Below are 70,518 nucleotides of genomic sequence, written 5' to 3'. Positions count from 1 at the left end.
CTCTCCGCCCTGTGCACTGCGTCGGTATGGACGACCGCGTCGGCCGTGTCGACCGAAGGTATCCAGCCTTCGCGTCAGCAGTTTGAGTCTGCGCGACTTGACGTCGAGCGGGTTGCTCACGTCTGGCGAGGCCAAGACAACCTCGCGCCTCGAGCCAATGGCTCTGTGTGAGGAGCTATGTTACCCGCCTTGGGTGTGGAACTCTGTTACCCACCTTGGTTGTGTGGAACTCTGTTACCCACACCGGTAGCGCATACAGCGACTTCCTTATCAGTTATGGTCTGAGTGACCTTGCGTGGAACTTTGTTACCCACGCTCGGAGCACCGAATGTCGGTCTCCTTAAGCAGCTTCGCTGCTTGCGGAACTTGTTATCCGCAATGTGGATCTATGTTACCCACATGGTGAATGCCCTTCGGCACCACCACTGTCGAAGCGCATACGGCGCGACGACCTTCGGTGTTGGGATCAGCTGACGTGGCAGACCCGCACACACACCGGACAGAGTTGGTGTCCACCGACCGAGTCAGAGGAGTCCGGGTCCTGGACTCCGAGTCGCTTGAAGCGACGTCGGCCTGAACAAGGTTCAGACCCGACTTGCAGCGGCAGACGTGACGTGGCACTTTGTTACCCACGTCGTGATGTCTCGTTGACGACATCAGAGGCACTCGAGACCTCGTGTGGCACTGTGTTACCCACACAGGAAGCATACCTTCCTCTTCAGTTATAGTCTGGGCGACTGCGTGTGGTTCTGTGTTATCCACACAGGAAGCGCATTCAGCGCCTTCCTCTTCAGTTAAGGTCTGGGTGACCGTGTGGTCCTAAGTTATCCACCTGGTGAATGCCCTTCGGCACCACCACTGTAGAAGCCCGTACGCCGCGACGACCTTCGGCGTTGGACGCTGCTGGTGTAGCAGGTCCACACGCCGGGCAAAAGACCCACGCCCGTGGCATTGCCGCAGCGGAGCATGGTCTTGTTGTACGCAGAGCTGTCGGTGCGTTGACAGCTCCGTGACGCTTCTGCGTCCTGGCGATCTGTATCAGACGCTCCAGTCGTGACGGAGGTGGGAACATGACTCACCAATGCTCCGTCATAGACCTGGGCTGGTAGGCCCTTCTCAGACTTGCCACACCAAAGTCCGGGCTGTGCCGAGCATAAGGCACAGACATGTTGTTCATGGCGAGAACTGCGAGCGACACCGCGGTGCGCAAGTTCATCGGCCGAAACGTTCAGGTCCGTTGAGGACCATTGGTACTTCCTTCACCGTACCAAAGGCTAGTCCACCAAGGACCAGCCCACGACCGCCACCCTGACATAGAGTGCAGTCGGATGTCGCTATGCCAAGCGACGTTCCGGCGGCGTATCAACGCCCCAGAACTCATCAAACGTTCAAGGGGTACCGTACCCCAGTACACCGAGTGTACTACAAACAGCCCATCACTGCCCTTCACCGGTTTGAGAGAACCACGTCTCTCTGGGCTAAGGACCCGGGTGTTCACAACCTGCACATCCATCACGAAGACTTAGCGCTCTTCAGTAGGGCATACTGCCTCTACTGGTGGCCGGGGAGTCTTCGTCCACCTGGCCGTGCCTGCGCCACCGGACTTGGGGCCCACGGGCCGTCTTCTTCCCGAGGACTAGCGAGGGACACACACGCTGGTAGTGCCCATGTCCGCCGCATCCATAGCAGCGGACCAAGCTCTCGGCTGAGCTTAAGTCCATGGACTCGGGCTCGCTGTACGCACCGGTATCAACGGGCTGCGTGACAACAGGAGCAACAGCGTCATTGCTGCGATGCCCCTCCTCCCGAGGAACGCCATTCTCATCGTGGCGATGTTCGTCTTCCCGAGGAGTACAAGCCTGCTTGTGGCTGTACTCCTCTTGGAGGGCGATTCGAATCGCCTCCTCCATAATTGTCGCTTGCACCCGGAATAGCTGGGTGCGAGCAGGACCGACCTTCCGGCCGTCCATGAAGACTGTTGTCTTGACGTCTTCAGACAGAGGATTCCCTGCCAGAGATGCCACCAACGTGCGCATCTCTTGCGCGTACTCCTGCAGCTCCCGTTTACCTTGCTTACACACGAGAAAGCGTGAGCGCTGGCGGAACTCGTTGTTCGCCGGTAGGAACGCGGCTCGAAGCTGCTCACACAGCTGAGCCCAGGATGCAAAGCATCCAGGAGATATCGTCCTACTGGTGTATGCCCAGTGCTTGGCACGCTCACCAAGGTTGGACAGGGCAAACGCCACCCGAACTGGCTCGTCCGAGATGAGACCCGCCTTCATGGCGATCTCCACCTCACGGACCCAGAAGTGAAGGTTCTCTCCTTTCTTTCCCTCAAACGCGGGGACCTTCAGCCACACCGGCTTAGGCCTGGTTGCCTGGGGAGCGGCCATCGAGTCCTCCAAACTCCCGCGAACGTAAGCGATGAGACCACGCTTGTAGGTCTCAAACGCAGTCACGCGTTCTTGCTGCTCGACAGGCGTCGCCGCCGCCAAGCTGCGAAGGACATCTTGTCCAAAGATGCCTCCCATCAGACTCGTACTGTGAGTCGATCAAGCGAGGAAACTCGCTTCGGTCCATCTTGACTCAAACGTTGAGCGCACAGAGGATTCAGGTAGTTCAATCTACCCGCGATGGTGCTGGATTGACTACGAGTGCTACCAAGTGTGACGGGGTCACACAGCACCTTGCACAGAGGAAGTGCTTAAGGGTATTAACTACCCGAGTGAACGTTAGTCCACGTGTTCCCGGCCTCAAGGGGAACGGTTTGCTACTTAGAAGAGTAGATTTAAGACTGATGTAATTATAAGTAAGATAAGCTTGGGTCTCATACAAACTAGAGGTTACCTATAGTGGAGCTAAGTAGCCATGCACTGAGAGCACCTGGTACTGTGTACCAGGTGTTCACAAGAGTGACGGGTCACTCTTTATGTAACATGGGGCACACTGGATTGTACCCCGTTACAGGTCCCGCCAGCTGCTTCATATTACCAGCCAATTTTTCGTATACTGAATTTTGTAAGCAACCGATTCCCTTTGTCGGGCGGCCTTCACTATTAGAGCATCTTCAACAGTGCAAAATAGACCAGAATTTCGCAAGTGAAAAAAAAACACCACCGACGGTGTAGTGATCGGGACAAAAAAGTAGCCCTAAGAAAGTACAGCAAAAGTGATTCAACCCCTTTAGTAAGACCATTTGCTAGCCAGCGTAAGACGGATGCTCTACTTTTTCTCAAAAACGTTATTGACAAGAAGAATATTATCTTGGCTATAGTATGATAAATTGCACAATGAACTGTGAGAATAATTTGTACGGTGTCTTACGCAAAAATGCCGCCTCCTATTTGGATTTTTTCTGGCAGTCAGTCTGAAGGCAAACATGGCGACGGTCAATCATGGCCCTCCAACTCCTTCTCCCTGTGCTCGAGGCCGAGCACACCAGGAATCTACACCGCCTCCTGGATCGCTCGGCAGTGCAGACGTTCGTGCAGCATACACAGTACCATCTTCGAAGAAGGCCTACTAGAGCTACATCAAAGAAATCTCTAAATGGATAAGAAAAAGTTACCATCACCTGACACCAACTTTGACGGAATCATCGTTGAAGTGCTCAAGCCATCTCATTATTAGACGTTCTAACTCGACAAGATGAGCGCAAAATTACTTAAAGTGTCGACATTAGGAGGGTATCGAATTGCTGTTTGGAACATATACTTGTATCGGCATAGCAAAATTCTACTTTCTGCCGAGTACACGTCCAGTCTAAAATTGTTTTACGTAAGTTTAAGCGGATCGGGGCGGATAACGGTCAAAATGGCACTGGCGCGTGTCAGAGAAGTGCCCTCTTTGATTTTCTCTATACAACGTGCAGTGTGGAAAAACAGTTGGTGAACTTGATAGTGAGTTTTCGCATGTGTACTTGGCGCTACAATGGAATTCGATGTCCAGATCAAAGTCAATTAAAGCAGTGCGTCTATCACATCTCAACTGCGTGGACGACAGTATTGGCTGTGCTCTTCACAAGACTAAGATCAACCAAGATGGGACTGGTCCGAAAGACCTCCGTCACATTTAAAGCAACCCGCTGAAGCCGAGCATGTGCTGTATTTGAGCGTTTGGTATTTACTTTGCTTCGAGCCCAACACTTAATTCTGATAGGAGTTTTCCCATTCGAATGAAAATAAGCAGATTCTCAAAGATTTTGGGAGTGCTATTGGAGAAACAAACAGGTGCCAAAGGATATGGTACCCATTTTATCCGAAAAGGGGTCGCCAAATTTGCTTCGAGTGGAAGCACTGAAGGTCAGTTGTGCCTGCGTTGTGGGTGGTCCCTAGGTGGGGTCCATGACCGCTACATTCGTTATGAAGCTGCCGGTGACCAGTTCTTAGGCAGAGTTGTGGCTGGCTTGCCATTCGACTCGCCCGATTTCGCGATACTTCCACCGCACATCGCAGACTCAAGCGATAGTGCTATCCATGCTGTACTACAGATAGTGTTTCCGTCAATGAGTGCTATCAAACACTTGTACCCAAATTTGTACTCTGCATGATATCAATAGTGCATCACAATTTTGTTTTGAGACAAACCTTGCCTAAAACCCACACACTGCTCTCTTCAATTATATTTCGTGATCGCAATTTGATGGATTCTCTTCGTTGTATGCTAGTGACTGATACTATCTCCCCATGAAGGACACTTTTCGAAATTTAGAGGTCCCCCTGAGGGGGGGGGGGCACTTAATTGGGTACACATTGCAGCAGCACTGCGCTGTTCAAACCGCGGATATAATGCGAATAGCCTTTAGAAAATGTCCTAACAGGTACAGTCTCTAGAAGCACCTGTGCGCTCACGCTGGGGTAGAAAATGCATGCACATGCGCGCTATGCCGCATAAAGCTTTTGTGGGGTAGGGCCGTGAAGGTATCGGCCTACGACGCCAACTATGGTGGTTGTTCTACGTGTGCACTACGGGAGGCATGTAGTGAATAATTGGCCTCTATTCTCCACGACTCTCCCGTAGTGCACAATCATTTGTGTCGAGCATTCGTAACGACGGAATTACGTAAAATACGTCACTTTGATTGGATTAAAGTAATTAGGCTAATCGCCAAGTTGACTAGCTGCCCTACGCTTTCTACGACAGAACGGACCTTTTCGAGCCTCAGAGTTTGCTTTGTGAATGCATTCACGGATGTAGTAGCTGTTCGATCAGCTCTACCAAATGTCCTACCCTTGACAGGCATCTTATTTGTACATTTTCAATTGCTGTGTTGAAGAGAAGGTCGGCTTCGTGTTTGTTCTGCGGAGTGTGGAGTACCCGGCCAGGAGAGGTCTCAACAGCTTCACTTAGATGTTTTACCAGAGCCGTCCACTCCTAATAACGTTTACAATTGCATTTGAAGCAAAGTCAGATGTCTGCAGTGCTTTAAACGGTAAATAACCCATTGGTGCATTTCCGAACCACGACTAATGTCAGTCACCAAGGACGTGGAGATCAGGAAACTCGAAAATTTCTGGTAGTCGATAAAATGTACCATCTTGCTGCCAGAAAATGATGGTTCCATTGCATGTTTCGGATTGTGGCTTCAGTTGGACACTGCTTCTTTGATATAGCCCGGTTTCGTTAACAGTTCCTGGATGGCTGACTTGAGATCATCGCTTCGTAATGCACCCGGGCCAATAACGTTTTTATTCAGACTCTTGCGCATCTGGTGACCTATTTTTATTCGCCAGTTCCGAGAAAAGTTTCGTTCCGATGCGTGGCGGGCCCGGGATGGCAATTTGAGCTGAGTTGGAAGCTCATGTGAAGTCCTGAAACAAGAAAAAAGAAGGTCCACGCTTCCCTAACTAAAAAAACATTATAAACTTAGGGTAGCTTGTATGGAGACTCTTGTTCCCCGTCCGCTAAAACGCCGAAAACAAAATCTTAAATATACTTAACAGGACCAAAAACGTTGCCTCCTTCGCAATATATAGGCAAATTAAAAATGGGTGCTACCATTTCGGGACAAAACAGAAGCCTGGAGAAACCGCTCGTTAGCACACCTGGAATCCTTTTAGCGGCTTTTTTTGCGTTTCTCATTGCTGTAAGTACATATAATATACAGGGAATTCCAGTAGAAAATAAACACCGCGTTGTTGCCTCGTAGAGGACTGCTTTTGCAGGGTGTGCTACGCCATTTTTTCTGTACCGTTGGGACACCACAGTTATTTCACATATTTTTTACCGTTGGAGCTGCTCTCATGTACTACCCGTATCAAATATTAAATTTTAAGATACTTAAAAAAATCAGTGTCGCTCCAAACGTTTTGGCACTCGTACGTTTACGGAGGGGCGACATGTGATTGCCCAATTTCGATCGATTTTTCTTAGAAATGTAGATTGAAAATCGTTTTGCAAAACTTAAGTAACTCGACTAAATAAAAAAAATTAACGAAAATCTAAACTTTTAACTCTTCGTGTAGACTTCAAAATCATATTTTTAGGATTACCAAATATAGCGTAGTTTATAATAGTGATAAAGCATACTGAAAGAGCATGAAGACGAACTAACTAGGCACAAGCAGCAAATAAAATGTAAGTAGGCCCGCTATTGCATCAATTGCCCCAAACGTAGCAATTCTTTGATTTTTTATTTTCGATACTTATCTCTAGAAAATTTTCCTCCCTAGACGTCAAATCTGAGTGATATCCTTCCCGTGGACAGCGCTCAGCGGTCCAAATTGAAATACGATCGTCTGCACGCGAAGGCGCGCCTTCGTGAGCTTGCTCTTCGCGTACTTGAGACCACGGGGACAAATTCAGCAAATGCCGCGGCAACTACAGCGTCGACACCTATACCGTCGAGATCTTTTGAAACCCCGTGCTGACGGCTACATCTGATCCAGTATACCAGGCCCGTCCAGCACTAAGCATATGAGGATGGCGCGTCGATCTCCGCCGGATTGCGTTATTGCAACGTTAAGTATCCGGCTCTATCCGGCTTTTATTGCAGCGTTAAGGGCACTTTTGCAACGTTAAGCCAGTATTAGTACTTAATTGGATATTAAAGGTAAAAATCTCATATTCGAGAGGATGGATGTCGTGGGCATGCAAAGCTTAAAAGTTGGAGGTGTTGGCAGGAATTTTAATATCCTGCTAAACCGAAACCCAGACCTTCCTGGGCATTAACCCTAAAGGTCCGAGCGATGCTTAGCGATGCTTGGTCCTGGGTTAAAGCCCGCGTGCTTCGCACACGGATCTTGAATATAGCATCATTTCGGCTTAGTCCCAAATACGCAATTTCACACCCTCATTTAGTTAACGTTGCATAACCCGCTTCGATTTCCGCCAGACTTCTGCTGTTTTGAGGGACTTGCTTGCTCCTGATGATGTATACGTAGGACGATGTACTATACGACCGTTAGTGTATACTGTGTGTATAACTGAGAGGGGGTTGTCACTTTGAGGTTTTTTTCCTCCTCAATTCTACACTTCTTTATGGTTTCCGGTGTTTCAATGCTGGCACCGCCTGTAACGGCTGCAGCCAGTGGAGGTTTTAGAGTTGGAGCTACAGCTATCATAGGAGCTGCTTCTACCGTGAGTATGGTGTATGGGGTATCTAGCAGTGTTGCTAGCGCTTCAGGAGTTGTTGTTGTTGGTGCTTGTAGCGGTGGTCGTGGGGTCTACAGTGCTGGTGGCTTCAATTTCGGTGGATTATCGCCTGGACAAGTTGGCTATGGACTGCCTCGTGCTGGTTTTGGTGAGATGCCTGGAGTAGCTCATATGTCGGCCAAAAAGGATAATGAACCGATAGTAAAAGGAAGATTAGGCGTATATTTGCGTACGTTTTTGACTCGGTTGGAGTTTTGGACTGTTGTCAGTGGTTCTTTTGATGGAAGTGATCCAGTTCAGCAAATTACCTTTGCAGCAAAAGAAAGTACCGCCCGTGAAACGATTTTGTCTGATTTACCGTTACAGGACGCTGAGATGATTTGCGAAGAAGAAACGGCTCATGAATGTGGAACCGCTTTGTTTACAAGCAGACCAAGCGTGAATGTTCAATTTATATGTTGCTAGACCAGAGTTCTATTCGCATATATATAAATCGGGTAAGAGCATGGAGTAATTGTTACGCGAGATAGAGTCTTTGCGACGCAACTGCTGCACTATGGCAAATGTGTGAATGATAGTGACTATGCTAATACTCTCCTTGGTCATGTGGCACGAACACATCATGATGGGGTTCGCAAATCCTCCAAGCATTGCGTAGTTCGAAATGATGGAGGAGCTGACCGATCTGGGCCTACTGCAACCCAACCTTGCGCTTGGAGTCAGCCCTAAATGAGAAAATAGGTGCTGAAGAGAAACTGGTATTGCTGCGTGTGGGAAAGACTCTGCACAATCCAAAGAGCAGAAGCAAACCCAAGTAAGGGCAGGCGCAAAAACGGTGGTCGCGGTAAAACGCAGAATGAAGTCCAACCCAAGAAAAATAATAAGCAAGCTGGGATAAAAGGCATCAGACAAGAGACGTGTACTTGTTTTCACTGTTGGGGGCTGGTAATCTGCGTCCAAATTGTCCACATTGGGATGATGAAGCATTCGATGATCAAGCAGCTGATGTCCAATCTGCTGGATCGGAGCGTAAGCGATGGCAGAAACGATCCGGAGAAGGGGATATTAAACGGATGAACATGAGTGATGTTGGTTGTTTACCGCGCAAGTCTGTGGCTGCTGGTTCGGTTTCTGCTGCTGCAGAATATGTTGTAAGTGGGCACCGAATTCCGCGAGTGTGCAAATAATTAGAACTGCTGTCCCGGTTTCAACGGGACTCAAAACATGCCTACCAAGGATACGAAGGCAAGATTACTGAAAATGAGCAAGTTCCTTCCGGCGATGTTGTTGGCCCAGTCAGCATCAGTATATAGTCGCAGTGGATCTGCGTCTTGTATTCGCTGAAATTGGAGACCGGTGGATTGAGTCGTCGAAACGTAGCGCGTATTTTTTTTACAAAATTCCAGTGAGTAACACTGGGGTTGCTGGCATGTGCAGCAACCTGATTGATAGCGTACGCGATCTCGGGTCGGGTAATGCGACTGAGATAAAGCAATGCCCCGACGATTTGTCGATATGGCATGGGAATTGCAAGCTCATCGTCTGCAACAGCTTTGTAGAGGATTGTTCCTTGGTCCGTCGAGGTTTTAGCTGGTCGACACGTTTTCATAGCAGATCTATTGCCAATTTCTGTGGCATACTTCTTTTGATCAGTCAGCATTGTTCCCGATGACATGTCTCGTCTGACGAGCATGCTAGAAACCAGGATAACTCACTAAGATCCTTGATATCGTACTTGTCGTGTAACTGCGTCATGATCTCCTCCAGTTCGCCGCTTTCGTCATATCCAATGAGGATGTCATCGACGTAAATGGGATTATCAGTTCCTTTTCAGGGTGCCTGTAAGCACAGGGGTCAGTGATAGTCGGCTCAAATCCGAGTTCGCGCAGGAAGCTGTCTAGCTCAGCGCTCCATTCACGTCCAGCCTGCTTCAAACCATACAAGGCTTTCCGTAATAATCAAACTTGCATGGCTCTCCTTCCTCGAATTCTTTTGGCTGTTCGACATGGATCACATCGTTAAGTCCCGCCTTGACATACGCAGCTGTCATATTCACCTGGCGGACGTGTAGACCTCTGTGGCTGCATTCTGCCAAACAAAATCGAGTCGAAATTAGTTTGACGACTGGGGCATAAGTGGCAATGTAATCGATAAGTAAACCTGACCACAGCCTTGCGCTCAAAGCCAGGCCGTTTGTCTCTCAAACGAGCCGTTTGCATGGCGCTTCAGGTGAAATTTATTGTGGAGCCGATAGCATGGGCGCCAGCTGGGGGAGTTACAATAATGATTGCCCCATTTGCACGGAGTGCCTCGATCTCATCCACGATAGCTTGTTTTCAAATTAGCCAGTGTCGTGACCGTCTCGCATCCTCCTGCGTAAGTAGCTCCTCGATAATGTCATTTAGTACGAGGAACGCGACGCCGATGGTTCTATTTGCGATGCGTTCGGACCTTCTTCGGCTTGATAGGTTTGTTTCACGGGTGAGTCTCCTCCAGATTCACGCTACGTATCGCATCGCTTGTATTTCCCCACATCGGGTCGCGAGACTCGTCCTCTTCTTGAGTGCGACTTGCTGCAGACTGCGAATTCGATGAAGAAGCTGTGTCTAGGCGACTTGATGGTTTGAAGTCAGCACGGGCATGGGGTCGACTTGCGATCCCAGCGTCAGTTGTTGTTCTTGAAGTCCCAGGAAGGAGACATCACATCTGGGTACTACCCGTGCTCCGCCTTCACGGATATAAGCGTAGTGGCCTTTGCGCTCGTGACCATGTCCAAATAATATAATGCGCTGTCCATTTAATCAAAACTGAAAACGCGTAGATCTTAGACTTGGCTTTAGAAGAACGACAATATTTTAACCGAAAGCATGCGTGTCGGTAAGCTCTGGTTGGGATTCAAAAGTCTTGTCATAAGGAGTAGCGGTAGTCAGGACTCGATTTCACATAGACGCAGCTGCATATACTGCGTATTCCCGCAGGCTGTGAGATACTTTAGCTTGGATCAGGAGGCAGCGAGCAGCATCCGCAAGCGTCCGGTTAGCTCGCTTTATGACCACGTTTTGATAGTGTGCATCACGCTCCGAATTTTGCGCTCGATTCCAGCATCGGCACATAGCTCGTCGAATTCTGCATTGCTGAATTCTTACCGTTATCAGCTCGAAGACCCCTTCGATTCGCTCCATCCCGATTTTATTTTATCACATTCAGATATTCTCGGAGAAACGTAACAACAGCCTCACTATTTCTTAGAAAGTAAAGATGTGTGTACCCCATCCACTTTATCGCCATGTAGTACTGGTTACCATGAATGCTGCGCTGGAAACACCCCGCACGGTCTGCGTGGTAGACAGTGTCTTTCTTCAACTGTAGGTGCTGGATGCGCTTGGGTGCGGCGCGGCCGTGCGTCTTGCCCAAAGCACAAATCTCACGCGACAGCATCGGTAGCTTCTTTTTGTCCAGCGATGTGCATTCTGCGACCAAGCTTGCTGCGTTCCAGGTCGAGGATACCTTGGGAATGAAGATGGCAAAGTCAACGATGCCAATCTTCCAGAGAGTTCTTTGCCACGACTGGTCCAGCAGCTCCACCTTCAGCAGTAAATGATACGCCTGCTTTTGAAACTGCAAACACACCATTATGAAGGCGACCGCGCATAATGGGTCTCCCATACACGACACACTCTGTCTCTGTGAAGTCACACTTTTGCCCGGTTTTTTCAGCGCCGACACCTATACCAATGACTGCCTAAGTCTTGGTACATAGACGACATCGTGAGGAACATGGCTACCCATCCCATTCGCAAGTCACCAGATTCTTTTCCATCGACACTGCGTCCATCAGCAAAATCCACGTAGTGATCATCACAAGGCACGACATTCAATAGTGATATGGGGTTACAAGTCATGTGATAAGAAGCGCCTGGGTCGATAACCGGCGATGCGGCGGAAATGTCCGGGTCGTAGGCTTTATTCTCGGTGTCCGCCGGCACCCCACATCTTCATTCCTCTGCATCCTTGTAGAGGCTTCCCTGCGAGCGGCTATGCCTGACCGTTTCTGTTGGGCAACGAATCGATCGTGATAGTTTGTAGTATGGCCAATCTCACCGCATGTCTTACAAATGACGCTACTGAAATTCCAGCGTGGCTGTGTACTCTTTATCGAAGTAGTCGTGGTCACTGCGGCCGCAGCTACCTGAGGCTTTTCGTCACTATGTTGCCAAGCACTTGAGCCTTCGGCGTACCTCATCCGACTTCGTCCATCAGATCTAACCAGCTTGGTCACCGAATTGGACACACGAATCTACTGCTGCGTGAAGTTCTACCGAGGCGTCGCTAGAGTCGACGTCGAGTCGTGCTAGCATTGAATTGCGATACGTTGAATAGACGTATTTAATGAACGTGCTCAGTGCCTGCTGCTCAATGGGGTTGTTTATCTTTCCACGGTTGAGACCTGCTGTATGTACCCAAATGATGCGAGTAGGCCAAGTACGTTTCCGTCAGCATCTTCTTGTTGCTGGCTAGTCGAACGGCTTTTGCTGCTGGAGGGGGAGGCGACAGCGGAGCTGCTCAAAAAAGGCATTGTCCAAATCACGGAATGAAGCCGTAGGTAACGCAGCACAATGTTTCGTGTACCTCGCGACAGCGGACCCGGTAGGGCGTGACGCGAGTTTTCCGCACTTGATTCTCTCAACCCACGTACGGTTGTTTAGTATCTCTCCGAGTTCGATCTGAAACTTTAATGTCTCCAACCAGTCGTACGTCAGTGTGACCATCTCGAATTTCACCATTGAATAATTTGAGTGTGATTAGTATGAGATTTATCGTTTCTTTTAAGACAGCACTTGGAGACTGTAGGCCCTGGACATGATCTGCTGCTTATACGGCGGGGGCAGGCTCCTCGTCGACCTCATCTTGGCGGTGCGCACGAGTTTCTTCTGTAGACATCGTTGTTGAGAGGGGGGAGGGTGCTCGAAAGCTATTTAGCTGTTAACCTGCTAGCTTTGAGGGAAATCCAGGAATGAGATTTGGTTTGTTTAGACGCTACAAGCTTTGTACCCAACTTGGTGCGAGCTTCAACTAACTGGCATGGGTACACTAAATTGGGTCATCTCCTGCTGATCAGAATGTGACGTCAGGATAGCTGCTGAGCGTACCAATAAGAGATACTTGACGACTCGAAGAGACTTGTGCTATGAGGCTCTTCGGGTGTTGTAGATAATTGCGTGAGTGACAAACATTATTCAATTAGAAATGCTTAAGATGGGAAGTTTGAAAATGAAATTCCGGTATTTGTTTTGAGTACCTAAGTTGTGGAACCTACTTATTAGTACGCCCACTCACCTACTTACGTTTTGCAAAGCTAACTTAATCTACTTGAATAGTTTAATACCGTCGTTTTTAGCAGGTTTATGTGCCAGAGCTAAGTGAGGGTTGGCTAATTCAAAACAGGTGTACCTTGGCATCCACATTACAAGCTTTCAGTGTGGTACTATTATAATAGGGGGCTCAAAATCGGCACTTTGGAAATTTCAAATCTGGGACGTACTTGCCAATCCTGTACATTGTTCACCCTAATTAGTCGTGGCACGACTATTTACCGTGTATCCCCCAAATGCTCAAACTTGCTCATGATCAATTTTGGTGCACGACTAAATTTTGGTGCACGACCATTACCGGCTTATTGAAATTTTTGCACTTTCGTAAAATACGACAGCATTAGTGGAGGTTTAGTCGCTTCTTTCCACGCGCAATATCGCGGGTTCGAGTCCGCGCGCAGCGATAACATAGAAGGATTTCTTAGGGGTCTGGAACCGCCATGTAAGTCCTTTTGGAGAAAGCGGAAAAACATATTTATGCGTTATGAATACAAAAAATGTACTACTAAATATCTGTAGATCTTGCAGCGCCCTTGTAGCCGTTGTTAAAAGTGTCAGGATACATCGCAATAACCCCTTGAAGCGCTCTACTGAACTGCTCGATTTTACAGACACCGTCACGAGGAAGATCCAGTCCGCACTGAGCCATGGACTTCTATGCCTAATTTTCTCCGTTTTTGTCTTTCTATAAGTTAACGAGGCGGATGCACTCAGCTGCCAGCTCAAGAAAGAACTTCTTCCCAGGGTTTGCAAGCTTTCCAGATGAAGAATTGCCAGTCCTCCATTCACCATTCCGAATAGCTTCCGTATTCCGTCGCTCGGCAAGGCGACGCCAGTGGTCCTTGTTACGCTGAATCGGAAAGCAGTCTGCGGGCTGGACTTTGTCGGTGGCGCTAGCATGGAAAAGTCTCACCTTCGTCCGCAGCTCGTGAGCTGTGTCCAGGACGTCTGTAGCGCAATGTCCACTAGCGTTGTCCGTCTAAAGAATCCGTTCAGACGCGAAAAGCCCACCCGGTCCCCAGCACCTTGGGTCGCGCAGCCATTGACACATTAGACGTCCATTGATGAACGCACTCGCCGAAGTCCAGTAGCACACACCAGGCGTCGAATCGGCAAGATGTTGAAGAGGGTAGCTAGAGTTCTTGTTCTTGAATATCAGCGTCGGACACAGTATGCGTGCATCGCTACCCCCTTTCAATAGAACACGCATTTTGATGCCCTCACGACCTATCACACTTAATTCGGATCATCACTGCGTAAATCCACATATTACATGTATATACCTGACACGACACTGCGGTATTTGACGGACTGGGATCCAACGAAGTCCAGCGTCTTGCTATCGTCAGGGTCAATAACGAAGTGGCTCTCGTCTATGTTGTTCAGCTGATCAGGGTGAAGCGTTCCTTCTTCAAACTGGTACCCATGTGCTTCGCTATAGATATATCGATCTGCGCCAATTCTCGACGCTGACCTGCTTCTTGCCCTTGTGTCTCCTGTAGACGATGTTGTAGCGCTCCAAGAAGTCTTGAACGCGACGAGGTGTCAAAAGACTCGTAAATGGCTTGTTCTTGACAATGAAGTGAGAGTTGAAGCGTGGGTGCTCGCTACCCTAAATGAGGACGACGCCCATTTCAGCGACAAGCTGGTTCGAGAGCCTGACACCGGCTCACCGTAGTGTCTGAAACTCTGTCAGTAAAAGTGGTTACAGCCACATCCAGTGCTCCGCTAGTTTGCTGCCCCTCCCATCCAGAGCTATTACGACGAATTGATGCCGGAAACGTTGTCTTCCACTCGCATACTTGAGCTGCTTAGGGTACCCTAGGCTCGTAGCTGTGTCAACACGCTTCTTCCACCAGTCGCGAGCTTTGTTCATGTTCACCCTTCTATCCGAGGAGCGAAACTGCGAAGGAAAGAAGTCGATAGTTCTACCATACAGACCTTTAGAACCTCTGAAAGCTTGATCCAGCTCCATCCAGTCGGTGCACCGTACACGATCGCAGAGAGGAACGGCCGGCTGAATCTTGCGCGGCACTTCTTCTACCATGCCTGTTTTAAAGTGAGAAAACACTTGGAGGCTGCGAATGAAAAGAGCAGTAACAGAATGGCTGGCTGGTGTTGCTGTTGTCAGCATGCCTAATCTTGGTGTATGTTAAATGTGGTGTATGACTAATTACGGTGTATGCACAGTATACTTTCGTATAAGTACGATGCATGACTATTTAAGTCACACGACTAATTAGATTTTTATACTTGTAGAGTCAAGCGCAGGAAGGAAGCCTTGCTCGAGATGATCTCTGTAGCTTGAACACCGTTGACTGCCGGTGGACCGCCCTTAAGTATGATAGACATTTCTGCAGCGAGGAGTATGAACATTAAAGTGTTGTGGATGTAGTTTTAAGCATATATGATGTGTAGGAAGAAAACTCTGCCCGAAGGCTTTATCTTAGCGCTATGCTTGGGCAATGTGTCTGTTAGCCTGACAGTGTCAGGGAGGAAGTAAAATGGTAGAGAGGGGGGAGGGGGGGTGCTGGTAAAGCTAACGCCGACAGTACGGTCTCTCGTAGAGAGGCAAGACATCGGGTTCCTGCTGCTGATCCCCTTCCCAAGGCCATTCGTCTCGACCAAATACCCAGGGTATTTCGAAATCCATCACCTCTGGAGGTGGTAAATTTTGGATTGGCAAAATACCGTGGTGAAATGTCGCGGATTTGCTGAGCTGAAATAAATACCAATAACGTTGATTTTAACCCTTTAAGACCTGAGGTCGTCTTAGAGACCCTGCCAGGGCCTCCAAAAATGTAGCCAATAAGATTAGCGTATTTCGCAATTTCTACCAATGACTTATGGTCATTTACTATAGTGGTATCTTTCTGGTCGAGATAGAGTCCCAAACTGGGACTCTTAGAAAATAAAGAGACAGGGCACGACAGAAGGGACTGGCAAACGTTCTATAAATGTATATATAGCCAATCGTATGCTTACGTAAGAGGCCCCCTGAGGGACTTTAAGGCTTAGGTCCTAAAGGGTTAAAACACCCTAATGGGGTTATCAGCAGTTAGATTTTTTTTCCTTTTGGCGGCGCCAGAATTTGTTTTTATTCAATCACAATGCGGACGTTTGACCACCCCATTCAGCTTTCAGCAGCAGCAAGATCTTTTTTCTGCGGTGCTGTCACGCCACAGTACTAGGCAGCTTACCCTCCGAGAGCTGCACGTCGTCGTCGAAGAAAAGAGCGCTGCGTCATTCCTACGGTATCTTGTTGATGCGGATGCCTCAAGTGAAGACGAGCTGGACCTATCCAACGCACAAGCTTACGAGAACGTGCATGGATATTGGTACAGACCAAGCGTCGAGAGGACCACTGGAAGTCTTTACTATGAGATACGGAGTGTCTGAATACAGATAAATTTTTCGAGCACTACCACCTAGAGAGGGAGGCATTCTTCCGCCTCGTCGACTTGGTACTGGTAAAGAGCGATCCTGTCCTCATATCTAGAGGGAATTGCCCATTTCGTGGGTCTGTTGAGCTTCGCCTCATGGTATTGCTGAAGTGTTCTAAGCATGGATCATTTTTCGGTCTTGGCAAAGGTACTGTCGGAAGTATCTACGTCGTGCAAGTAAGGCGCTGCTGGTATTGGAGAGTAGCACGATTGCATGGCCAGACCAAACGGAATTTACGCAGTGGTCGGCAGTCAAAACACGCTTATTCTTTGAGCTGACGTTGGCGCTTACGATACACGCCAGCGCGCCCCCTCTCCGTTTATGACACACTCTTTGAGCTAGCCCGGTTGTTGCTGCGTGGACGCTGCCTGTATTTTTGCTGGTGCTTGTGAAGTTCCGCGTCGGATGCTAATTAGAGCACTGTCACTTAAATCAGTACTGCCACCAGCTCTGGGACTTTCTCGGAATAAGGGCTATCGCTGTCGCGATCGCTGTATGTGAATCCTTCTTTTAGTAATCAATATTAGCGGATGTGTACGAGGACTGTCGTCCATAACGGACTGCAGCTCGTAAAAACTTGGGCATCTTCGTAGTATTGCGGCTCATAAATCCCTCTCCGAATCCACACCTTGGCCAGTGTTGGCTAACCAGTCAGAAGCCGAACGGGAGCTGGTCTCAAGGCCGAGGATCTTGTTCATCACGTCCTTTGGTGCTCTTACAATGAACACTTCACTGTCTACGATAGCATCCACCATCTCAGTTTCTAGCGTTTGCTTGGTCTCACCACTTTGCCCCTCTCCTCCCCTGTAGTGGTTGTAGTTGTTTCTGTCCGCTAATCACTTAATTATTAAATTTAGGAATTTGGACCATCGTTGTGCCACGAAATTCTCTCCTTAGCAGGCTGCTCTATCAAAGCCAGCCTACGGGCCTTCACAGCAGCATTATAACAGCGTTTTCCGCAGACACTAATGTCAAACGATTCCTTGCCACCGAACGTTGAGAGCATTGTAGCCAAGCAACTGCGATGTCTGCTGTGCTCACATCCGTTATTTCCACACGATAGTAATGACGATTCATCAGTTGTAGCCTTCGCAACGCGACTGCATGCCTTCCACTTGCACGGCGCCATTAAGATCTGCGAGTGTATCTGCGACTGTTCTCCTTGCAGATCGCCGGAAAAAATGTAGCTGCTGCCTGACTTGCGCGACTTTTGATTCTGGATGCTCAAAAATATTTCACCCCTGGAAAAAAGTTAAACTTGCTGCGGCAGAAAAAAAAAACTAACTGCTGCGCATTGACTACCCCTAATAGCCTAAGGTTCGCACAGATAGATCTCCCTTTTTCTTTTTGACTTGAATTTGTATGGATTGGCTATGGCCCGAAATAAGCCCTGGTCGGAAATATCTCCACGTCCGATATGCTTTTTGTCCTGGTACGGAAATTTTGAGTAGAATGCACAATACTTGCCGCTAGCAGTTCCAGAAATCTGATATACTTCCTAAGTTACCGTCGCATTAGATCAGCACGGCACAAGAACTGACGGGGAAATTCATTACTGTACACAGTGTACTACACTCGAGCTTTGCGCTACCTAACGTAGTCGGATACAGTTCTGTACGCGCTCGCACGTCTCATCAATGGCTTTCTGAGCCTCCGGAACCAAGTCACCGTAGATGAGGAAGCCATGTGAAAGCCCTGAGTAAATCTTCAATGTCGACGGTACCTTCAAGAACGAGAGCCGCGTGTAGAAGTCGACGCTGTCGTCCAGAAGCGGATCCAAGTCGCCTACCACGAGCGAAGTCGGCGGGAATTTCTCAAGTAATGAGTCCTCCGCCAATCCAGGCGACACGCACGGATCGTGGATGTTGAGTTTGTACTGGTTCGAGTGGCCGTGAGAAGGGTAGTAGGACGTGAGTGCCAGCTCAAGTATGCCACGTGGCAGCACAGGGTCATTCTGGTGGATGAATCGTGACGGCGATGGCGACAAGTGCAGATTCAGTGCAGGGAACATGAACACGTTCCCACTGGGAAGATCGATGCCGTCTTGGATGCATCGAATGCAAAGCGCAGCCCCAATATTCGCACCTGCAGGCAAGAAGATTGACGTGCGTGAGACGGAAGAAGCAATAGGTGTGTATAATAGCACGATTCGTACCAGCGCTTTCACCGAACAGTGAAATCTTGCCAGGACGGAATCCCAATCCGCCATTAAGCACCCACTTGTACACAGTGTAGCATTGGTTCATGGAGTCCGGATAGTGCGTCTCTGGTGCTAGACCATAATCTGCAAAGGCAAATCATAAGCAGTCAGCAAATAGAAAAAAAGTGTATGTTCTGAGAGGATAAACTTACCGACGTAGACGATAACTGCACCCAGCACGCAGGCCCAGTTTGTTAGATTTAGAAAATCTTTTGCAATAAACCGTCCGAAGAAGCCTCCGCCGTGGATGTAGAGGAGAACAGGACGCGTCGACGGCAGCCCGCACGCAATCATCTTCGTCGTTAATGGTGTGCAAGCGTTCGTCCACGTCCCTGCCTTCACAGATTCCATCGGTCGTGCACTGAAAAAATAAATTCCGATATCAGACTCGTTGCTGCGATTCTTGTTGAGACTGGCGCCATCTGCTGCCAGGAACTGCTCTTCAAACACAGGAATCTTGGGGCACTGCAGACTCGTGATGAATCGTACGAGTCGAGACTCACCGAACACCTGCCAGCCCATGCGAATGACGTCCACATCCGGGTGGTCGATAAGCGTACGAGTTGTGTATCTTGCCGCTTTGGCGTTTCGGATCGCGTAGTATGGAATTGCCATAACAAGCAGCGGCGGGCCCAAGATCTTGAGTAGCAGCTTATTCTGATGCTCTAGAACTCGAGTGGCAAAGGCGCTGGAAGCTGTGAGAACATTCGTGCCGATCTTGAAAGCTGTGAACCCCCATGGCTCCGACGACCGGTCGTAGTACTCAGCAGGCAGCGGCACTCTCTCCACCAAGAGCGTCGTGGCATTCTTTAGATCGTCGTCGATGTCTGCCTCCATCGGGTTATCAATCAGCAGTCGATGGTCTGACGCATTACTGATCGGTCGAGCACGTTGCAGCACATGCTGACAGAGCAAGAAGAGCCTCAGCGCCATAAGGACTCGGGCGTGATGCACTTTGATACGTCGCAAGTTGGAGAATCGATACATGGCTCGGTTCCAGTAGTCTGCAACCACGAGGAGCACAATCCCCCACTTGACCATCTGCCGCGTAGGCATCACTTGCATTAAGAACTGCTTGAACGACGTGCGGATACGGAATCTCTTGTAGAGAAACATGAACGTCAGTACAAGCACCACGGACGTCCTGGACCAGCGGTTCTCGCGATCCGGATTGTATCCAGATTGGAGTTCTTCCAGCACCTGCCGCGTCTCCTCCAATGACTTGGTAGCGTGACGTAAGAGCGACGCCACACCTCCCGATAGGATCGTGTACCTCTCATCAGTCGGAATCAAAGGTATAATATCTTTAAGTGCCGTTTTTGTCCTGAAATCCACAGCTGGACGACTAGCGTAATGCTTAGAAGCCACGACGATCTCCTCCTTGATGAAGGTGTAGAGTACGCGCTCGAAGGAGGCCACGGTTAGTGACAAATGTTGCAGCTCTCGTCCCACTCGACCGTATGCATATTCGCGGATAATTCGACGTAACACCTGAATACAGGATAAGACGGCGGTGCTCGTGCCTAAAAGCGTCTCGTAGCCGCGGATACGCAGCTCTCCTTCTTCCGTCGTCTCCTGGACGTCCACACGCACACAGTGGTCGATGAACCCCATGAGCTGCACAGAGCTCTGGCTGCGTAGGCTGTCGCGGAAGGGGCTGGAGCTGCTCATCGAGTTGAATCTTGCCTTTGAGGCACTGGCACGTCGGTTATTGCCACGTCGAACACGATTGGATTCTGAGACGAGATATTGGCCAATCAAGTAACAGATCACTTCAACTTGCACTCATTTTTGGTGATTACGACGTGGTACAGCTTCGTCACATGTAGTTATTGAGGAAGTAAGCTCAATAAAGTTTTAGATGCAGTTTAATGAAACGGATAACAAAGCTGGAGATGCCCCCACGTCCAACTACGGGCGAGCGGAAGGCGAATGCTAAGGGTCAGCAGCCGCTGCAAGGCAAACTGAGACCGCAGTCAGCTGCACTGCTCCCTGCTGCGCCGGAGTCGCCCTCTCGCAACGTCCCTGGAGCTGTAAACGGAGAACGTGTAGGAGCGACCAGCGAAGAATTGATTCGCGACCTGGAGCACAAAGTGCGAAAGGTTGTCGAGCTCAAGCGAGCCAAGAGCGACAAACTGCGTTTTGAGGTTGTCAAGAAGCGCGAAGAGGTGGAGAAGGCCAAGCTGGTACTGCAGGATCTCATCAAGGATAGTGAAGCGCTGGGACTGCACTATAATCCTGGCAACAATCAGAGCGAAGAAGGAGGACGCAACGACAAAATTGTGGAGGAACCCAACCGCCTGCAACCCATCGCATCCATCTCGAGACGACCCGTGTACTCGAAACACACGAAGATTAACGAGCTGGAAACCAAGTTAGAGAAACGAGCTCAAGCTTCTCATGAGGTACAACGCAGTTCGATGGTGCTGGAGCATATTAAGAAGCGGCTGTTGAATGAGCGCATTGAAGTGGCGCAAGAGACGAACGAACTCAAAGCTCGATTTGCAGATCTGAATCACCAGACGCAAGAGCTGCAGAAGAAAGAAATCAACGCGAGTGAGGCTGTGAGTCAGATTCAGACGCGACTCGTGGAGCAGAAGGCGGAGATGGCAGTGAATCTGCGCAAGTACAAACGTGAAGTTGAGATGCGCCAGAAATGGGCACGCGAGAAGGCAAAATTTGAGAAATACTACAATGATCAAATGCAAACTCTGATCGGTCAGAATGGGAGCTCTGACGGGTTACCAAGTGTAAAAATGGGCTCTCCAAACACCCGTCGTCGCTCTCGATCCCGTGCGTTTTAGTCATTTATTCACCGATCTCTTTTGGAAATAGCTTACAGACTCGTGATGGTGTAGGTTCACCTAACAAAATGCGCAACGTCAACATGACCCCATCGGATGAAATTGACCCGCAAGAGGAGTATCGCCAGGCATTTCTACGGATGGGATTTGGTCATTTCAGTGAAGGTGTAGACCCGGAAGAAATTATTCGAACGTGGCTTTCCCATGAGGAAATCATGAAGGAACTGGACGCCAAACACGACGAAGACATGGAGCGCATTGCCGTTTTGCGCGACCAGCTCGTAAGCTTTTTTTTTGTGATCTGTTGGTTGTATACTGTTTTTTTCTTTTTAACACATTCGCGTTCCAGGCGAAATCAAGGGATATTGCAAACGAGAAGGTCCCGCTGTCTAAGCGTGGCACTTCGCAGCGACTTGAGGTTAAGGAGATCGAAATCTCCAGTGTGGAGCGAGCGCTCGCTACCGTCGTGGATCAGTTCATGTTTGTCGATCAAAGTGTCCGCCCCCTAAAGGTTGTCTACTGTTTGCCTGCAAGAAACATCATGTCACAAGATGACGTTGTGATCTCCTGGTTTAGATCGGACTGCAGCAAATACTGCAAAACGTCACAAACGACACCGTGAATGTTGACGACATGGCAGGAATCGAGAATGCGCTCATGGGCTCAATTGAAGAAATGATGAAGCTCGTGCGTGAGACTCGACACGATTCCGACAACCCATCGAACCGGTCACCCGCCGACGAGGTTTCAACTTCAGGCGAGGTTACCGCAGTCGGCGAACAGGCCGAACCCACCAACGCGTCGAAGGCAATAGCAGAATTGGGGGTGGTATCTGCTGAGCATTTCACTTCACCGTTTAACATCCGTATCCCACCAAAACCCAAGGAGCCGTATTATGTTCTTGGCGTAAATACTGTGCCACCACAAGTGAAAGCTGATGACGGCAAAGGTAAAGATTGCAATCTTTTTGTTGTACTGGTGATGTTACCCTGTCTAATACTGCAATTTTTTAAAGAGCCAGAAGATTTGGTCGATTTGGACTTCGACGTCATGGACCGATCGACGGTGAAGCGCATTTCATCTCTGCTAGTCTGTACGAGTACAGGAAAGAAAGGCAAAGACGCTGAGCGAAACAGTCGAACAAAGTACTAACGGGTTTTACCAAGGGGGCTAGTCTTTGAGTGAGGACTTCTAATCTCTGCGTCGACTTCCGAAGCTTCCGTCGTGTGGATCAATGCAAAAAAAAATTCTTCTTTCAGATAAGAATTACCTTTCGCCTGCTCGCCATTCTTTTAATGAAAAGTGGCCTTTGTGGTCAAGTCACAAGCACGAGCATTAGTTTTAGAAACCTGGTCTATTAGAGTAGACCAGCTTTTCACATGTCAGTTGATACAGGGCTTCTTTACTTGATAGCAAATTTCAACATTGGAAGCGGGCTTTTTTTCATGCGGGGTTTGTAAATGGTAAAAAAAGCTAAGCAGAACAAATAAAAATACTTTGCACGTCTATTTATTTTGTTTCTTTACTGATGACTCACGATACTTATGATGAGGTTGTATAGAACCGAGCATATTGCTCGCAGTAAGCTCTTTGACACGTGGAACCACAGAACGACTTGCCAGTCTGCTCATCGTGTACTAAATCCTCCAGTTGCATGACACGATAGCATTGCCAGCAGCTTTGTCGTTCGCCTGGAGCGCAGCCACTCTCAGTCTGTTCCACTGGAGCCACAGAGCGCTCCCCAGCAGATACCGTAACATCGCCTCCGTTTCTCCATTCCACCACGGCTTCTTGGAACGACTTCTGTGCTTCCTCTTCGCTATACGTGCCTTCCAGTAAAGCACCCCCACCCTTGTGATCTTCTTCCGTTCCAGTACTAAACATGGGATTCACCCACTCTTCCTCCTCTTGGTTCGAATTGGCTTCTAGCGTTAGCTGCTTTGAGTCGCTCTCCCTCCATTCTAGAAGCGCCTTCATAAACGAAGCGTGGCTCTCATCCTCATCGAAATCTCCATCAGCCAGGTTGACTGGAACTTGCCCATCCCCGCTACCAACAGCGTTCTCTGAAAGTGGAGCTACATGCGACCAATGCGTCTTCGCGGCGAGTTTGCTAGATGGTGATGACATTTCAAGACCGAGTTGAGGATCACGAAGCTTCGGGTCGATGATTTCCGCTGCCTGAGTGCCGTTCTGTTTGATCCGCTGGGCACGGATCTGTTCCATCTCAGCCAGCAATCGATTACGAGCCGACAGCTTAAAGACGCCAAGTTTCTCGTATCCTGCAGGTGACAAGTTCAGAAGCATTTTTCCTGTAACTTGGTGGAATTCAAACCCTATCTGAAATTCTATTAGCCCAATTGCTGTAAGCCACTCGAGCACTTGAGGCACCGTCCACTGCTCCACCGTGGCAGGTGAAAGAATAACAAGTTTCGATCGCGACGAGCACTTTTTTACGTTTCCTTTCTTGGTTCCAGCATCTGCACTCTCATTTTTCTTGACCGTCTTCTTATCCTGAACATCACGCGCGTATTGCCTCACACTACCGCGATCTTCCCGAGCACTACGCCACCGATTCCCTGCGTGTTTAAGAGGAAGGTCTGCGTCTCGTTTCTTCTTCTCTTCCAGCATCGTCACTCGGAGTTGACGCAATCTCGTCTCCATGGCTTGAGCATCCTCTTCCAGCCGATCGGAGGCCTTGGCAGACTTGCTTCGCAACGTCTTGGGCCTCCCAAAGACACCATTGATCCCCTCTTTGGCCATATCTTCCGGAAGAGCCGCTTGAGGCGAAACGACAGAATACAAGTCGACTAGGAATGCAGGCACTTTGGGCTAGAAAAAGCAGCCCCTGCACGATCAGATCGTTAAGATGACCGCTATTTTTGTGAAACTGGACCATGTACCGCTTTGTGCAAGGTCCTGCATCCTATCATTGCAACAATCGCCGTTCCAGTGCAATGCTCCGATCTCCAAAAAGCCCTGAACGTGCCGACAAGAAGAAGAACTCGACCACCCCACCAAACCCTTGGCAAAGCCCAGTGGTGTTGCCACTTTCGAGATGCTTGTCAACCCCCGTTCAGAACGGGAAACCAGTGCAGCAAAGTGCTTTGTCCCCACCAGCCTCTCAACGTCGGGAGCGACCAGGAGAACGCTCCGGTAGTGGGCTGTTTGAACGCTCAAACCCGTTTGATACGGACTTTGGAGAGAAGGAGCTGATCGCTCAAGGAGGTTTTGGCAAAGTGTACAAGTGCAAGTCGAGCATTGACGGACACTGGTATGCTGTGAAACTCGAACAGTTCTGGTTCAAACCGGAGACGTATTTCAATCCGGCCGAAGTGCGCGACGTCATGATGAACGAGGCTGTCGTGTTGGCAGGTCTGGATCACGAAAATGTCTGCCGCTACTACAACACATGGGTCCTTGGCTCGCTCATTCCGGCGGTAAATAAAGGACAAGAGGTCGAACAACCGGAAAGTCCCTGCTACACTCCTACGCACACCCTCACGAGACGAACTAGTAGTCCAGCCGGGTCGTCTCGATTAAGCTTCATTTCTATAAGTGAGTCGGTAGATATGAACGATGACGTCGAGATGGGCTCGTCCAATTACTCGGATGCGTTCTCGTACGACCCCGAGGACGACAATGTGGCTAGTTTTACCGATCTGGGCTTTGAAATGGAAGAGACCAAAGAAGATGAACGCAACATTAGCCCTCGAATATCGCTAGCTCGATCGCAACGTCTCGCTGCGGGAAGGACCAGCCCTCAACGTATCAATGAAGACGGCGATGAGTCTTTCAACCGACACTCAAAAAGCATGGAACGTCCTCGTAAGCTGTGGGACTCGTCCACGTCCAACGGAGGGGCTTTTATCACTCAGATCGATGTGTACATTCAAATGGCTCTCTACGAAGGCAAGTCACTGCGGGAGTGGATAGATCAACGCAAGTCTGGAGACATCGATGTCTCCAAAAACATGCACATCTTCCGTCAGATCGTCCATGGTCTGAAATACGTCCACTTTAAAGGGCTAGTGCATCGAGACATCAAACCAGCCAACATTTTCCTCACACGGGAGTTCTGTGTCAAGATCGGAGACTTCGGACTGTCCAAAAACACTCTTCAGGCCAGTTTGAATCTCCATCCGTCTCGGTATCTTCACGAGAGGGGAGGCGACAGCTTTGACTCCATGTCGTGCAACAGCACCGATGAGGAGATGGAAGAGCTCTCGGAGCTATCAGTGGGTGTCGGCACGCCTCTCTACAGCAGTCCGGAGCAGACCCACGGTCTCCAAACGTGTGTCGCTCCTAGCGACGTCTACAGCCTTGGCGTTCTCCTGTGCGAGCTCTTTTGCACCTTCACGACGCAGATGGAGCGTTATGTGGTGCTCAGTAACCTTCGTAGAGGTCAATTGCCACCGTCGCTTGTGGACGATCACCCGCAGATCGCCGAGCTCATTTGCGCCATGGTCCAAGAAGAGCCGCAACTGCGTCCAACCTGCGCTGAAATCCTCGATTGCGGCATCTTCGAGCACCAGAAACTGCACTTCCATCTCCGCAATCCTTGTGTTGGCGTGAGTCCTTTAGCTCGAGCGCTGCTGGCTCATGGCAATTGCAGCTCAACAGTCTTGAACTTACTCCGCTCGATCGTGCGACTAGAAGAAGAGGAGGAAGCGTTCCTTCTTCAGCTCGAGACGACGGACACACATAATTTGCGGGACACAGGCGACAACTTGCGTCCAGCTGAAACGATAGCGGAGGATCCAACGACGGCACTGCGGGCGTCTCCCAGTGTAAAGCTCTTTCCAAACGGAGCTCTGACGGGGAAGACGATCCATGAATTGAAGCGACTGAGTCAGGAACGACGCCGGCTTTTGGACAGTGCTCTTCATGAACTCCAGCAATCCTGATGTCCTGTATAATTGGTATTTTGCATTCGCAGCACAATGTAGTCATGCTCGGTAAGAAAAAAAACTAATTATTCCTCAGCTAGCCGCAGTATCATTAAAAGTTGTGAAGATGCCACCATGAGTATCGTTACGATGACTCGCAGAGCTACGATCGTCACAAGTACGCAAACGAACGCAACTAATCCTCCGTTGTTCTCGGGTAAAACTTCATTCACGTTCTGCCTTAACAACAATCAAACGACTCGTATCAGCGCCCTCATTTCAGCCCCAGCATCCCCTAGCGTAGAAGCACTTACTCAAGCATTCGAGCGTTGTTCAGCGCGTTCGATCACCTCCTTTGATGCCTCATTTCCGGCCCTCGTCAGAGTGTATTGTACCCCCGACGACGACGACGTAGCAAGAAGACCAAAATGATTGCCGCCAGGAAGGCACAACCCACCACAATACCCACAATTCCGGTGACTGAAAATATGGATTTCTTCTTCTTCTCAGCAGGTGTGTTGCCTCCCGCAGCCCCCTTTTCAGCCTCTTCTTCACTCCCAGATTTTCCAGAAGCGTTCGCACCTACACCCGTTTCTTTCTTCCCGCCTTCAGGCGTGGCAGCAGGCTGAGCCACCACCTTCACGTGGAATTCCTGCCCCACAGGCACATCAAATCGAGAAAGCACTAGCATTTCGGATTGCGCGAAGTATTCCGCCTTGACTGCGAGCTCCCGAGGAGAACCTTCACCACTAGACGACAAGAGCGTCGCATTCATCGACGAGTTCGCTGCAAAACCCTCTCCACGTACACCATACACACGAACCTCCTTGAGGTCTGCTTGCATCTCTGGCCCAGCATATCCATGAAACTTGATGGAGTTCTTGAAGTCAACGGTATCACTCGAATTTTGCAGTACACCGAAGTGCATCAGCGAGTAGCGATGATCTTCCACTGCTGAAAGTGAGTCTCCGTCGTCCACGTACAACTCTCCATAGGCCGATGGAGTCTTCTGCGACGTGTCCAACGCTACTAGAAGCGTAAGCGCCCCACGACGAGACCGAGCCGTAGTCGTCAGCGATTGTTGCGTCGGGATGATGTACCCTCCACGAAGATGAACTTGGAGCTTGGGAAGAGGAGTCAACAGGCTGACACGTCGATTGTCTCCAGCGGCATCCAGCGCCAACTTTCCATTGTGAGCATCGTACCATTTGGCATCAGGGAAGTACACCTCTGCAGAGATTGCTCCTTCATGTACAACAGGCGAGACCATCAGCGCCGGCCCGAGAAGATACTGGTGTTCAATATCTCGAGCGTTCTTGTCACCTGGGAACTCGAACGAAAGGGGTCGAACGACAGGACTGCCCGAGCGATGCGCCTCGTAGAAGAGCGTGTACATGTACGGCAGATATCGATACCGTCGCAGCAAAGTCGATCGCAAGATATTCAGAGCGTCGGCGTCGAAGTCCACAGGCGTTTGCTTGCCTCCGTCACTTTCTGCGTGATTGCGAAGCAGTGGCAGGAACGAAGCTGCTTGATGCCAACGGACACAAAGCTCCGTCGAAGAGCGCCCGCGAGATCCACAGACGTTGGGGCCTGTAAGTGGAATACCGAGAAGATTCATCTGCAAAGTCCCAGAGATCGACAAGCGAAGTTGCTCCCACGAAGCTTCTGCGTCGTCGCCCACCCAGTGACCAGCATATCGACCAGTCCCAGAGAACGTTGAGCGAGACAGTAGCACACTCCGTTTCTTGACAATGGAGCTCAGTGCATCGTGTGTGGCTCGAGCCTGTGCGTGGCCGTACAAGGAATGGAGATTGTAGTGTAGTGACGAATGGTGCAGTGCAGCCATCGGTAGAGTACCCGAGTTCAGATTGCCGTGACCTCCACTATTCGGCTCGCTTTGGCCCGGAGCGAAAGGCTGGCGATACGGATCAAACGGAAAATTCACGTCGTTCGTGCGGATGAAGCCTCCGTCGCCCGGTACAGCAACTTGCTCCAACTCTACCATCTTCTCGTCACTAGACGATTCGGCCGAGTGGCACTCTTGGCAAATATGAGAGCAGATATCGTCTTTGGCTGCTAGAGCGCAGTCGCACGTGCTGCTGGGTTCGTTCATGTCGAGCCACAAACCATCGAAAGGCATCACGTACTTGTGGAATTTGGCGAGCTGTTCGTGCCAAAACTGTGGAGCTTTAGGGTGGAAAAAGTCAACGAACACGGCCCAACCAGACCGGAAAGCCTTCTGCGCGTAGCGCTCTCCGTTCACTCCTTTCACGAAAATGTCCAGCTCTTCGCCCCGCGCTACTGGATCCCAATCTCTTTTACCACCCTCACTGTGATCACCACGGCCACTCTCAGCACTTTGATCGCCCTCTTCACTCTGCTCACTTGTGCTATCGCCAGCACTCGCATCGTCATCATCGCTGTGGATATCCTCGTCATGTGCCTTGCTGTCGCCATGGCCTCCAGCGCCTTCGTCGTCTTCGTCGTCTTCGCTGACGTTACGTGCGCTCATCAAAGCGTTGTACTTTGCCATCTTCCTGCTCTTGCTCGCGATCTCACTTGACGTTTCTTGCATCGTGATGGCCGGAACTTGGACGCATACAAAATACTGCGAGTGGAAGTGCAAGTCATCAATGAACGCCTGCATGTCACCATGCGAGAACTTCGTCTCATCCAAGGATAATGCTCGCCCATTATCCGCCATATACTCAAAGTCTTGCCAGTACGCGTCCATGGGGACGCCAGCCATACGGAGCTGTGTGACGACCTTCATTGCTTCATCAGCTGACGTTGCCTCTCCACGACGACCGACATGATAGCCCAAAGCCCAATACGGAGGCATCGCTGGACGACCCACGATATCCGTGTACTGCTCAATTACTTTATGCGGTGTTGGACCAGAGAACACAAATATGTCAAAAATTCCACCCGTCAGTCGGTATGTCAGTGCATCACGACGTGCCAGCACCTCCATTGCGTTCGAAGAAAGCACGAATATTCCGTGTGCATTGCCAGACTTGCCATCCTCCAATTGAAGAACGAACGGGTGGACCCCATACAAATTGTCTCCACCACTACGAGAATGAACAGGAGCGGAAGCATTCGGCGCACGTGAGAACATTGGATAGAGATCCCCATTTCCATCCGCTCGAAGTCGCGCCGACCCCAGTCGTTCTCCGAGTCCATAGAGAATAGGCTGGTCGTCTTCCTCACTTGCTGACAACTGCGTCGAGATTTCGAGAAATTGGTTCTCAAACACTAGACCACTGAAGCTTTCACCTCCCTCTGCTCTCTTAACTGGCGGAGTGGAGTTAAACAACACTTCTCCAGAGTCTCGACGAGTTACAGCCACTCCAAATGGCCACGGAGTAAAGTGAACCTTGTACTCATCCTCCTTGCCAGTCTCCCCCTCTTTGTCTGCGTGACGTCGCACTGGCAGATCTGGTACTTCATATCTCGGGAAGGCTGGATCGGTGATACGAATCCTCACTTGACTCGACGATTCCCGGACGACATTCAGCTCCAGCAGTGGCACGTCGTTCCCAAACGGTCCACGTCCTCCATGACGCAGGGCGAGTGTTCCGCGCCAGCCATGGCTAGTCTCATCCAGTGTAAGAAGCTCATATCCGTCACTCGTAAGCTGGAAACAGTCTCCATCGTCAAAGCAACAGCCTGCAGACTCACAGACCTCAGCATCTTCCAGCAGGCTAGAGGAAGCAAATCTCGGGTTTCGACACGCCAGACGTGCCGGTTTGGCTACACTTTTGCACTTTCCTTCACTCGGGGGCTCATCGACTGCAAACGCACAGGGTATACCTCCATTCTCTAAGCTCTTCCAGCAACAACCTTGAGCCAGACACAACTCCTCCGTCGGGCCCGGAAAATTAGCCCGTGGCGGGTAGCAGTCCACACGCTGCGTCGGCTCCTTCGCACACTTCACAGCAGATGTAGCGACTGCAGCGGACAACAAGTTCACCGCATTGCTGTGGCCACGTCCAACGCCGAGACAGACCGACATGACTAGAAGTTGAAGTTTGACCATCACTCTCGTCGTCCCCTCGAGGACTTGACACAAATGAGTCCGCGCTCGAAGCCTCCAATTGTGTTGTGGCGGCGAGAAGGTCTCGTCTGAAGCTTAAGTTTGCCGCCATGGTAGCTGCCACTGTGACGCCGGGTCTCAGGCTCCTCATTCTCCACCTTTTACGGCTTCAAGTCCCAACTGGCGCATCGAAGCGACGACTTATGGCATACCGGTTGTTTTGCACGTACTCAATATGCTAGATAATAGGATTATAGGGTGGTACACCTTATCTTCATTATCTTGAAGTTTGTATGCATTTCGATTAAGGATTCGCGTGCAACGTAACAACAAAGGAGGAAGAGCGAGCATGGAGCCGCCGAGCCTGTTGCCGCATGTGGACGAGCTCGTGATGGAATATCTGCTGTTCCGGGGTTTTACTAAGGTGATGAAAGCTCTTCCCCTGTTTTTGGCGTCTCCAGCCGCCCAGTATCCGCGGAGCTATTAACCGAAACGCGTTTGTGTCAGAGCTTTCAAGTGTTCAGCGCCGAACGCAAGCGCGACCGCTCCCGGGGCTTTGACGTAGAGCAGATCATCTCACAGCTGCTGGTAGCTGTGCAAACGTACGTGATGTTCACGCTGGAACGAGAGCTGTAGAGGCGCTAGAAACCGAGATGTCGAATATTTTCTTACCTGTGCTATGTATGCAGTTATCAGATAGAAACAGTGCTGGAGACGTGGAAGTTCTTCACTGCCAGATTCTTCAACCATCTAGACGCTTCCTACGCCTCCGTACGGCGCTCGAGCACCAATTTCCTGCGTAAAAACGAAGTGTTTAACGATTTTCTGCTGTTTAAAACCTCTACAGACACTGCACCAGCTAGAGACGTCACTGCTGAGACTTTACGTGGTCAACGCAGTCAAATCTGGACACCGAGAGAAGGCAGCAGAGTTTTTCCAGCTCCACGCGGACAAGTTAAACGCCTCAGCGGCTGCTCAAGGGGCTGGGACGGACTCGTGGAGTCGCTGGTTCATCTTGCCGTACATCGAACGCCCCGAAAGCGACGCATACTTTCAGGTTTTCTTCAGCCAGGCCTGGCTCGAGGCTTTCGTGACGTCGTTCCGCAACTTCCTGTCGCTGGTGTTCCGGAGTTTGCCGTTGCCGAAGCTTCTGGCCTTTCAATTGGCTCGACTGGAGGAGCCGACACTGAAAGTGAGACTGAAGGTGAGTCAGTCCGAAGCGACGAGGCTGAGACTGTACAACAGCGAAGCGACGGCGAAGATCAACAAGTTGGAGGAGGCAGGACGACAACTGCACTCGATCCTTCGCCTGATGGTGCAGCACAACCTCATGGAGCATTTCTCGGCGTCTACTCCTAGTTACGTGGACGTGTCGAGTGACCGGAACAAGAACAGAAGTCGCAGTCGCAGCTACGGCGCCGTGACAGCGAGTATCGGGCTGTCACTCAAGCAGATGAAGGAGATTGGGGAGCTCTTTGGGATCAGCAGTGACCAGAGCCCGCATGTGGATCCTGCTTCTGCCGTGGACCCGCGAGATATGCCGAGAGTAGCAGAAGTTTATCTCCCTGTTGATGAGTTGAGTGATGACGAGGAACTGGGCGGAGATGAGGAGGAGGATGAAGTGGAGGAAGACTCGGTGGGTGCGCGAGTGGATGGTGGAGCTTGTAGTGACCCTGCGTCCCCCGCGTTCTGTCCTTTCCCTGCAGATTCAAGTCCTCAGGCGGAGGGAGAGCTGGCAAAGTCCAGTTTGACACCAATACAACCCCCGTCTTGGTCTTCTGGAGCGTCAAAAATCAAGAATCCAGGCGAGATTCAGGCCTCTCTGATCCGTGAATTCAACATGCTCAACGACTGGGAACCCACAAAGTCTGCGATGACTGCAAGGAGCCGCTTCTCTTCGGACGGACAGTTTCTTGCCATCGCCAAACTGGGCAACAACCACATCGACATTTGGTCTGCGAACCCGGTAGCGCTGTCCCCGTCGTCTACGATTACGCTCCCGTCAAGGCTGATAAGTCTGAACTGGCTTGGCCCAGGCCCCAGCAAACAGGTGCGTGGTGTTCAGTCTTGTGCCTGCAGTATTACGAAGTCTGACGCTTGTACGTGTGCCGTGTAGCTCCTCGCCTGTACACTGGACAACGGAGAGACGATTTTGTGGGATTCCGACGGTCAGGAAGTCGCCACGTGTCCTCCGACCGAAGAAAACTTGCAGATACAGCAGCTCATGTGTGCTCGAGAAGCGCCGATTGCTGCCTGTCTGTTCACTAGTCGGGACGAAGAGGACAACGCGCTTCAACAGATCCTAGTCCTGCATGGGGGCATGGAGGAGCCAATGCAGTATTACTTTCCAATGGAAGACAAACAGTTGACCTGCTTAGCGTGGAGCAATGTGGGGAACGTGCTGATTACTGGGAGTCGAACGGGCGATATCGAGTTCATCGACGTGATTCGTCCAGAGCGGATACACCGATGCAATCTCGTCTCCTGCAGCGGCTCGGCACGCATCGATGGCGGTAGCTTGGCGGCGATTTGTTTATCTCCAGACGGACAATCGATGCTGAGTGTGCATGAGAATGGGACTGTGGTGATGGAGTGGTCTGTCGCGTTGATTCTGATTGCTGTGGCGTCTCCAAGCGATGCAGCTAGCGACGTTAGAGGAAGCGTAATAGACGTCAAGCCGACCCTGACACGTACGTACAAGATGGACAGGCCGTTGGCGTCCACCGACGTGGATGTAGACACTACGATCCGCTTCCTCGGAGCTGCCGACTACTTTGTGGTGGCCGATGCTACTACTCTCCACATCTTTAAGGTACGAACGAGACTCAACCTCTTTGTCTCCCGTAGACTTGCCTTACATATCATCTTCTTGTGTGATACACAGCATGGTGAGAAGCGTGCTATCTCGACTTTCATCCCGAATCAAACCACCGTGGCAGATCTGGACTGGCATCCGAAGCTGGCGGTGTGTTGCTCAGCTAATCAGGATGGAGCCATTTCGCTGTGGAGTATGAAGGCAAAATAAAGAATGAAGATCGTCCAAGAGTACGTCAAATGTGTCCACTGGTCCAAAATAAAACCATTTTTGTCATCGTCTCGTGCCAGAATAGGACCATCAAGCAGCACCAGAGGCCTCCACGATGAACAGGAAATTGGCGTTCGACAATCGTCTGTGCTACGAGCGCGATGTGATCCGACAGCAAGCGCGACATCAGCGCAAGCTCGAGCAAATGGTGCCTACCTGCCACTCTCCATCCAAAGTTTACATGGACAGTAATGCGCCCGCTCCTCATCCTCATTTGGCCATAAATGCCAAGCGCCAGCAGATCGAGAGAGACCGACAGCTCGACATTTACCACCAGAACCAGCGTCTTGCCAATAAGATGGTGCAGATCATGAGCCGCCAAGAGAATATCGTGCTGGCCGCATCCTCGCGATCGCGACTTCCTCGACGAAAACCTGGTGAGGCCTTGATACCGCAGTCGACAGCTCGAGTCCAGACTCCAGCAGCGTCCCATTCGCCTCAAAAACCCGTGCACAGTCCAGCCCACATGCACATGCCTGGAATTCGACTTGATGCCACGCAGACGCCTCTTTTGGACTGTCATTTGTCGCCCGAGAACGCAATAAGTCGCGGCGACGCCTGCAAGAAGCCCTCTCTTGTGAACCGAGCTGTCCGAAAGCGCCGACAGAACGCGATCGACCAAGAGAATCGCCGTCTGAAGGAGCGACTGGCGCATCTGAAGCCGTACTACAACACGAAGAAATGGGACGGCGAGTGGCAGCAACACGCCCACAAGTTCAGCCACATGCATCAAGACGGAACTGTGGGCTACTTGCTACCGAGAAGTCCATCCAAGAGGATGGCTCCACCTTCGCGTGGCGGGTGTAGAACTACACGAGAACGTGGCCTGTCAAGAGGAGGACGCGACCTGCCGTCTCTAGACCAGAGAAACAAACACAATTACAGTCGAGCCGGTCGTCTTCAAGAGCTGCAAGATCGTCGAGAAGTGCAAGACGAAGAACACGTTCGGGACTTGCCGCCGTGTTTGCTGATGGAGGCCACGACCAGACAAGGCGTCGAGGTCGCTGTGGACGAGCTACAAATCGAGCTGACTCGTTCCGACATCGCAGAGCTTGGCGATCGGTGAGTAGTATCTCCACAAAGGCTATGGGCTAGGCTCTCTTCTTAACGACTGGTGTTGTGCACTTGCAGCGGTCTGATGGTCCACGCATCCTGGAACGATGGCACCTCCGGTGACCTGCTGGTGAACCACGATGCGCTGGTGCAGGTGGCTCAGATTGTGGATGACCTAGAGATCATGTACGTAACTGCGAAATTAGCAGTTTTATCGTGCTTTTAGAGCTCAAACTCAGCTAAACATTTCTTGTTAGGATTAAACTCGAGACGGTCTCACAGATTCCTTCAGCGGAGGGAAATGTTCCCAGCTTGTCAACTCTATTGACCGATGACGAGCTGCAGAAGTTACTAGTCGGCGTGGTGCAACAACTGCGCTTCCAGGTGGCCCCGACCGCACCAGACACATCACCGAGACCTCAGCTCGTCATTTCATGGGCATTGTCTGTGCGAAATGGCGGCAGAAAAGCTGACGTGTCCCGCTCCGCACGAGAGAGATCGCGGCCACGTACATGTCCGTCAACGATTGCCAGCGAAAACGCGTGTCAGCGACATAATCCGGCGATGCAAGAAGATGATTATGCAGATGACTTTAACGAAGTGACATCCCGTGAGAGAATGGAGCCAGATGGTTTCGAGACTGACTGGGCCGTTCGATACAAGGTGGCTGCTCTCCTGAATCTCGAGGGGCGACGGTGGCGAACTGTTTTACGCAAAGACGCTACGTTCTACTTGGTCTCCTCGTGGTTCAACGAAGAAACACGGATACAGACAATTAAAGCAACTGGCGTTGGAAGCCAAGCAGGCGACGTCGAGGTGCCAGTAGTGCAGATCACGTATAACTCCACAGAGGCAGACGAAATACTGGAGCAGTTAGAAGCGGGTTCCTTAACTGTATCAGAACTTGTAGCGAGGACTGTCACCCCGCTTCTTCCTTGACTACTGTAGATGTGATAGATAATCCCATAAGTGCTTATACTTATGTATACTTTTTCTTAGCGCTTTCAAGCAATAGTTTTTCACGATAGACGTAAGCCTCGAGTTGTGACGGAATCTTGGCGAGACGATCGGGAGCACACTATTGGTAGAGATGTCGCAGTTCTCCTTCAGCTTCAGCCTTCTGCTTATCGTGAAATGCTGCAAGCTCCTTGTGGAGAGTAGAAAACAGTTCTTCATATTCAGCACGCAGATACAAGAGGCGGCTCTCTGCTTGGCTGACTTCTTGCGTATCGCCAACCGGGTGAAGTCGAAGGATTGCCATCGCATCAAAAATTACTTGTAGGGGATTTTCATTACAAGAATTCGATAAAGTCAGGGAGGCGCCTTGCTTAATGAGAGCCGTGGCACACTGTGGGTCGTAGTGACGCAGTGCTACGAGCAGCATTGTATCCCCGTCAACCACACGATCAAATAGAGCCATTGAAGTGCTGGAAGACGCACAACTCGTTTTGTCAAAGAAACCTAGCGACCCGAGTCTTCAGAATGAGTTCCCAGCAGATTGACAACAAGGAAGACCTACCGAATGTGTGGAACTGCATCGGCGCCCCGAATGCAAGCGTCTTCACTTGCGTGTCTACTGCTGAAACAGGAAGATCTTTTAACTCTGTAAACACGCGGATGAGCTCGGTGTGGTCCCTCTTTGCCAACGCATTAAGGGCATGCAAGTCCCATCGGTGGCGGATCAACTTCGTATGCATTCCATTCGACGTTGTCATTGCTAAATTCAAAGGGCTATAAAGATAGTGCACGTGCCAATACATTGTTGGAACTAGGAAACAAGTTGTGTACTTAAGTAAGTTGCTTCGAGTATCGAAGCGCAGCTGTAGCGTGGCGACTTGACATACGGTATGTAAAACTTCAATCGAGTCGAGTTGGCAGATTGTTTAGAATACAATTACTACCGAAGTTTACGTTGCAGGCTCTGAAACAGTGTAAATGTACGAGCACGCCGCGTGCTGTAGGCGCAGCGCTGGACGCCTATCTCAGCGGTTGTGCAGATTGTGCCGGGCGCCAGCGGGAGGTACTGCTCCTAGAGAGGAGGCACTCGGTTCCAGATTCATATCAATATAATCATACACACACAGCTCGAATTATTCGACATCCATCCTATCTTAAGGATGGGATCAAAACATGGAGAAAAACGGAAATCGCGATTCGATCATTCCAGCGAGGCTCAAGCGACAAGAAGAAGATTCACCAAGATATTATAGTTGTTTCTTTCATGGGTAAAAGGTAACTTAGACTAGTGTTTTATTACTTCGATGATCTATCATCGAGAACTTCGTATCAAGTGCATGCCACGGAAAACAGTTCAAGTGAGGTCGAAGTGAAGCTGCATGCAACTACATGTATGCGCTCACCAAGATAACATGAGTGATCTGTAAAACCATATGTACTTTGTTTGTGTTTGAGAACTAACGTTTCGGAAGCCTCGGAAGCCTCAATTTTGTTTAACTCGTCTGGCTGTTCAGTGACTGCTATCATTCTGCAATAATTCGAACTCGACGCAGATCAATAGCTTCTGTCCATGTGGCTATTCACTCTGTTGAGCGCTGTGCTGGGCGCAGCAATTGTCGTTCAAGCGCTGGAAGCTCAATCACAGGAAGTTCAAGTGCAGGGAAACGCCAGTTCGACGACCAAGTACATCGACTTTTCGAGTCTGAAGAAGTTCACGAACCGATCCAAGTGCCTATTTCAATGAGGTCAGATCCGAGAGCAACGAAAGCCCCCCAGCCGCCAACTTTGGCTCCAACCCCTACGCGCCCATTACCATCGACCACGATCAAGTGAAGCCATTTCCTCAACCTCAGCCTGTCACGATCTCTGAAAAGGCAGCAGTTAAGTTCAAACCCCAACTTCACATCACGAACGGATGCCACTCGTATCCTGCGGTCAACGAAGCCGGTGAGACTGGAGGTGGTTTGAAAATAAAAGGCGCACCGAGTGCAGGATGCAAGGGCTCAGGCTGGGGCTCACAGGTTTACGGTCGATCTAGCTGGTACCAGGGCGTTTGGGCCATCATGTACTGTTGGTATTTCCCTAAGGACGAGCAGTCCTTCAAAATCGGCCATCGCCACGACTGGGAGCACGTCATCGTGTGGATCGACAACCCTGAGAAAATTTTGGCGGTCACGCCGTCAGCGCACAGTGGATATCTCAAGTACGCCCCTCCTAGGCCTGATACAATTGACGGGACGACTGCAAAAGTCGCGTACGAGAGCCACTGGCCCATGGATCACGCTCTTGACTCCACTTCGGAAGCCGGTGATTTCCAAGACCTGATCATGTGGAGTCAATTGTCAGAAAATGCCACTCGTGCATTGAACGCGGTGTACTGGGGCAATGCGAACACACCCATGAACGACGGTAACTTTCAACCTAAGCTGGCTAAAGCTTGGCCTTTTTGGTCGAAATCGAGTACTTGGGCATTCGTGAAAGAACGCGTAAATGCTCTGCTTCGCCTTGCAACGTTTTTTTAAAAGCTCTTTAGAATAGGTATACCCTATAAACGCAGCCCAGTCTATCCTAATTCGAAATATACTTACCTAATTTTGACTTTATGTTAGTAAGGAAGCTTACAAAATCTAAGTCTAGCTTTACGAGGAATCATGTGGCGAAGACCGCTACCGGTACCAGTGCGGTATTTAGAGAAAAATGTTTAAATTTGCGTGGCACACTCAATGCAGATCTCTTGCTGTTAGCGTACACTGCACCAGAGCACCAGCATTAGAACCACTGGCATTGTTGTCACCCACTCATAACGAACTCTGCTTCTTATACTCAAATCATATTCATGCATTATTGATCGATGTCTGCATCTGCCACTACGCGATCAAAACGTAGAAAAAAAATCTTGAAACGCATGTTCATCAGGTCATCGGGGTGCAGTTTGTTGCCGCGGGGGACGGGGATACTCTGTTCGGGCGGAGTAGCTCGAGCGATATACATGTAATGTTAAAACGAGAGAACAACGAATACCCCGCAGCTATAACCGTCATCTTGTAGCCAGCCTGGGAAGTTTTCGACTTCCATCACAGTAGCCATTTTCGGCCGAAATCGACTCTCGAAACTTTCCTCCATCTTGATTAGAAGATCCTCTTTGTGAAAAGGGTTGAATGTCCATACTGTTTGCCGCTCAATCTCACAGATAATACCACACCAGCGAGGAAACGTCACGCTAATATAAACTGGGCAGCACACGATCCGATTCGCGTGTATTTAACTGAAGATGCGATCGCTAGTGTCGATAACTCCACAACTTCTCTCCACGTCTGCCATTTGCATGTAAATGGGGTCGACGACGATATCATCGCCCCCGCACCTGTTGAGATTAGTCCATGTGTGGTATTAATGCGTAGAGCCTCTGGAAACTTCCTGGCCATCCTCCTCATGTGCGCGGTCTGGAAGGTGATACAGCTCGTGAGACTTGTTGCAGGATCACGACAAATGACTACAGTGTTCCCCGGTCCCTCTCCAAAGTCCTGCAACAGATCGGACACTCGAACGTTGTCATCCGATGAGGTGTACATCTCGCGACACATCTCGGCAATCCTGTTCTCAGCAACCTTCGGTTGAAGCGGCTTGCCAGACACTTCTTTCAGGTATCGAAAGCTTTTTTTTGCGTTTCGAACCACCTACCAAAACCTCAAGCGCTAGAGCATAACTCAGTAAGCTAAATATCAGTAAAATACATTGTTTTACTTTGCAACATTGTCTTGGCAACACGCTTGATCACTGGTGATTCGATTTCACGTGTCTCCGCTTAGCAGGTGGCCCACGCTGTGATTATGGGCCGACTGGTGCTTCTAAATTCGAGCAGTGTAGACGCCTTTCTCACGGCTCAGCACGGCATTCAATTGCGCCTTGCAACCAATTCCACGGACAGTGTGGTTTATGCGGTCACCTCTGCCCCGAGGCTTGAAATCCCAATCATGTGTACAGATAAACATCTTATGCAATACTTGAGGGTGTCGTCGTACAAATCCGGTTCTTTTCCAATTCGAGCAGCCCGCTTTTGAGTTTCACGATTCCGGTCACGCACAAAATTACTCGTCCTCAACCTATATATCTTAAAAGTCTATTTTTGGTAGCTACAGAACGCATTTTGGTTAGAAAGTATGGTAAAAATACTAGAAGCTATTATCTTACCGGTCAAACGCCTCTCCAAACGCTTCCCACGATGCAAGCTCACCCTCGAAGGTAGGTAATGCAATCTCGAGAGAAATTCTAGCCCCAGAAACTGCGTTGTCGGTCGTTTGGGGCGGAGCTGGCGAGGACGGAGACGACATGGCAGCTGGAAGCCACGTGTATGATCGGAGTACTACGATATATCGGGGCGGGAACTGGGGGAGGCGTGAGCGCGTAGTGTAGCCCGGCTAGACAGCGGGGCGAGTCTAACTGCTGTGGGGAGGCCTGCTTTGCGGGAGCGCCAGAAGAATGAGCGGCGCTGTACGCTCGGCTTTTCAAAAACCGCGGTTAGGGTAGTGATCGGTATTTGGACCTTTTACGCGCAAAACCCTAAAGATCCTAGCCACTTTGTTTTTTGTATCTGGGGAAATTAGATGCTAAAAGTTTGGTGTACAGAACCCTAAAATCCTATCAAGCATTAGAGGTGTGTTGTCTCGCCACCCATTTCTTTCTCATTTCAGAATACCCCCTCAAGTTGATAGAACATATCGTTGCTGCAGGTGATGGCATTCCTAGCGCGCTGGGGAGAGCTGAAGAAGCTCGGCTGGAATTCAAAGAAGCCAACCGGTATCTCCTTGCATCATACGTGCCCCAAGCCGGGTAAACACGAAGAAGGGAGTGGCCAACAAATGACATTGTTTTGCCTTGTCAGAGATCCGGACAACAATAACCGCATACACGACTAGGGTGAGCTTGTAGATCGCGTCCAAGTGAGAGATAAAAGATTCTGGATCACGGTCGAGGGTTTCTTCGAGCTAACACCTACCACAAATGGATCAGCGTCACTGCCATTGCCAGTGATCGGCTTGTATCACTGCGAGTCGTGAATGGGAACGAAGCAGCTTCATCTTCCTGCCCCCTAAACTCTGATCCCTTGATTTTCCTGCGCTCGGAGTCCAGGAGGTCACTTTCCCCAAGCCGTCCTGTAACATGGGGATGCCCAAATTGCTGCACAGCTGATAGAGAGGGCGATTGCGCCTCTGTTAGGTTGAAGCGCTGAAGAAGTGCATCATAGACACGCTTGGGCTTCAGTCCTTGGGCCTCCCAGTCCTTCACCACCTCCTGCATTGGTGGGGTTAGCACCAGCTTGTGTGGCGAGCGTGCTGGAGTGGCTTGGGGGTATGCCTCCTCGATGGTCACTAAGCCTTGTTCTTGCCAGGATATGACCCGGGCTCGCCACGGACACGCTTGGGCCGACATTACGTCTGCGCAAGCCCTGCACGCGCAATGCAGGCGCTGAATGCCTATGGGATGCGGAGCAGAGGCCATGCATACGGAGCACGGGGCCAGCTCATTCTTCACGACCCTAGTCTGCTTGATCCCATCCAGAAAGTTTGCTGCCTGGACGCATGACATTGCTGAGGCGAGAAGCTGCCAGGGGTGTCGAACGCTCATTTCAAAAGGAAGGAGCTGGGAGAATGAGTTTGAGGCGGCTGGTTGGAAAATGATCTTGTCTTAATCCCCCCCTAGCTGAGAAACTGCGCTGGTTAGAAAATGTTTCTGTGACGATCAGGTTGCGGATTGGGCAAACTAGCGAGTGAATTATGGCTGGTACAGGGCGTACTATCGCAGTGGTCAGTCTTTATAAAGTTGGCAATGCCAGCGATATTACTGTGCTAGCCGTGCTTTTGCGGTACTGATAGTACAGTTTGGTAATGTATATTTTTTATTGGTGTAAACAGTACGTCCTCTTACATTCTGTCCGTCGCTGTATTATCTATTCACCTGTCATACGTAAATTCTCTCACTTCCGGTATCGTGGTCCGCCCCTATCATCGGATTTGACATAGTATTTTGGAAGCGTTTTACAGTGTCAACCTACCAACGCGGATTAAAATGTCCTCTTCATCAATACATGTATCATCTCCGTAGCTGGAGAGCTGAAAGGTCTTGCACCTTTCGTCTACGCTTCTAAGAAATATACCTGTGTGCTCTGGATCGTAGACTTACTTTGTAATTCTTGTTAAATATTTCCTACTCCAGTGCATCGCTTGCAGCTGGTCTACAACATACACCTTCTTATTAATGTTATCACCGCTCTTGATCTTGTCATAAACCCACTGCAGTTGTTTTCTTCTATCCGCTCAAATTCAGTTGTGGCGCGCTGGGTGCGCGCTGCAGAATGCAAGCGAACGCGCAGTAGATTACCCGTGGAGAGACTCCGCCAAAATGCGATGCGACATGACCCTTCCTAAAGTGATTGTATCGACAATATCAGGGCGCTTGATTATACCAGTATGTTGTTTGTCGCCTTCAAACAAAATGTAGAAGTGAACTTGTTTATCTTATGTGCTAGCAATATGCATGACTACTGAAAGGTCGTCCGTTCTGCAACCACCAGCTGAAGTGTCGTCCGTTGTAAGCTTCAACGTGTTGCCCTTGTAATAAAGCAAGTGCTGTTACCGCTGAGCTGAAACCTCAGCGGTTGCTGCACTTTGTAGCATTAGCGACAGCACTTTCCCCTTCGATGACGTAGTCGTACTTCTTGGGCTCAACGCGATCTTGTACTCGATTGTCTACTTGATCTAGAGCGCTTTGCGCAGAGCTCTCACTTCGCTCTGCTTGTGGTTATTCTTGACAAAGGCTCGCACAGCCACTGGAACGTCTTGTAGCAGCGTGTCTGCTGGTACCCATGAGTCCTCTTTATTACTGAGACCTCTCCAGCGCACCTCAATTCCATGACGCTTTGCCTCCGAGTCGTAGAGCGCCTTAAGCAACTTGTCAGCAACGTGCCCTTCACTGTTGTGAGCAACGTGCTTCAACATGTCCTCAGTCACGTTTAGAGAACTGTCTGCGTAAAAGTTAAGGCGAATAGCATGAGCTTCACGTCGCTGCCCAGCGATGAGGTTTTCTATCTCGAAAATCCAATTGGAGACCGTCCCTGTCACTTGTGCCGATCCACACTACATAACGCGCAGTTTACTGCGTGTATGCTGTCAGACATCGGCGTACAGCACGTAGTCACCGATGTCGAGCTGAGCCATAGCTGCTCCTAGCTTTTTGTTGTGACTCTTACGAGCTGCAGCTCTACCTCCCGGTTCACTCGATTTGTACGACGATGCATTTCATCTAGTGCTTTGCGCAGATTTTTCACGTGGTCTTGCTGCGATGCCTGTATACTTTCCAGTGTAGCCATTTCAGCCGGTCCTGGAACCGCGAGGTTATCGGTTGGAGACATTGCCGGTAGTTCCGTCATCACCGTAATGGGGGCCACTCCTCTTAGTGATGGCAACGGCGAGTTGTTGAGCACCGTCTGCACGATCTTCACCACTCGTGGCCATTTCTGTGGCTGCATCCTCTATTCGGATAGAAGGGCAAAAAACGGCAACAACTGAGCGCTTCGCGCATCACCACTTCCACGGTGCCGTTTGGCCACGGGCATCTTATCGTTGTGTAGTGGTGGTGCGCACCTAATGCGTGTTGCAAGGCCGCAATGGTTTTGTTCTTGAAGTGTGTGCCTGGTCGGTGACCCAGGTGCGACACACTCCGAACGAAGCAAACCAATCAAGCAAGCCGTTAAATGTAGTGTCTGCATCTGCTGTTGCACACGGTAGCAGCTACACGTACTTGGACGCATCGTCCTTAATAACCGGGATGTAGGTCTCTACAGAGTCACTGACGCACATGAACAAATAGTCCCAGTGGATGAGCTCGTTTGGGTGCTCTGCGTGCATTGCTTCGCCTTATACCCTAGGCTGTGGTGGTCCACAGAGTGTGCTCGCGCAGTGCAAACATCGCTGAACAAAGAGCTCAACATCTTTGCTGATGCCCAAACTCGGCACCAATCTTTTCCAGCGTCGTTACCACTCCACGATGACCAAAATGACCAACCACACAAACACGAGCTTGCAGCTCTGTTGCTTTGTCCGGAATCCAAGTTCTGTTCTTTGTGTCCTTCCACAAACTATCAGCAGTAGATTGGACCGCACTACTGGGAGGCGTCCCTGCGCCCTGATCCACCACGATGTCGGCCACCGTAGGCCACGGGAACGACTCATTAAGATGTGGCGAAAGCGGTAGCTCCATATGACGAATTGCGCACACTGTTTTGTACGCTGATTCCCAACGTGATAGCAGGTTTGCCTACACGTTATCACCCTCTGGAATGTCGTAGATCTCGTACTTATAGACCATGAGAAGTAGTGACCACCTGTACAACTTATCTGCAGTGTATCGCGGCACAGACTTTGATACACTGTGGGAATTGAAAATGTAACGTAGGTTGCGGTGGTCGGTGTACAGGGAGAAACCATCCGGTCGATGCAGCAGATAGTCTGCTCGCCGGCACGTTTCAATGATCGCATAGGCCTCTTTCTCCACAATGGACCACCGCTTCACCGAACCACTGGAAGTCCCGCTGAGCATCAACAATGGGTGATGATCTTGCTTGCTTAGCAGTCTCATGGCATGATCCTGCAAAACTTAAGGTATTGCAGCGCCCCGGCGCTCGTCACTGGCGTCAGTATACACACATAGTCTCTTTGTTGGGTCGGCGTGCGCTAGCTGCAGCGCATGTTGCAGTGCTGCTTTGCAACGACGTAAACAGTGTTCTTGTTCTGGTCCTCAGCCAACATCACTCAACAGCACCTTTCGGACCTGAGTCTTCTTGCGACCGCCTGCTTTTTCATACACTTTCTCCATAGACTTTAGCCGTAGGTCAATCATTTTATCATATGCTGGGAGTGACGTTTGCTTTCAGTTCAGAGCACAAACGATCTGTTGCAGCTCTTGGCCTGTGGTGGGCGGCTGAAGGTTCGTCAACGCCTCCACGCTAGCCGGATCGGGCCGCACGCCGTCACCGAACACAATGCGACCGCCTCACAATGCTTCCCGCAAGTAGAAGGAGCACTTCTTGGGATTCAATTTTAGGCCTTTATCCACACAAATAGTGAGCACCTCCTTCAGTAAGGCTAACAGGCCCCCATCAGTGTCATTGTAGCCCAGAAGGTCATCAATCCATATCAGAAGTCCATTGTTGAACACCTCGGAGAACTTATCCTGTACCGTAGATTGCACGTATGCCACGCTGTTGGTGCCCCCCATGAGAACACGAGTCGGAGTAATCACTCCTTCCTTCATCAAAATCGAATAGATCCCCTGAGACAACGGAGCCATGGCAAATTGCCAAAACCCTTTGAAGAAATCTAGTGAAAAGAAACGTGAAGATCCACGTAAGCGATCAAAAATCACTTCAAGAACAGGCATCGGCCAGACAATTTGCTCGACAAACCCATTGGGTCCCCTAACATCCACTGTCATTCGGTGGGATCCAGCCTCAGGTTTGTTCACTACATGAGGTGGTGAGCACCACTTACTCCGAGGATTTCGGGAGCACAGTCCTGCAGCGATGAGCGCGTCGATGTACCCCGTTAAGAACTCACGATGCGTTTGTGAGTATCGACGAGCACGGCACCGCACAGGAGTGACACCGGGTTTCAACGTAACCTCCATCGGCGGCATGTTCACAGGAGGATCACGGCCGATCACCAATCGGAACACGTCAATAAACTGCATCAGTATCCTAAAACGTTCTTCGACAAATTCGGCTGACGCTCCCAAACTACGAACTTCCACCACTTTCTTAAAATAATTTCCTTTATCCGCTGACGTTCAGCGTCCTTATCATCATCAAATACCGGAAAACAGGCCTGGCCCTCGTCATCGCTCAAAGCAGTCTCTTCCTTTGTCGGTTCAGGCGTTTCCACAGCTCTAGTGGACGCCAGTACGCTCTCGCCACAATTTGCAGTTTCTTCTCCAACATCACCCATATCTCAGACAGACTGAGCTTGTTGAGCAGCGGCAAGTAGCTTAACCGGGCTGTAGCCGATCCGCTCCATAATCAATCGAGACAGCAGTAAGTCACCAACTTCGGGTGGTAGCCGCTGCTCCGTGACCCAACAAACCACGTTATGCAACACGAGCGGGCCACCTGGTGTCGAAGACTTTAAATGAATCTTGACTTTACTCTTCACAGCCACTAATTTGCCCCCGGTACCACTGGTACCGGGGGCAAATCTACCAGTCACCGCGGTACTTTCCGGTAAATCTTGAAGAGCCAGCCACTTTCCATTTCTGGACAACAGCTTCAGGAGCTTCGTCGTTACCACAGACACTTCAGCCGCTGTGTCTACTGCATCCATCACAACACACGGGATCGCTGGTGAACGTGGCCTGGCCAAACTTATTATTGGTGCTGCCGCCAACACAGGCTTCAACACTATTTAGCCTGTGCTTTTCTCGTACAACGCCTTTGCTTCAATAGGGCTAGCGATGTTTGGGCACTGGAAAGCACCGTGCATCTGATCTTCACACTTAAAACACTTTTTGTCCGACTTAAACGTTTTTGAGCGGTGTCTGACTTGCTTCAGTCATGCCATCTGCCGTTGGCATGCCATCTCCTGCAGGTTTATCGGACCGTTGTCCCCTGCATGGCGAAGTTTTGTTACCAGTACCACGTCCTCCTTGAGTTTTCTTTGAGCTGCTTCCAGATCCTGGATGCAACTCAGCCTTAGTGCTAGTATTGGCTTGCGCCGGTGGCAAGATGTGGGCTTCAAAGCGCATAAAACCCTCCAGTTCACTGCGGACCCACTTCACGAAAACTTGTATATTTTCCTGAGTCTGCTTGTGTGTTTGACGCCCCAATTGGTCCTTCACAATAGCTCTGAATGCTGGTGGACCCAAGGCCCCCACCAAGTATCCAATCGCTTTCTTGGTTTCCACTTGCACCACATCCTCCATGTTCAACCTGTCGACTATCTCGTAGAAGTCGACCATGAGGCGAGAGAGTCGAGACTCCGCATCTTGTAATTCCAAGCTCATACAGAGCATCTCCACCTCCTTATCCAGTGTCTCGTACGCGGTGTTGTCTGGTAGGCGTGCCGACAGAAAATAATCCCTCCATTCCGCTTCAGTCACGTCCTTCTCGTCTTTAAACAGCTCAAAGCCGCAGATCCTCTCCATCATGCCCTGTTCAAGGCATGAGCTTCCCGGCATGACAAAATGCTTTGCTTGAGCACCTTGATTTAATGGCCTAAGACGTCGTGAGTAAATAGCGTAGCTGTCCATGAAGTCACGCTTCTCCTTTTTGAGCTGCCTCGATAAATAGGCGGGACAGGCAAGTTTTTCCCTGCCGCCACGGTGACGGTGGGTGGCTCCGGAGCTCGTTGGTCGCTCGGTGGTGATGCACCTTGAGCGAAAGCTCCCCATCGCGCTTGCAAGTGCGACTGCACCGCCTCTGCGAGGCTATTAAGCCGCTCACCCTGCAGCCCCACGGCCTCTTCAGCAGCCTTTAGCAGTCGATACTGCTCCTCCAGGTATTGCCGGTGCTCATCCATCTGTATTTTCATTTCCCGTTGCTGCTCTAGCAGTGCAGACTGACGGTCGTGTTGTGCCTGCAGATATTCCGACGTCTTTGCGGCCAGCTGCTCTTGCTGGTGCTGCACGTGGTCGAGTTGGGCAGCCGTCATCTGCTGTACAGCTGCAAATGGCTGAGCCATCGCTTCGACCTGGCGACTGGTCTCGCTGCCTTGGATCGCGACAGTGCGCGTCATCGTCTCTTGAGCTAGCATCAGCGCTTGATCCGTGTACGGGGGGGGGATACGCGGCAACCGGTATATCTGCCTCTCCAGCTGAGGCACCATCGTTTCGTCGGGCTTCTCCATGCTGGGGCGACTCCCAGCTAAGGAATTCTTTGTTGTTTGTCGCCTTCAAACAAAATTTAGAAGATACCTTGTTTATCTTAAGTGCTAGCAATATGCATGACTACTGAAAGGTCGTCCGTTCTGCAACCAGCTGAAGTGTCGTCCGTTGTAAACTTCAACGTGTTGCACTTGTACTAAAGCAAATGCTGGTACCGCTGAGCTGAAACCTCAGCGGTTGCTGTACTTTGTAGCATTAACGACAGCACAGTACCGGAAGTGACAGCATTTACTGTATTCTCTAATCGCTTTTGATCGATTCTCAGAAGCTCCGCCTCCTTTTTTCTCGATTACATTAGAGATCCCTCTTGGTAATTCTCTGGATTTTAATCCAGAGCCACATTTTGCAACTTCGAATTTGCCATTTAAAAGGTGTATGTGAAGCACACACTACTTTTGATCGTATTCGCATACAAAATTACCTCCCTACAAATAGTAAGCAATAACGGTAAATCATACACTATTGTATTGGGTCCTTTTCACGGCGGAGATCGGTTTGAAAACTAAGGCATGATTTATTGAAATATCACACCGATGGTTCCAGCCGAACCTACCACATTAATAACCGACGGCTTCTAACATGTCGTGTTGGAGACTTTGCATTTTTTCTTAATAGGAACGACTTTCGCGTTAGGCATCCGTGTTACGAATGTTTGTCGCAAATGCGTGTCATGTAAAATTCTGGATATTCCCGCAGCGCCCGACACACTAGCGTTCATCGACCTGAATTTTGGCAATTGGCGATTCTGTCTGAGCAACTTTGGCAACGAACTTCTTTAGCGAATCGCTCATAAAATATTGAGCCGACTCCTTATTGAGCTCCTTGTCCTCACAGAAGCACAGCAGAATAGTATCGATAGCCATCTCGTAGACGCCAAGAAGGGTCGAAGCAACGAACCAGCCAAGCAGTAGTGCCACCAGGATCGAAGCTAAGGGAGATGATAGCTCGTGATCTCCGCCGACGCCATAGTCGTCGGTGTTCTTTTCTAAGTAGGCGAAAGTTGCGATGGCACAGCTCAGCGCGACAGCCAACTTGCCAGCACCTAATAGTAAAAACGTCACGGTCGATACGGCACCGACCTGTGCAATGTTGGTCAGTAAGATCTTGAACGCATCCTTGGCTGACACACAGAAGCTGTGGCCCTTCATGGCGATGAGGATGTAAGCGTTTTTGGATAAAAAGCGCAGGCACTTTTCCAGACACCACAAACAGCACTGCACAATCTTCATAACCACCTTAAGAACCAGATTGGATTGCTGGAGATCTTTCGTCTGGTGATCCAGATACAGCAGTGCCGCTCGGATAAACTGCACCACTGCAATAATGAAAGACCCGAACGCGAGTGACCCAAAGTGGTAACGGAAGCAGTTCTTGAACGATGTAAGCACAGGGAAACGTCCCATTTCCTCGCTGGACTTGTTGCGACTCCAATAGTAGCGACTCACAGCACCAGCTATTGTGCACATACTTATTGCATTAATGAGCTGAGCTGTCCACAAGAAGCCGAAGAAGTGGTATGCTACCAGTAATTTCATTGTTTGGTCGGGGTTCACCTTGTTTAAAGTCGTAGTCGCTTCTGTGGTTATGTTCTGTCCAGCCTGGTCCGCAAGTTCTCCTGCCAGTGAAGCTAACTGCATCTCTCCTGAGCTGTAAATGTACGCCCCGACGATAGCCGCATATGCGAACAATATCAGCAGCATTACGAATGGAATAATCGGGAATAACACCAGCAGTGGTAGACTCTGCATGGCACGCGAAGCCTCCTTCACGATACCAACAGCAATGCGAATTTTCTTCTGAAAGAAACAAACAAGCAACAATGCGACGCCAGCCAATGCGTATACAACGTAAGCTGCTACAGCATAAGCCTTCTGCTTATCTTGACTTGCTTGTAGTGTCTGGGGAAGTACGATTGCTGTCGTATTTGCCTCGGAGGTGTCCACACCTGCTGCTGCTGCGACCGTAGCGATCTCTGAAGTGAGAGCATGAAGATCCGAGCTGCCGATGATACCTCCCTTGGTACTTAGCATCAAGGCAAATAGTAGCAACAGCAACACAAAACTCCACAATGTGATCCACACAATGCAACCAGCACAAAATCTCAGCAGAATCACGAATGCATAGCTCAAAACGAGTGCAAGAACGCCGCCACAAAGAAGAAAAACTGGCCACGTTTCCTGCAGATCACCAATTACTCGACCAACGCTGGCACCCACAGTCTGAAGCGTCGAGTAAAGCGGGTTTTCTTGTGCCGGCTCCATTGACTCGGACGTGGTAATAACGCGCTTGATCTCGCACTTTTCGTTCGGCACTCGCACACCATTCACCTCGTCGTAATACTTGGGTTCGTCGCCTGGGACCACACATTTCTCTACAGACGAAGAGTTCAGCTCCGTGATCTGAAGACAACGGTAGAGCACTTGCTCACTCGGCAAAGCTACCAGCCAACATTGTTTTTCACTGGGAAATACCATTCGGTCCACAGCTCTCGATTTGCGCTCCTCTTCGCGCTCTTTGTCGGTGGAAAGCGACGTATCGCTTTGAATCTCTTCTTCAGCTTCGTAGCTGCAGATATAAGTGCCGGCGCCCGGACATCTTGCTACACAGACACCGTAAAATGAAAAATCTTCAGGAGCTAAAGACGGATTTGATGCCTGCTCCAGCAAGTCCTGCGTGACGCGAGGATAGAACGTCAACGGTTGATATTGATGCTTCCCAGTGCCGCATGTGGAGCCGTTGTAGTCCGCTCCGTAGAGAAGTCGTCTGGGTTCACCGTGTATCAGTCCGACAGCAGCAATAGCAATCATACCAAGCCAGAAAACTGTGAAGAATACGGCGCAGGGCACATCTCGGCACTTTCGAGAGCTTGCAGGAGACACACCTTGCGATGGGACGCCATCCTGGACGCCGACCTGCTCTTTGGTGGAACAGCAGCCCATATTTCTTCGATGGAAAAACTTTGTTCAAGTCACGAAACTACCGCCACATTCCAGGAGCAGACACGGTACGAAACTGTTTCAGCGAAGCATGGGAATATGGAGGTGTATTTAGCAGCTTAAAAGCTGGCTGTACAGTTTTATGAATGGTTTTTAAATCACACCAATGCAATAAAATTAAAATTGCGCGATTGTTGCTAGGGGTACACAATGTTTAGCGTTTAATAAACGCTAAGCATTTCGTAGAATATTATTCTGTGATAAGTGGTGCGTGAATGTTGCTAGGAAGCGTGATCACCTATTAATAAGCTGCTCATTATTGAAGACAAAGGCACCGGGATGGCATTCGCAGCAGTGGTAATAAGCTAGCGCTAGCTTTGGATCCTTCTTAATTATCACAGGATCGTAACATCTCCAGCTCGTCACTCGTCAACATCACCCGTTTCTAGAATACTCTTAGCAAGCTGGCTCAATAGCGATTCTAGTTGGACCCACTTGTCTTGGCTGCGCATGCTGCAATAGCTCGTGGATTCTTTCCATGAAGCAATCGTCGTCTCTCTTGGCCACTTTTGGTCATTCATTTATGTCCCAACAGTACCGTATTCCTTATGTGATTGGCGACGCTCGGTCATTAGCGACAAATCCAGCAGCCAATCAAATTGATTTAAATTTCGTGTCGTCGCGCTTTATGTGCTTGGCGACCAATATAACTTTGAGCATGTCATATAGTTTTTCTATGCAGGTATCTTTTATGCTGGCAGAAAGGCTGGACCACCTCAAGAATTTGACTGTCGCCAATCACATAAGGAATACGGTAATGTAAAATATTATTTTCTAATATATATAAATATTTGTATTACTACCATTAGTATTTCATTTTGTTTTAAACGGACACAAAAAAACAACTGCTCTCCCAGACCAAAGCAGCCTCTAGTGGTGGAGTAAATGACACCCTAAGGTAAACCTGGCTTTGCCTGAGCTGGGCGACTATAATAATACCAAAATGCCACTTACAATGACACTCGCGTCATTCGGAGCACACCCTACTTTGGTGCTGATAAAAACGTACCTGAATGTGTTCTAAAACGCTCTAATTGCTCTAATAATTTATCTTAGTTTTTTTTCTATTTTTGTTAATTATTCCGACAGTACATTGTCTCAGTGAACGAAGCCCACTTGCATTATCAACTACCGATAGTAATGACAACTAGCGATAGTAATAACCAGCCGCGCTTCGCTAGGCTGGGCGCCCCTTCGGCGCCCCCGCGGTTTGCTTCGCTCGCGATTTAAAGATTTTATCTCCTGGAGAGTGCAATCCTCGGCTCTCTGGCGAGCTCGGCGCTGGGCCCACCTCCGCAAATACCGCGCGGCCCTGCTTCGCAAACACTCCACCCGGGTTAGCTGCGGCTACGCGACCTCGCACCCGCTCGCCTCAGTTGGAAGGCCGCTACCGCATGTTCTACACTTAACTTAAGTTTTTTCGGGCTTCCCTACTTTTGGTCCTGCCTCCAACACTATAGGATTCGTGGCAGCAGTGGCAGTGCCCTATTAATAGTATACTAGGCTAGTTGTAGCGGACGTGGAAAGGCAGACAGCTCTAGCTGAAGCTGCAAGAGGTGGTTCAATTGGATGGCGATATGGGCTCATAGCATCGTAGCTTGTGCTACCGTTTGAGAAGACTTTGGTCAGTCCGTCGTATTTCCAGGCATTGTAAAATAAATGCCCTTTGTAATTCATGAGTACTACAGTAGTAGTATTTAGACATCGGAAAATACAATCAGATACGGCATTGACTTCACGTGTTCTCCTTAACAAAAAAGGCAATACAACAGGGAGCAATAATAGCTACGGCGCAATTATTGGCAATACGTGCATTAACCTTGTCACCTTATCAAAATGATGATCTTTCCTAGGCCAGACTTGTGACGTCCCACTTATCCTTGTTTGCATCGAGAAACATGAGCATCTTAAAGTGCGCGGGAAGCATGCTGCTCCGTTGCGGGACCATCTTGCACTTCGAGAAGGGACGTTCACAGGCGTTTGATGTCAGTGGCACCACTGCTGCCAACGGCGTGTACGTCGCTCGAGCCACGTGACGCTTCTTGGGCCTGTAACGGGCCTGGGGTGTCCGCTACTTGCTTACACGTAGTGATGAGGAAGCGTACAAGTCCAGTGATACTGAAACCAAGTACTTAGTCTGAGGGAAAATCAGCTCTGTTTTTTTTAGGTCCAGGGCGGCTTGCCCTGACCACTCAAATACACGTCAACTTCCTATTGGTTGATTATGGGTCTGGCTCCCCATATTTCAACCAATAGGGCGACGGCAGTTCAGCACACGCTACTCGTGTGCTGCTGCACCTACTTTTGTAGTGCAAATCTACCTACTTCTGTAATGGTGTGAACCACTACAAAGAACCTATAAAAGTACCTACATATGTAACTTGGGAGGGCCCATTACATCTCCCCCCTCTTAAGACAGCAATCACCTAACGGAGTGCACTTCGGAGAGCAATCGGGAAAAACTGGGAAATGGCGGAGAAGAGAACGCTTGAGAACTTAACGGGCGGGGGCTCCTGCGAAGCCCAGGATCAGCACAATACAACTTGCGCGGACGAGAACAACATGGCGCAGCAGATGGGGGCGGCGAACCAAACAGGAAGCGGAACAACGCGGACGGCTCCAGCGTCGGCGACGACGCTGAACAGTGGGTGGACCGCTGATATCACACCTGAGAGCGTGAGTCGACTTGGGGCTCGGCCCGGCGTGATGAACGAGGATATGAAGCCGTGGGCGCTGTACGACTTGTCCGGGGCGGTGACCCCGGACGCGCTGGACACCATGCAGGACCACTTTCGGCGCTTCAGGCGTCTCCGGAACAAAGCACTCGACGGCGCGTCGTACGAAGCTTTGCAGAGATCATGGTGCGCATTCATCCGGCGGTGGAATCGGACGCAAGAGGCTGGGCAAAGTGTCGTCGACTGGCTCGGTGATCGCGAAGCCCTACAAGCCGAGAATTCACTCGGTGATCTGCGCCTGAAAGTCTGCGACGACGCTTGGACCGAAGACCGTTTGTGCTATGTCAACGTACGCGAAGGTTGGTTCGTGTGACATCGGGCGACGCCCGACGCAAGCTGAGTGGGATCAGCATATTGTCGAGTATCCGCTCATGCCGACCGAACACGCTTGGATCGAGAAGTATAAGCGCTCACTCTCCGAGTTCACCCAGGCGGCTATTCGCGGCGGCTCGCGCCGACAGCGTTCGCGGCGGAGCCCGTCTCCGGCGCATTCGACGTCTCGTCGGGCGCGTAGTCGATCGCATTCTCGATCGCCGCGAGGTCGCTCGCGGCCGCGTTTGACTCAAGGCTGAAGTCGTACTCGTGGACGACATCTGAAACGTCACGAAGCAAGTTGGCGCGAGGCTCCCACGTATCATCAGCAGGTTGAAACACGAGCCATCGTACCTTATACTTCGCGCGGCGGGAGCCGCGTGTTGAGCCGACGACTTGGTCGAGTGACGCGCGCGGGGAGGATCTTCGTGATCAACAATACGGTCCACGATCCAGCACGTATCTCCATTCGAGTCAACGATGGGTGGAGGACCGTCGAGGTGGAATTCGACGCGACCTGGTGGACCAGGACGACGTTGAGCAGGCGCTGAACACTTCTCGGGACGCACAGGAGGAGGCCGAGCGGGCGGCTGAGAGCTCTCGGAACGCCGAGGCGACGGCGAGTAGTCTGCGGCAGTCGAATCGTGAACTCTTGCAGCGACTGCGTAGTCTGGAGGCGCAGGTGTTTGGCGGACCGAGGGGAGGAGCTCTTCCGCGCGAGCGGGGAACTGGGACAGATGGGACGCTGGCTCGACAGGCTCATCGCGAGGGCCGCTCAACGCATGCTCCTGCTCCGCCTCCGGGATCATCGCGGGAAGATACTTCTTAAGTCGCCCGACGTAGAACGTCGGGTGTAGTCGTAGCGACGTAGGAATGTCTAGCGTGTAGGCATCACCCATAACTCGTAGTACTTTGAGTGGCCCAATGTAGCGCGGCGCGAGTTTGCTCGCGCCTAGGTTCGTAATAGCAGAGGTACGAATTCCATCCGTTGAGAGTAATACACGCTCACCAATCTTGTATGCACTTGTGTTCTTGCGGCCACGTTTGTCAGCGTTTTCCTTCTGCTTGTCAACCGCGAGTTGTAGCGCGTCACGGACGAATCGGGTGACCGATTGACGATGAAGGACAAAGTCGGATACCGCTGCCTTGTCAGCGGGTCGCGCTGGAGCTTTCGGCGCGTAGTTAGCCACAGTCGAGTGTGGCTGTGCTGGAGCGATCAGCGTTCGGTGAGCCCAGTCAACTAACGGCGACGACGTGGATTGCGCGGGTGCGAGGATCTTCTTCGACTGTAAACGCGTCACCGCGTTGATGTCCACTGCAGGAGTAGCTGAACTCGTAGACGGCAGAACCGTTGTCTCACCGGAAACCGGTGGTTGAACCAGTATCGGAACCGGTTGGGCAGGGTTATCACATTCCTCCCCGTCCAGAGTGAAGCTATCAGTCGCCGTGGGTTGGCCCACAGCAAGTTGTGCGGGGACACGTGGATGACGCGCGTTGTTGACGAAGAACGGAGTCAATCCCGTCGACGCGTGTTCGGCATTGTTGAGTGCAAACTCCGTAAGAGGCAGGAAGGAACTTTAGTTCTCGAAGGACGAGGCGTAACTGCGCAGAACATCTTCTAGCACGCGGTTGACGCGTTTCGTTTGCCCGTCAGTCTCCGGGTGCGCCGCCGTCGACATGAGGGGTTTAATGCCCAGGAGGTCGAAGGGTTTTGTCCAGAACGCCGATGTGAATCGGGGATCGCGGTCAGAGACGATTGATTCAGGAAGGCCGTGATGTCGGAAGACAGCGTCGACAAAGTGCACCGCGGTATCGGCCACGGTGATTGAGTCCGGAGCCGGAACGAGATGGCACATCTTGCTAAAGCGATCCACGAAGACCAGAACACCAGTACGACCGTCAGTATCGGGTGGGAGACCGAATATGAAGTCCATTGACACAGAGCGCCACGCCTCTGTCGCCAGAGGGAGAGAAGGCAGCGGAGCTTGCGATGACGGTGACGGTTTAACGCGTTGACAAGTTTCGCAGGAGCGGACCCACTTGCGCACCCACTTGTATAGGTGAGGCCAGTAGAATTCGCGGGATACCGCTGCGAAAGTCTTCTCACGGCCCAAGTGGCCACACTACTGGAGCGTCATAGAATTCGTGTATAATTCTTGCGCGTAGATCGGGGTCGGTGGGAACAACGACGCGAGGAGCATCGAATCGATCGATACTGTACATCAGCAGATCTTCGTCAAGTTGGTATCTGTGAATCTGTCGCGTGTGGAGCGGCTCAGTGTCTTTAGCGTGGCATCACTTGGTGTGCGAAGGTGTTCCAGGATACCGGCATATATCGAGTCATCTCGATACGCGGCAGAGATCTCTTCCCGCAGGGGAAGTATTGGAGATACCGCCGTCATCAGGCTCACACCTGCAGCCACACATGTGGCGCAGACGAATTCGTCGTCGTCCGCGTCTTCAAGTGACTGACGACCCAAATCTCGGCGTGGATCGTAATCAGGGCGCCGAGATAGGGCATCCGCAAGGATGTTATTCTTGCTTGGCTTGTAGTGAACGACGAGATTGTACTCGGAGAAGAATGACAGCCATCGTGCCATGCGCTGAGAGAGATGAGGGCTCTTCGTCGCTGTTCGCAGCGACGCGTGATCTGTGTAGATCGCGAATGTCTACTCACCGAGTAAGTACACTCTGAATTTGATCAGTGCGTAGCGCATCGCAAGGGGTTCCTTGTCGTGGACCGGATAATTCTTCTCAGCGGGCTTCATCTGTCTGGATTGGTAACTCACGACGCGTTCGCGACCTTCGTCGTCGAACTGCATCAGTGCACAGCCGATGGCGAAGTCGCTCGCGTCGCAAACAACGTGGAATGGCTTTGAGTCATCTGGAAGCGCCAGGATTGGGGCCTCCGCCAAGCTTTTCTTCACTGCATTAAAGGCTGACTGATGTTCGGGAGTCCACGACCACGTGATGTCTTTCTTTAGCAATGAAGACAATGGCTGGATCAGACCAGCGTAATTTTTCGTGTACTTGTGGAGCTAATTTGCGAGTCCAAGCCACTGACGCAATTCAGTCTGATTATGCGGCGTGGGCCACGCACAGATGGACGAGACCTTCTCAGGATCCGCTCGGACACCATTTTTGCTCACATAACAGCCAAGCACCGGAATCTCCGGGGCACAGAAGATGCACTTCTTCAAGTTCGCGTACAGTTTGTTTTCGCGCATGACTTGGAACACTTGTCGTAAGTGATTCATGTGAACTTCTGTGGCGCTGAGATCGCCCTCAGCGCGGCTGTGAACGAAGATGTCTTCGAAGTAGCTCGGAGCGAAGTCGCGAAGTGGGCGCAGAACGTGGGAAACCATGCGATTGAACGTGGCTGGTGCGTTTTTCAGGCCCTGCGGCATGACAAGCCACTCCCACAGCATCCCGCTGGGAGTGCTCACCGCTGTGAGCGGGATGTCGCTGAGTCGCATCGAGATCTGATAGAAGCCATCGGTCAGGTCGATGGCGCTAAAAATAACACTGCGGCCCATGGTGACAAGTACCCTTTCCTTCCGAGGGATCGGTGTTTGTGCTGGGATGGTGGCGTCGTTTAGCTTGTTAGAAGCGTGAACAATGCGCCAACTACCCGTGGCCTTCTTCACGCAGAACGTCGGACTCGAGTGTGGCGAGGTACTCTCGCGCACGTGACCCGCTTTGCGGCGGCTCTCGAAGAAGTCGTCAATGGCTTTAACCTGATCGCGTGGGAGGGGCAACTGTCGCGTCACGCAGTACTTGGAACCCGGCGTGAGATCAATCTCATGGCGAATGCCTCTGTCAGCAGGGAGCTCAGCTGGAATCTTGTCGGGAAAAACATCCGCGAACTCGCGGACGGTGTCGTATACTGGATTGCCCGAGTCGCGGAGTGACTCCCACGACTGGGCAGCGAAGCGCTCTTCGCGCGCCGACTTCGGGTCAGCGTTCTTTGGACGAAGTGGAAGATTGTCGGTAGCGACCGTGTGGATCTCTTCCGCCGAGGCAAACTCGGTGATCAAGCAGACCTGCTCGATGTCTCCTGACTTTAGATCGCGCAGAAAATGCTTTTAGGAAAGGCCCGGAAGGCGTGTGATGGAAGAAGCTTCGCGAGGTGGGCTCTTAATGTCAAGTGTGCGTGAGCGAACGGCGCCTCCTTCCACGTGTTCCAGGACGTGTATGGACTCATTCACTGCGATATCGGCGGTGGGCTGACCACGTCGCTTAAGACGGCGTCGCTTGGATTTCTTCTTGTGGCGTCTCGAACCGCTGCTCGAGACAGAAGACTCGCTATCGCTGGACGAGGAATCACCCCCCTCTAGACACGGAGGCACCATCAACCGTGTCGGTAGTGCGCGGGAGCTCCCGATGCTCGACCGCGCCTTCGACTGGCGAGAGCCCCTGCTCGATTGCCGTCGTAGCCGGTGGGAGTGTCAACTGCTCGACCACCGCTGTGGATGACGGGAGCTCCAACTGCTCGACCGCCGAATCGCGTTGCGGGAACCTCTGCTCAATCGCTAGAGTGTTTTGCGGGAACCCATGCTCAACCGCCTTGGTGTGTTGCGGGAACCCATGCTCGACCGCCGTGTTGCGTGACGGGAACCCATGCTCGACCGCCGTGTTGCGTGACGGGAACCCATGCTCGACCGTCGTGTTGTGTGACGGGAACTCATGCTCGACCGCCTGCTCGGATTGCGGGAGCCCCTGCTCTACCGCCAAAGTGTTAACAACCTCGCTTCGCAGCGAGGGGTTTTCGCGCAACAGCGCTGTGCAAGACATACAGAGAGGGCCATCGCTCGCTCTCTGCTCAACCTGCATTGTGGACAACCGGTCCACGACCCTGACATGGGGCCAGTCCTTCTGGGCAACCAGGAGGTGCGTGAACACCTCACTCACATCGAAGCCAGAGCGGTGTTTAACGGACCGAGCCAACCAGTCAATCTCTGGTTGATATCGTGACAGCCACGGGATACCCAAGATGCAGTCGAACGCGTAGTTCATCTCAATCACGAGGAAGTCGTCGTTGCTGCGGAAGCCGTCGAATGTGTACGGCAACGTGATCTCGCGCCGCGGCGTGGCTTTCCGTCAGCAAGTTTGACGACGACCTGACCTCGACCATTACGGACTGCGATCTCTCTTGGAAGCATCAATAAGCACGATTCGCGGAAGAAGTTATTCGAAGCTCCTGAGTCCAGGAGTGCGCGAAGTGGTCGCCGGGCGCCGGCGACATGAAGACTGACGATGATCAGCCTCGAGTCGTCCGACGTGGTGGTGGCATTAAAGTGTGCGTGGAGCACAGGAGGGCTAGAAGGTTGGGTAGCCACCGGGGGACCCGGACCTCCATTCCAGCCAGTAGGGTGCCCCGCACCTACTGGCCCTGACCGTTTTTTGACTGAACGGCAGGTGAGACTTCGGCGGTGTGCGCGAGTACCGGCGCCGGCGCGCGGCATTCTGTCGCGCGATGACCGATCTTCCGGCAGCGGAAGCAAGTGAGCGGGCGATTAGGACGGCCGTTGGGCCCACGAGAAGTCGACTGACGGTGACTATTCGACGCGTCAATCGCGTCGATCTCCATGGGCTCGGGGGCTGACTCACGAGCTGCCGTAGACATCGCGCGCGCGTAAGACGCCGCCACAACGTAGTCTTCGCGTAATGCGAGGGCGAATGCTTCCTCGAGAGAGGAAGGTTCCGCTCGGGTCAGGCAGTACCGTGGCATGCCTTCACGCATGCCGAATACGAATACATGGACCTGCGATGCTGTTGCAATCGGATTTGTCACGATGCATGACGCGAGGTGGCGAGTCTTTTGAACGTAGTCGCGCGTAGTCATTTTATTAAGGTGACCGCCCGTAATTGGATAGTCTACAATGACCGAGTCAAAAAGGAGTCGGACCTCGCTTATGGTAGTGGCCTCGGACGGCAAACGCTTGCACACATTGTCGAGCTTCTCTCAGTGCTTCAAGAGCCCCACTAATCTCTTGTGGTCGCTAGTTGACGGTATTATCTCTCCTACAGCTTCTACAGGTCAAATCGCCGCTATCGCTCCGTAGCGTTGCAGCATATCGTAGGTAGATGACCAGCGAGTCACGTTGCGTTTCTTCACGCGTAGCGGGTGACCTTAGCGAGCTCCGCCGCATTGTTTGGCTGGTGCAGCTGCAGCACCAGGCTGTTGACCTGTTGCAGCAGCTGTTTGTGTTCAGTTAAGAGCTTTCAACTGCCAGATTAAATCGGTGCGACGCACAACCGACCAACGGGATGCCGAGCTCGATGGGAATACTGTGATTGGTGCTACAATTATCGGCGACCAAAAACAGGATCATGTCGACAGTTTGTTATAAACCGCCAACACGTTCCGAAAGAGGGAGATGTGAGCATCAGAATTTTGGCCCCCTTCATCCAACGGGGCCATGGCAAGAAGGGTTTGCTGGAGGCGTCCGCCGACCACGTAGAGTTCGATGGCAGCAACAAAATACATGGTGCCATGGGTCCAGCCGTCGTACCTAATGCCAAAAAGGATGCCCATCTCGTCGGAGATCACGATATCCAACTTTGCAGCTACCGTATTCATGTCTGCCTTGACGGCTTTTGAGTTGGTCGATCTTCACTTGGACATGGCCCTTGTAAGTTCGTCACCTACCTCGCTAAGTGGTATGCCTCTGGTAGCGATGGTAGATATCCTCAGATACGAACCCAAAATCTTGAAGGGGGCGCTCGGTGCCGTGGTTGTGCGCGGCGTGCTGCGCACGGAAGTCCTCATGGCGGCGCGACAGGTGTGACACGAGACTGGAATATCCCCTACCGGGCAGCTGCTTGCGGCTAGCACCGCTAATCTTGCAGTGATGGATTCCTTCGCCTTGGGGCTCGACGAAAAATACACAGAAGTCCCTGTTTGTCGCCATTGTCGTAGTTTAGAAAATGAGATGTGAGCTGTAGCTACAAGTATTGGCAGCAAAGTCCGCGTTGAGCTTGCTTAGCCATTCACTTTAGTTAAACACTGATAGCGACAGCCAAACCGCTCAGAAGGACCGGTTTTTGGCGAACCGGTCGCGCAAAAGTGAACCGGGTCTGGATGGCCGTATTTTATTGCAATAACTGGACCAATGTTTTATTATACTTGTTTGTTAGGGATCAATAGTAATTATTATAATAATACTAAATTTGCAATAATTGCAGTTCCGCAATTATTTTTTCCGATATCAACATAATCAATTGGTGCTTTGGCATGGCGTAACCGTAACGTTGCCTTTACTTTAAGCGATTATGGTGGAACAACGACAAATCCTACTGCGAGTACTAAGACATGTAGAATTATATGTCTTGTTGCACTTTGTTATCACATCACGCACTGCAACACAAGTTGGCCCTAGCTACTTCGCAAAAGGCCACGCTTTCTTCAGCTTGGATTTAAAGTTACCATCGTTGAAGGGCGTGTTCGCCTTGCCCCAGCCAACCCCGTTCATCGCGCGACGGGCATTCTCCGACAGCTGGTCCCACATGATAAGGTCCTGAAAGTCGCCGCCCTTGGAAGTGGATTCGAGCGCATGATTGACTGGCCAGGTACTCTCATAGTTGACCTTGACGCTTGTACCGTCAACGCAATCCGATTTCGGAGGGACCTGCTTGGAATAGCCGTCATGAGCCGATGGTGTGACAGCCAAAATTTTGGGGCTTTCAATGCCGGGGTTGTCAATCCAAACGATAACGTGTTCCCAGTCGTGGCGATGGCCCAGACCCGAGGATGGCGAGTCCTTTGGGAAATACCACGAGTACATAATGGCCCAGACACCATCGACCCACGTTGATCGGCCGTACACCTGAGAACCCCATCCAGATCCCTTGCACCCAGCGCTGGGAGCACCCTTCGTCTTGAGACCACTGCTGGTCTCGCCGGCTTCGTTCACCGCAGGGTACGGGTGGCATCCATTTGTGACGTGAATCTGAGGCTTGAACTTGACTGCTGCCTTCTCTGAGATTGTCAGAGGCTCCGGTTGAGAAAATGGCTTGACTTGGTCGTGGTCGATCCACTTCGCTTCCCACGGACCAGGGTCCGGTGTTGGGGCAGGCGTCGGGGCTGGCGTCGAGGCTGGGGTCGGAACGGGGGTCGAAGCTTCGGTCTGGCTAGTGTCCGGTCGGGTAGGAGTAGGCACTCGTGTCGGAGTCGGAGTTTCGATCGCTGCTCTTGAGAGCCTGTCCAGCTGGACTGTTGCTGTTGTTGCTGTTCATATTCCTGTTGTTGCTGCTGTTGTTCATGAGAGCCTGTCGTGCTGGACTGCTTCGTCGATGGAGCTCGCGTGAACTTCTTCAAACTCGAATAGTCGATGTACTTCACGGTCGAATTGGCTGCTTCATGGGCTTGGGCTGCAGCAAACGCGACAAGTGCAGTAAGCAGAACGATGCTGACCTTCATCGTCCTTAACTCGCCGGCGGAAGAGAATTGCCGAATCTCTCAAATTGTAAGCAAATTAGTAATTACATGCAGGAGAGACAGCGCATACAGATCACAAATGCGTATCCCGGCGTTCGCAGAGTCATGCGAAGGAAACTTAAAGAAACTCTGGCATGGTATTAATATAATAAACCGATACCTGGTACTGTATTGTATTAATACCCACTCATCCAATTATATATTATATCTGCATTATTGATATTAGGACAGGTAAAATTCAATTATTTATCAACATGTATTATCAAAAAACTGTTTTTACATGTTTGAATATTATTGATTGTACAGTTAGAAAATAGCTTACAGAGAGGGTGCGACTTTTTGTCTGACATGGAAATGCTGTACCGGAATTTACGTGTTTTCTGCAACCGTGTAAAAAGTACCTTTCAAGTCAAAACCGTAAGAACAGCGGAAGGCGTAAAATCTCGCACAAGATACTCCTGTCCATTTGAAACCGTCGCATTGCTCACAATATTGTAAGCAATAGCGCGCTTTAACTGGGACACTGTTTTGATGCCAAACTGGTTAATTTTGTTGGTGCTGCAGACTTTTTACGGGCCACCGGTTGCAAAAAATTGATCGGTTGCAAAAATACCGTCAATTCCGGTATCCGTGTATCAAAATTTGATGTAATAATAAATGTAGCTAAAATTATCGTTTTACCGAAGTTACGTTAAAGTACTACATTAATTACACTATTTTAATTGTTTTTAATCAAACTGTTTTTAGAAAAGTAAGCACTGCTGATTCGGTACATAATCAAGGATCCATGTACAGTACATGTACCGGTATCGCTTTCTCGTGAGGTATTAATACGGTACAGTACTGCACCCCGTTTTCGCGGGGGTGGACCATATAGGATTTGCAAGTAAATTCGATTTTAGCATACGTACTAATGTTCATTTGAATTCAGGCTCATCACATCCGGAAGTTTACCAAAGGTCCAAGGGCGCGAAAACGGGGTGCAGTACTGTATATGTTCTGCACTCTTCTTGAACAATCCAACAAGTTTTCAATGCATGTCGTGGAGCTACACAGGTCTATATTAGAGACCTGTGCAGCTCCACGACTACATTATAGCACAGACGAAACTCGCTCGGAGTATACATATACTGTACTTATCGTGCGATTGGAGTCCAATCCAACTTGAACATCGCTTAATTGTCAGGTAGGTACTGCATTCAGAAAACGTGCAACTCACCCTTTTGAAGTTTTGAAAAGTACCCCTTGAAAAAAAGGAAATTCTACCAGGGGGACCTATCAAAGCGGATGTAGGTTGTTATTCGAGAATGCCTTGGTATGCGAAAAAAGGTGCCCAATCTTGATGCTCTTACAAAAAATCAGTATAATCGCCACTCCCCTTATAATTTCTCAGGATTTCCTCTTTTCTGTCTATAATAACGGCACGATTTTGGAAATCTCCACGCCTATAAATAAAACAGTAATTATATTATAGTAATAAAGCACCTAGCCCTATATCACTCACGCAAATTATTTGTATTCTGAATTTTTATAATTGTGTTGTATATTTTGTGGTAAATAATTAGGACCGATTTGCTAACCTATCCTAGCATATCAAAAGGACAAAGAGCTCGATGAGATCTGATCCTTTTTTTAGATTTGATTAGATTTGTCAAACAATCTAAACTTGTGGAGTCATAAGAATGGCAAATGTGCGAAACTCGACTACATGTTAAAAGCGTGAAGTGTGTATTGCACCGTACACGCACCGTGCTTGTACCGGTACATGTATCACGAACGGGAAAGTTGTGGTCGAGGCTACGAATATCGAGGTGTTAAAACCATGCGAACGCACAAAAAAATACGTCTCACAAAAAGCTGCTCCAAAAAGAAAACCATTTTTAGAAATTGTAAATATCCTATTTTCACACAAACAAATCAAGGCGGTCGCCCACGTCGCGTCTCACCAAACTTCCCGCTTTATCCCGTTTTATCCGCTTTAATCACGCACCCCAATTTAGCAGCTATTTAAAAAGTAATTTGTATTAATATGTTGTTTGTGATTAAGCGATTCCCCTAACTAGCACATTTCTTAAAATTGAAGTTGAAAAGCGTATCTTCAAATGATTCGAAGGCGCGAAGCTTTGCGCCTACCGCGGCCTCACTGCATTCCAAAAACATTCTTCTACCGCACAATCAGACTCACGGTGGCTGTAAGTAGGGCATATTCTCCCGCCGAATTGTTTGTCAGACTTTATTAACTTGTTAACTTGTGCTATGGCTCTATTGGCCCCCAGGTACGAGGCAGAACATTTCCGCAACGGCCCCCAAGCTCCTAAACGCAGCTACAAGGTGATGGTTTTCTTTTTGGAGTATCGTCTCGGAGAAGCGTACGCGTTTACCCGATTTGTGTTGTGTTTAATATGTGTTAGCCCCGGAATGGTAGCGCCTACTACTATCAATCAATCTCTTGACTGCGAGACTTCCTCTGAGCCTCTCCATTACGTTGGGAATCGACTTAAACGCGTTCGTGACGAGTCTCGTGATCACTCTGATCGACCACCAAGCTTTGATGAAGGGGTGAGTGCATTACAACGGCGGCGTGGCGGCGAGTCCGTCACGTCGCTCAAAGACTTCAGTCTGGAGCCTGAGTCTCAGGCTGAGGTAACGACGTCTTCCACTACTGTGGACCCAGCTGACAGGTGCAGTCAGTCGACTGTGACCGAATCGTACACGCCGCCTCCTTCTCTGTTCGACGAGGCGTCAACAACGGGTGGATCTCCCAGACTCCAAAGCTCTCAAGCCTCAACAGCTGATCGATGGTCACCTGCAAGACCAAGTCGACGTGAAGCGCTGATGGCGCGCATAGATTTCTCTAAGGTGCTGTCTCCCGCTCAGTGTGTATCTCAAACGACGTCGGACCTGAGCTCACCCGGTTTTGCAATTATTAGTGACTCCTCGCTCAACTCTGCTCGTGCGGATGCCAAACGCAGACGCGAGGAACGAGAAGAACGAGAGCTCGCAGATAAAAGAGAGCGCGAACAACGAGATAGTGACCGTAGAGCGGAGGCAGCCTTAGCTGAACAACGGATAGTGACCGTAGAGCGGAGGCAGCCTTAGCTGAACAACGAGATAGTGACCGTAGAGCGGAGGCAGCCTTAGCTGAACAACGGCAACAACAGCGTCTTGACGAAAAACTGCGTCGTGAAGAAGAACGGCGGAAGGAAGTAGCGGCCCGAGCTGAGAGAGATCAAGAGCGGGCTGAAGAACGAAGGCGACACGAAGAGCGAATGGAGTTGGAGAGAGCGGAAGCCAGGCAGCGGCATGAGCAGATGATGATTCTGTTAAGTAACATGAGTGGAAGAAAATGATTAAGAATAGTAGTAGCGACTTGAGGCAACATCAACAATGATAGCCACAATACATTTAATGTCAATTGTACTTGTCTCTGTAGATTTGTAGTGCGAATTTGGCTAATACCCACTGCGCGGACTTGGAAGCTCGCCAACCGAAAGAGGTTGTCAAGTCGCTTTTGACGCTTAGGCATCTCGAATGGGAGCGGCATTAGTAGACGTCCATACACCTTCTCAATGGAGCCCATGCCCCACTCTGCCGACTGGCGAATGAACGTGATGGTCCCAGAGAGAGCTCTTGCAACTGGCCGCACCGATGGAGTTAAACGTCCCAAATCTCCATCTATTAGAGGAGTTAATATGCGTCCTTTCATCTCGTTAGCGCACGGAAAAGCGCTATCCGCTACGACGCCGTAACGCGAATCTGGATTTAATCTCGAGTCCACCAACTTTTGCCGGAAGCTTAAACTCGTATCCCCGTCGTTCCAGCTGCCCGGGCAATTGTGTTTAGCCCACACAATTAGCCCGTCAGCACTGAAACAAAGGGTCCCAGTGACAAATACATGGTGCAGCCAGCCATTATAATGTGCATTCTGTACGTCAGTATCTGGCGGCTGCTGCACCTACAACAACAGCACATATTAGATTTTATATATGGAGTAAAAACAGTATATCCACTCACCTTGTAATTTTTACCGTCTAAAAAACCCCGAGTGTATCGCAAGAGCGGCTGGCGGGCTTCCACTAACTTTGCCAAAACCCTTTGTCGAAGTGGTGATGGCCACACAATTCGCGCAGGTGCAAACCCATTTAAATCTCTAGACATGGCGTCCTACGCAGCATTTAACACGCGAGATAGTGTGGAGGGTGGCACTGCAAACATGAGGCAAAGCGATTCTCTTTTCATGGTACCTACGTAAAACGACAACAGCAGACCCAGAACCTGATAGTGGTGTTGTAACTTCCTGGGTCTCCCCCCACGCGGAGAGTACTGAGGAAGCTCAAAATAAAGCGCAAAACGCTCTAATAGAATCTCGAGCCCAGCGCTATCCAGAATACACAATTTGTACTGTCAGGTCGCTATTTATGTAGATAGACATAGATATATCTTACCGAGATAAGCTCGTATTTGTTATCAGGTTCCCATCGGTGCCGTTAAGCCACAATCGCATCCAGTCGGACTCCATGGGGTGCTTTAAGCAGTCGAGAGTTACGTAGTACCTCATTCGTACGAGTCTCGGCCACTCAATACGTAGCTTCTCTTCATGGAGGCTTCGTCGCAGGCGACCCAAAAGTAGAGAGTACCGCTTGCGACGTTTGTCGCGTCGCCGCATAGCAGCACTGAGCACTAACACCGCTCCGTCGCTGCTCATAGCAGCTTCTCTATCGAGATCTTCGATCAGGATGTTGCAGGGAAGGGGGGTGCAAATCATTTAGTGATCTTTTGCAATCTTGATAAATAGAGATTGTAGAGCTATTTTTGTCCTATAATGACTTGTCACGATCGTCACCCTATACTCAACACAGTATGTTTTGAACTTCAAACACAGCCAATTTAGGACAGAACACTATTTAATGGGGGGTTGGATGTAGGTTTTTCTAAATGCCGATATAAAACGCACCACCGTGATAAAAGGGTGATTAAAGGACTCATAAAAAATTTGCGATTAAACTGTTTTATATGGGTTTTGGAAGGCACCCACTGCATGAGCTGTCTTCAAGTCGGCCGTCAACCTATCCACTTGATTGAATAACGCCCGTACAAAGAACCGAAGGTTCGGGGCGGTAGTAGGCGGTAGCAGGTGGTCGTGGTGGGTTCCTTTCCACTCCATTTGCCGGTGCGTTTGGGTGGGGCCATGAGCCGTGTGTCTGAAGAAGCGTTTGAAAAAAGTGTGGATAGTGGGAGGGCACGAATGGAGCGCCGTTGCATGGCGACAGCTACGCGCAGGAGGTAGGCTATGATAAAGTGCTTTCTCAGATATAAGAGGTGGCATATGATGAACTGTCACCATCCCAGATTAATGACGGTACCTGCTGGATATAGGATTCGTGTGTAGATCAGGGCCAATAAGCGTGGATCGGAGTCAAGACTGCCGCAATGAAGCTCTAAAGTACGTCATTAGCGTGAAATGACAACGCATATGGGCGATCCAGGGGTGGTGTACCTGGGTCCGGACCCTATAGGTGTGTACGGGATGAACCATGGATGAGAGGCTGCACATTTTGGATCTTGGGGATATCGGTGGCTATGAGTATAAACAATGGTCAGCGAACATGGCTGGTAGTAGCGCTACTGAGATCCTCCAAGTGGGGGCGCGGATCCACCCTCGTCCAGTACCTAATGAGAGGTGGTTGGGATCCACCATGCACAGGTGGACCGGGTAGGGATTCCGAAAAAGGAAAAGCTATGGAGATCACCTGAAGGTGTATGACTTGCGAAACGTCATAGATCCACCCCTAGGTGCTCCAGGCTGCATTGTCCCGTGTGCAGCTCCAACGGAACGAGGAGCACATATCGGGTGACTGGGACTTGTAGTAAAAGGAGGGTAAATTCTAAAAATCTCGAATCTCCGTGGAGATAGAGACTGACGAAGCTTGTAACGCGATGTTGGGGGACTGGAAAGCTCGGTCCACTGAGTTGGAGTGTCAGCGCACACTTGCGGGAGGGAGACTAGCGTCACTAGGATCCAGGGTAATGTACCCATAATCTGACGACCCTACATTGACTACGCCACGAATTACAGCATCACCCTCAAGTGTATACACGCCAGCAGAATCCAAAGGATCTGGCACTGATACGACTGGGGAGAAAGGACAGGCAGCCAGGCCTGGTAAGGCATTTAGTAAGTAAAGTACATAGGGAATAGAGATCCAGGCAGATATAGGTTTAGCTTGAAATCAGAAAGAAATTTGCATACTGTAACACAAGGTGAAGATTGGGAATAAAAGTGCTAGTGCTGGTAATGATAACTGTATAATATTTTGACCAAATTCCAGCACCTAGTGAGCTTCCCTTTACGCGTGTAGATCCATAGCGCTACTCGGATTTTACAACTAGCCGGGGTATACCTATCGGCTCTTAGCTCTCCTGATTCTGCTATTGGCAGCGGCAAGTACGACGAAAAGGAGCGCAAAGACAAGGTAGCTCATTCACAAGCACTCCCACGACCAATGGACGGTTAGGTCCCGGATCCATCAAGCTCGAATACTCGCTCGGGATCTGAAATACTATTGTACACAGAGTGAAGTTCTTATCACTACTGCTCCAACCCATCCCCACGTGTTGCCAAGACGCTCAATCTCCACCACTTGCGTTCTTCGGAAGTTTCCGAGAGAGCAATATCTTGCCCTACCCACGGGTGCACAAGGTAAGGAAAGCTCAGCAGATCATGCAGCATCTGTGAGCCCCATCCGTTAATCGATGTCTGGGCATTGTTGGTAAGTTGGATCCAGCAATCGCGCACATTTCGCTGATCCCACTACACCACAATGACCGCCGAAAAATATCTGCCGATGCCACCACTTAACGTCGCCAGGGCGAGATATTGTGATCAATGTGCACCAGCAACGTCAGGAAATCCGGCTATCGCCTCGAACCCTGCTTCAATATCAGGTAGCTCCTCCGGTATAGCCATTGAAAGGGATTGCGGTGCCAATCGAGATAATACACCAATAGTGTTGTTTGTGTAGACTACAATGCGTGTACGCGACACCCCAAAACATGGAAGCCGTCTCACCAAATTTGTCGCTTTGTGCAAAGCAAACCACGGTCATAATCTTTTTTTAACTAACTTGGTCTTGTAGCTCAATTCTTGCTTGAGGTATCACGCTGCAAACAAAACCTTATAGCTCAAATAAATGACCCTTTTTCACATGCAGCTTTTTGCGGACGGATTGGTCTTCATTGTTTATTCGGTCGAAAACGTGGGACGGGAGATCGTATGTACGCTTGTCCAAGATGATAGCGACCGCAGTAGCGCAAATACATGTGCCAACTGCGACGGCAAAAACGGCTTGTCTCTCCATGCCTAGGAGGCTGACAGCTGGTGCAAATGTGCTGGTGGTGGCACAGCAACATTTGGCCGTGGCACAAGGGTACATTGTACCAGTTCAAAATATCTAATAAAATGTGCAGCTACGGTAAACTGCCAGTTTAAGTCCGTCACAGAAAGTTGAGTTTGAGAGCGCATGAATTGTCACCGACATCGAAAGCGATCGTTTTACAAACACGTCTGTAACCATTAGGTTTTCAACATTGTATTGTGGTGCAGAGCAACGCGAACGAGCTATTTTTAGCTTGTAGTAGCGGCTTAAAGCTCGAGCCCATTTTGCAGAAATGCCAGTTTAAGTCCAATTTTGACTTGATTTTTAGTAAAGACGACGACGTTTTACGCACGATCTCACACGTACACTGGAATTTCTGCAAATTCCGATGTTAGCTTTATAAAATAATAACCACGAGTACAATCAAAGAATGGAGTGTATTAAAAGAAAAGTATCTACATCCTTACCACATACACAGCTGTTTCGACTTGGCTGCTTTGTTGGGTTGACACTTCTGCATTCAGCTCCAGCTCATACTCCTGGTCCTGGGTCTGTACGCGCTGGCGGTCGTGCTCATGCTCCTGCTTCTGCTCCTCGTGGTGCTGTCCCATCGAAGTTTTTTTGTAGCTCTCCTACTCTTCGCTTTGTTTCGTTTTTGGTTCTGGGTCATTGGCTCGGAGTGCTGGTCTCTCGCGTGTTAGCAGTCTAGCTGCTACTGTCTTTGGGTTTTGTTTTCTACTCTGCTTGCGCCGACGAGCAGGTAGCAGTAAGATGTCGTACTGCACTATTTCCTTGTATCTTAAACAGGAAGCTGTTTTAAGGCTGGCAGGAACGCCGTTGTGTTGGAAGTTGTGGAGTTTCTCGTGCATATATATAAGATTCAACGGGAAATCCCACAGCTCCAAAAGCCAGAAGAAATATTTGGCTTGAAGTTGCAGCTTGTCCATGCTAGTGTAGCCATTTGAAGAGCTTTTTCCTTGCTGATAGTATTAATTCCATTCGCACGAACCACCGCGTCGATGAGATGGTGAAGGGTGTTCTTAAATGAAGCAACAGCCAACGGCTGTAGTAAGTGCGTGCCGTTTGCAGGGAGGCACACCAGCTCGACAAGCACCCGATCAGCGGCTATGACGATTTCGTCAGCAATGTGAGATGTGCAGCCATCCATGACGAGAACTAGTGGTCTTTTGACGGGCGTAGAAACAGAAAAAGCGAAGAAAATAATCCATTTAGCAAAAAGAGACGCTGACATAAATGCCTTTGTAGTAGTAACTGCAGGCACAGTTTGAGGACTT

The 70,518-nt window shown here is 50.3% G+C and overlaps 9 protein-coding genes and 1 pseudogene across 9 annotated transcripts; 5 read left to right on the top strand and 5 right to left on the bottom strand.

Moving 5' to 3' along the window:
• Positions 1-18,000: 18,000 nt before the first annotated feature.
• PITG_10850 (hormone-sensitive lipase, putative) lies at positions 18,001-20,280 on the bottom strand (the record flags this gene model as incomplete). Its single annotated transcript, XM_002901620.1, has 3 exons — positions 18,001-18,494; positions 18,565-18,693; positions 18,762-20,280. 3 exons carry the CDS (start codon positions 20,278-20,280, stop codon positions 18,001-18,003), a joined length of 2,142 nt encoding a protein of 713 aa, XP_002901666.1.
• Positions 20,281-20,504: 224 nt separating this feature from the next.
• On the top strand, positions 20,505-22,565 carry PITG_10849 (uncharacterized protein; the record flags this gene model as incomplete). Its single annotated transcript, XM_002901619.1, has 5 exons — positions 20,505-21,327; positions 21,468-21,694; positions 21,763-21,924; positions 21,990-22,319; positions 22,431-22,565. 5 exons carry the CDS (start codon positions 20,505-20,507, stop codon positions 22,563-22,565), a joined length of 1,677 nt encoding a protein of 558 aa, XP_002901665.1.
• A 390-nt stretch (positions 22,566-22,955) lies between these two features.
• On the bottom strand, positions 22,956-24,173 carry PITG_10848 (uncharacterized protein; the record flags this gene model as incomplete). Its single annotated transcript, XM_002901618.1, has 3 exons — positions 22,956-23,120; positions 23,199-23,858; positions 23,913-24,173. The coding sequence occupies 3 exons, from the start codon at positions 24,171-24,173 to the stop codon at positions 22,956-22,958; spliced, it is 1,086 nt and encodes a 361-aa protein (XP_002901664.1).
• A 194-nt stretch (positions 24,174-24,367) lies between these two features.
• Positions 24,368-26,317, top strand: PITG_10847 (eukaryotic translation initiation factor 2-alpha kinase, putative; the record flags this gene model as incomplete). The annotated part of the gene is made up of 1 exon (XM_002901617.1): positions 24,368-26,317. One exon carries the CDS (start codon positions 24,368-24,370, stop codon positions 26,315-26,317), a length of 1,950 nt encoding a protein of 649 aa, XP_002901663.1.
• A 361-nt stretch (positions 26,318-26,678) lies between these two features.
• Positions 26,679-30,344, bottom strand: PITG_10846 (lysosomal alpha-glucosidase, putative; the record flags this gene model as incomplete). The annotated part of the gene is made up of 2 exons (XM_002901616.1): positions 26,679-28,650; positions 28,867-30,344. The coding sequence occupies 2 exons, from the start codon at positions 30,342-30,344 to the stop codon at positions 26,679-26,681; spliced, it is 3,450 nt and encodes a 1,149-aa protein (XP_002901662.1).
• Positions 30,345-30,690: 346 nt separating this feature from the next.
• PITG_10845 (uncharacterized protein) lies at positions 30,691-33,366 on the top strand (the record flags this gene model as incomplete). Its single annotated transcript, XM_002901615.1, has 7 exons — positions 30,691-30,765; positions 30,849-30,943; positions 31,031-31,112; positions 31,189-32,008; positions 32,147-32,391; positions 32,458-33,153; positions 33,226-33,366. 7 exons carry the CDS (start codon positions 30,691-30,693, stop codon positions 33,364-33,366), a joined length of 2,154 nt encoding a protein of 717 aa, XP_002901661.1.
• Positions 33,367-33,481: 115 nt separating this feature from the next.
• PITG_10844 (uncharacterized protein) lies at positions 33,482-35,418 on the top strand (the record flags this gene model as incomplete). Its single annotated transcript, XM_002901614.1, has 5 exons — positions 33,482-34,229; positions 34,317-34,319; positions 34,365-34,488; positions 34,558-34,665; positions 34,737-35,418. The coding sequence occupies 5 exons, from the start codon at positions 33,482-33,484 to the stop codon at positions 35,416-35,418; spliced, it is 1,665 nt and encodes a 554-aa protein (XP_002901660.1).
• A 1,811-nt stretch (positions 35,419-37,229) lies between these two features.
• Positions 37,230-37,877, top strand: PITG_10843 (annotated as a pseudogene; the record flags this gene model as incomplete).
• Positions 37,878-48,071: 10,194 nt separating this feature from the next.
• PITG_10840 (choline transporter-like protein) lies at positions 48,072-50,303 on the bottom strand (the record flags this gene model as incomplete). Its single annotated transcript, XM_002901613.1, has 1 exon — positions 48,072-50,303. The coding sequence occupies one exon, from the start codon at positions 50,301-50,303 to the stop codon at positions 48,072-48,074; it is 2,232 nt and encodes a 743-aa protein (XP_002901659.1).
• Positions 50,304-60,789: 10,486 nt separating this feature from the next.
• PITG_10839 (NPP1-like protein) lies at positions 60,790-61,617 on the bottom strand (the record flags this gene model as incomplete). Its single annotated transcript, XM_002901612.1, has 1 exon — positions 60,790-61,617. One exon carries the CDS (start codon positions 61,192-61,194, stop codon positions 60,790-60,792), a length of 405 nt encoding a protein of 134 aa, XP_002901658.1.
• Between the last annotated feature and the right edge of the window lie 8,901 nt (positions 61,618-70,518).

This window comes from Phytophthora infestans, genomic scaffold, assembly GCF_000142945.1.
Source record: "Phytophthora infestans T30-4 supercont1.20 genomic scaffold, whole genome shotgun sequence".
In the NCBI taxonomy this organism is placed as follows: Eukaryota; Oomycota; class Peronosporomycetes; order Peronosporales; family Peronosporaceae; genus Phytophthora; species Phytophthora infestans.
The sequence above is the reverse complement of the archived record's forward strand: the minus strand, read 5'-3'. Positions and strand labels throughout refer to the sequence as shown.